This window comes from Triturus cristatus, chromosome 3_1 (assembly GCF_964204655.1).
Source record: "Triturus cristatus chromosome 3_1, aTriCri1.1, whole genome shotgun sequence".
NCBI classification, from domain to species: domain Eukaryota; kingdom Metazoa; phylum Chordata; class Amphibia; order Caudata; family Salamandridae; genus Triturus; species Triturus cristatus.
Window position 1 is genome coordinate 912,938,944 of NC_140583.1, and position 72,089 is coordinate 913,011,032.

Genomic DNA, 72,089 nt, shown 5'->3' on the forward strand with positions numbered 1-72,089 from the left:
TTATTTAAAAACAAACACAGACATGGTGGTGTGCTGTCCCCAACAGGCCACTATCCCTGTGTTGTTTTGAGTGATTCCCAATGGGTCACAAAGTGTGACCTACCTCATGAATATTAATGAGGTAGATCTATTTGCGGCCCACTGGGAATCACAACTGAAAATTAATAGAGTTTCATACACTTGAAATTGTAATTTCCTAATTGTGATTCGCAATTAGGAAATCGCACTTTCTAACGTGCGTGCATGTGGCCCGTGATGTGCCTGTGTAGAGCCCAGATCCACAGATGACTATTTCTTGGGCTATAAATGGTGTACATATTGCCCCACCAGTGGAGTATTTTCAGGTGATATTCTCTTGTCAGTTTAAAAAGGCTTTCACAGACAATTATGATGGGCTCCTCAGAAAATGTGTGGCCTCTTTAAAGAAACAGTGAAATCTGCCTCTTCCGATGATGGGGCAAGTAAGCATTGTGAATATAGTCATTCTACCTGAACACCTACTGTTGTATGTACTCAGTTCCTTCTTTCTGAGAGTCAATAGTGCAATTGGGGATAACTACAGTCACACAGCACTTTAAAGTACATGCACTTGCCATAGATGTTGGGTGGCTAAACACTTCTGGGCTTTTGTGAGCACTATCGCTAGTCAAATATTTTATGTTGTTGTTCCAGGACAGCTTGTTTGAACCATACTCTTTTCATTATTTGTAGATCCTGGTGGTTTTTATTTCTATTTCTCCAAAACCCGCTAAAGGCTTTTCAGATGTTTATAGCTTCTTAATATCACACATAACAGTAGAAATCGATTATTTGATTTTATAATACCACTGCAACAATTGTGTATTGGAAAGGAGTGAGAGTGGTTGGATGTCAATAGACAACATTCAAATGTTTACTTCAAGTCTGAGGGTGCAGTATATCTGTGCATGTCATACATTTGACTGTGTATCCCAGTCTTATAATGTGGGGGCCAGGGAAAAATTGGTGATCTGAACACTGGAAGTGGCTCATCTGATCATTGCCCCTACATGACAGGAGCAATGTCTCCTGAGTTTGTGACATAGGGCACAGTATGATGGAATACTTGTGTACAGCCAGAGTGACTGCTTGAATATTTCTATAGATCCTCTGACTACACCCATCGTCACCTGCTTATGTGCACTTAAACCAAATGCCGTAACAATATTATCATTTTAATGAAATACTGTGGACCGAGAGGGACTTGAACCATTGTCAAATGTAAGTAATATGTTTGTGCTAATATGTATATGGAGCTGTACTCTCCAATCAGAAAGGAGAGAAAAGAAAGCGCATAATATAGGAGATTGTACCCAACAGTTAAGGAATATTCACAAGAGACGAAAGTTCATTTCGTATGAAAAATACCAAAATAAGATTTCCCCAGCTGAGACCTTCTTTTTAAAGTACTCAGGTATAATTCAGGATGTTAGAATGCTTTCTGATGAGTCAATTATAAAACTTGAGTAGCAATAAATATACGGAATAATGGTCCTTGGTTTGCACTGCTTGAGAGATTCATTTGAAAGGGAAGCATTGGTTCTGTGCAGGTGGATACACTCAGCTAAACCTGCATAAATCTCAAAATTGTATCTTGTTTATATTATATGCCATAGCTGTCAACACGTGCAAGCAATAAACCAGTGGGTAACAGATATGGCGAAGATAATACACTTCTCAGTGTGAAGGCGCCCTGTGGAGAGTGTGTCTAGAAATGTGTGAAACCTTTCAGCAATTGTTTAATGAAGTGCTAATGAGTGCTAGAGCAGGATAAAGAGAGGGGGGCTTTAGTGGGTGGTCCCCTATTAATTTGGCTTCAGCCCTGGCTACTTTGATCTTCTGTGCAATACGGAAAAGGAAAATCTTCTGAAATACGGTGAATGACGCGGCTTTTTAAATATAATGATTATCAGCGTAAAATCGATTTTCCCAAGCAGAGCAGGCAGGACAGACAGGCACTACACCCTCTGGGAGGAACTTGAGTACATAAGAGATGATCTGGAAATTGCGAAAAAGACCCCTCTCAATGGGGAGCAGGAGAGTTTCAGCTACCCCTTCACCTGCATGATCCCAGATAGGCGAGGTCCTTGATGGCTGGAAAAATACACTGGTGCTCTAGAAGAGAGAATCTGTGTTTGCTTTTGGTCTTCTGCTTCTGATGACCTGCTATGGGCAGCCTAGGCACATTGAGGCAAAGGGGGGGGGGGGGGGAGAAAGCGGATTTTGGTGGATATCTGAGAGTGAGGCGAAGATAGAGGGGGCTATGGAAACAGGTGGGAGAATTCAGAGCAGCATGGACGTGCAGTGGGTCGAAAGGGCTGTTGGGTTCAACGGCTAATTCGGTGTTCAGTTGATGCTGGCTCTTCACACAGGGGTCTCCGCTCTCCCCCTTTTCTGACGATTAACCCTACATCTCTTACATTCCTGCTCCTCCAATATTCTCTGATTGCCATTTTATCATGCTTCTCTTGCTCGTTAACTACTCCTTTGTATGCATTGCATATCCTAATGTCTGTAGTTGTCTCGAATTTTTCGGAATTTAAGGAGATCTAAGTAGCTCCAACCCCATCGCTGTGTATAAATCAAAATCGAGCCTAATAAAACGAATACACTCAATAAACCTAAAACAAGCATAACAGCAATATTTGTATAAATCACACACCCTGGGCCAGTTCCTTTAAGAAGGCTTCACTGCTATTGTTTTTCTTTGCCCATCGTGCATATCCTTTGACAATTACATATCTGAACCATCCATCCTGCCACCTTGTAAACATGTAGTAAACATAAAGGGTCAACCCATATGAAGTCACTGGGACCTGGGTAGAGAACAGTATAGAGAAAAGTGGTCCCAGCATACAGTTCATTTAAAGCAAAACATTAAAGAGACACAATTAAACGAACAGCTCAAAAAAGTTCGAATGCCATTTAATCACACCGAATATGTTAAGATGTTTCAAATGGAGTCAGCAATTTTAAGCAACAATTTGTAAAAGTAGAACACGTGCCCAAAGAGAGGGATGGGGGGGTGAGTGAATTAGTGCGGAATTTGGAAGGAAGTGAACACAGTGGTAAATATACTAAATTACACTCAAATTGAGCGGCATACTTGAATCTCTGCCGTATTTAATACACAGATTAAATCATAATCACAATATCCACAATTCTGAATAATGCCATATAAAGACGATCACAGTGCATCATGTACTGTTGACGATATTGGCCAAAGATGTTAAGTCGACGTTTCGACCCCTTGATTGTTGTAGGTGTTGGATGCAACCTTACGAAGTGGGGTCTTCATCAGGACTGGGATAAACACAAAGGGAGCGTGGGCACCATGTCTGTCGGAGGACAGGCCTCTAAGACGTCCGAAGGTCGTCAGAGAGAGAGGGATTCAAACTCCTCGGCGGTAACAAACAGTCATAGAGAGTGGTGGACACCATAGACCGCAATTCTTTGGGGTAGTATCTTGAACTTAAATGAACAGCAATGCCTGGAAATAAATCCAGGTGATTTGGATGGTCGAACTGCTGAGAAAACAGCAGTTCGACCATCCAAATCACCTGGATTTATTTCCAGGCATTGCTGTTCATTTAAGTTCAAGATACTACCCCAAAGAATTGCGGTCTATGGTGTCCACCACTCTCTATGACTGTTTGTTACCGCCGAGGAGTTTGAATCCCTCTCTCTCTGACAACCTTCGGACGTCTTAGAGGCCTGTCCTCCGACAGACATGGTGCCCACGCTCCCTTTGTGTTTATCCCAGTCCTGATGAAGACCCCACTTCGTAAGGTTGCATCCAACACCTACAACAATCAAGGGGTCGAAACGTCGACTTAACATCTTTGGCCAATATCGTCAACAGTACATGATGCACTGTGATCGTCTTTATATGGCATTATTCAGAATTGTGGATATTGTGATTATGATTTAATCTGTGTATTAAATACGGCAGAGATTCAAGTATGTCGCTCAATTTGAGTGTAATTTAGTATATTTACCACTGTGTTCACTTCCTTCCAAATTCCGCACTAATTCACTCACCCCCCCATCCCTCTCTTTGGGCACGTGTTCTACTTTTACAAATTGTTGCTTAAAATTGCTGACTCCATTTGAAACATCTTAACATATTCGGTGTGATTAAATGGCATTCGAACTTTTTTGAGCTGTTCGTTTAATTGTGTCTCTTTAATGTTTTGCTGTAAATGAACTGTATGCTGGGACCACTTTTCTCTATACCTTGTAAACATGGCAGGAATAAAGCATCCTGAAGGAGTTTATTGCGAGTGCCTACACAGGTGATGCTTCAACCCCCTGCTCTGGGTTTCTCTCCACAAGCCCATATGAACCAGCAGAAGTGCTAGAAACAGTAGAGTCAGCAGAAAGTTTAGCCAGGGAAGCAAGGAGAAATAAAGTATCAAGTGCACAGAAATGAAGGCCTCTTGAAGTTCAGCCATGACTTATGCCAGGAAAATATGACTCTAGAGACACAGGTGAGAATTGACTACCTTTTAACTTTAATCACTGAGGGCCCGATTCACAGAACTAACTTAAGACAAAATCCTAAACTTACTACCATTTTGGTATTCACAGAAGGCACTTACTCATTTTGGTATTCACAGAAGGCACTTACTCATTTCGGTATTCACAGAAGTTAGGAGTCCTAACTTTAGGACTCCTAAATGCCTTCTGTGAATACCGAAAGTCTTAAAGTTTGGATTTTTCTCTGTTTAGGAGTAGTAACGTTAGGACTCCTAATGGTGGTTTGCTATTTCGCTGTGTTGAGGCCTGCAGATAGGTATTTTGTTACTTGCAGTCTCACAGATTACCATAGTAGACAGGCATTTTGGTGTTGTTTACCTCCTCTGGGGGTAGATGATGTTTTTCCTTTTAAAGGGCCACATTCATTTGTTACTTTCTCCTTTTTTATTTTGCTTTTTTGAGCACCCAGCAGATCTTCAAAGATATTATCAAGCGATGTGGTTTTTGCACATTTCATCTGCACACCCTTGTGGCCCTTTGAACTTATACTGTCCATAGTGTTTCATGGTTTTACTGTTCCATGATGTCTACTATGTTTAGAAGCAACATGCTGACTATTTTGGATCGGCATAACTTTGATATGCTGTGTACAATACAATTCCAAGATGGCTGCCAGGAGCATCATGGAGTGGTCAGGTTATAACAGTGGCGGCTAGAAGTATGAAAATATGGTGTGGCGTGACAGCACCAAACTCAACATAGATACTGCTCCCTGGGTGCGGCACTTCTCTCCCCAATCAGTGTCCTCGAGCAGGAAAGGGAGGGTCTTCTTTCCTGCACAGTGGAACACCAAAATCCAATCCTGGAGCTGCTCTCAACATGAGAACAGCTCCAGGATTCGTGGGAGCAGGCTAACCCAGCACTCATTTTGAGGCTGGGGGCTTGTGCCAGCAATCCCATGGCCAGCTGGCCAACCCGACATGCACACTGCAAGGGCAGATGTAATCCTGCAATCGCAGGATTCAACCCCACCCCCTGCAGACACACTGAGGCTTATCAGTAAAATGGCACTGACATGCCATTTTACATATTTGTGTATGCCTGCTGTACTCGCAGCAGGTGGGGCGACGCTCCTATGCTCTTGAGGAGGATCCGCCCCTGGTTTATAGCACATCATTGTTTTACCTTTCAAAGATGTCCGACACATTACTCCTAAATGGGTGTCCATGTTGGAACTTTGAAACAACAATACAGTTTGACCAATTCGATTATAAGGTGGCCATTTGCTGCTACGCTTAATTTGTTTATTATCTGTTTATTGCAAACATATCCCCAGCATAATTAGGTGGCTGGAAGTTTTCCTTTTGTGCATTTAATATTTTATTTTATGTTGCGTACGGTTGTTGAGCTTGTGTATGTGTTTTATTATGGACGGTGAAGGCTTGAATGAGTCAATGGTTGGAAAAATTGATGCATGAGTGCAAGGATGAGTGCATGCTGCAGGTAGGATGAGTTATTGAGTTTCTAAACTTGTCAGTGACTGAAGATGCACTTTTAATTATAATCTGGGCATATTCACATTTCTAATGCTTATTCTGCAATGTAAGCATCACCAACTCTCATGATAGTTAGACTGATTACTAAATGAAGAGTGTGTTCTCCAACTTGCTACTGAGATTTTCTGAGGAAACACTCTCTCTTCCTCACGTCCTGTTTACTCGATCAAAGATACTGATACTAGAATGTGATGTTATGATCGACAATTCCAAATAACAGAACAATTTGTTTGGGCTTTCATGATGTCTCCCTTTGTGGTCCATCGTTAAATAGATAATTACTTCACATCTGTGATGAAAAAATGGTGCCTTGACCTGGGGCTCTCCCAGGCAACAGAGCAGCACTTTGGCAGATTTTATCATAGCTATCAATATACATTTATAAAGACTGGAGAGGGATGGCCTCAAGCTGAGGGTTTTTATCTAAACAGGGCTTTGCCCCTCTTACCCTATACAGCATGGGCTACATACAATGTAAAAATGTACTATCGGGTTTAATTTAACCAGAGCTGCTCTGCCACAATGAAATCATACATTTTAATTGGGAAATGGCCAAATCAAACGTTGATTGTTCAGAACAATTTATTAAACAAACCTACCAATAGATCTATCAACAGTGAATTTTACATTGAATATTTCTAGGTCTCTGGGAAAAGCAACCAAATAACAAAAATAAAACAAATATCATAAACATAGACAAAACACTTTTATTTCACAGGCACCTGCCAAAATCATGATTACATCTTGTCCATATGTTCCTTGTTACTTCGTTGTCATTAGAACAATAAAAGGTGTTTATATGATCAAATGTGTCTATAATCCACCTGGAGGTAGTCCCAATGTAAAGGAGTCCTTTAAGGTACACATCCCTTATTTCTCTACTTATAGTAGAATAAATCAAAGCCCAATGTATGTTGTTGTTGAACTCCTCCAAACTAAAGTTCAACACGTTTCGGCCATAATGATTTGAGGCCTCCCCAAGAAAACACATACCGAGAAGGAAGAGTGTATTGAAAATTGAAAACACATATCTTATAAATATATATACATACACACACATCTATTTACCCTATTGGCCTTATATCCAGAGACCAGCACTGCAATAGTGGGCATGCAAGGGATCCAGGGCCTTGTGAGACATCATGCTCCATTTGATAATATAAAATATGGAACAACCAATGTGCATGTGGGGTCACTACGTGCAGAAGATGCAAGCCATACTCATATAGGGCACATGTCAAGTCAAGGGAAACAACCAAATCCAAAAGTGAATGACTCAGTAATTCATCTATACAACATGAGTAGGCACCCTGTCGGTGCAGTATGGCGCCTATTCTACATACATTCAGGGAATGCAAATACTGCCAATCTCTTATTCACATAAGAGCCCAAATCACAAAGTAGCTGGGGTACGTGCAAAATTGTATGCTCACTGAGCCAGGCATCGAGGTACACCCAAACGGGGAGAACCGTCATGATCACTGAAAAAGGCAACTGATGGGCGTTGAGCATAAAGAACATTGCAAAAAGATATAATCATGAACGGGCAGCACACGTCTCAACTCAAGTAGATCAATTATGAAAAAAAGGTGGGGGGGAGAATTAGCATGTTCAAAACTTCTCTGATCCGAAATGCCTAAAAACCCTTCAGAAAGAGAATACAATGGAAAAGGTGGTCATTGATTTTACCAGAGGGTTGGGCACAGGGCCTATCCTGTCTCATCTCAGAAAGGTGTGTACTGTATTTTAGGTTTAGACCTGTTTTATTAACTTTATGACAAAAGAAGAAAACAGTACAAAACATTTCACCTACATCCACCGGTGAGGACCAAGAGCAAGTGAGGGAGAAAGTGAGTATAGGGGAGCAGTAAACAGAGAAGGAAGGATGAGACCATAGGGAGAAGGAAAGGGGGCATTAAACTCATCAGGTCATAGAGGCATCCTCCATGAAGTGGGCCTATGATGTTTCCTGTCTTGTTGTGTAAGGTTTTAGGCAGTGTCCGGCCTATAAGTAGTCAATCAGCGATGTGGTCTGCAGGCAGGAGGAGAAGTGCATGCACACACGGGGGGCATGTCAGCTCAGTGAATTCCTTTGGAAGGAACTGTAAGCATGGACCCCATGATTTGTCAAATTGGGGCAGTTTTTGGTCGATGACGGTTGTCAATTTTTCCATGCCCAGGAGGTCCCAGATTTTATTAAGCCAATCGGTGGGGGTGGGTATGTTGGCCATGCCCCAGAGAGCTGATAAGGCCTGTTTTGCGGTGCAAAAAGTTAAAGTGATAGCACACTCCAATGCAGATTTCGGGTGATAGGTCAGGGCATTTGGGAGACCCAGTAGACTATAGATCGGGAACCTGGGGAGAGCAGTATCATACATTTGGTCAATAGCAGCTAGAACTTAAGGCCAGTATTGGTGGATCTTGGGGCAGTGCCAAATAAGATATGTCAGGGTCAACACCTGACCATAGCCTCTCCAACAAAGTGAATCCCATCCAGTTTTCATTGGGACGTTCATGCTGGGGTGTAATACCAATAATGGACCAGTTTGAGGAGATCCTCCTTGCCGGATGCACAGCTAGCCGAGGTATTAGCACGTTTCTAGATATCCGACCAGTCTTTAGGGGTGAAGGGGAATTTGCATTCAACTTCCCAGTGCAGCTGCCCTGATGATTTATTAGAAGCTTGTGGTGCATTGAGAAAAGCATATACGTCAGAGAGCAAGTGGTTATCTGTGTGCCAAATGAGAAGCCACGTTTCAGATGGTAGTAATGGTCTGATAGCATGGTGGAGTATGAATGGCTGTGTGACCCAGTGGTGAATCACAGTGTATTGCCCACATGATGTTGAGGAAATGCCATCATTATGTTGGATCTGGGGGAAATCCTTTAGCCCTGTATGATTGAAAAAGTCTCCTATTCTCTTGCAATTAGCCTGCTTCCATGATATATATTCGGAGCCCTGGTAAGCTGGGGGAAAGTCAGGGTTCTCAATAGTCAGGGTTTGGGGAGAGATGTGGGTGGACAGCTTCTTTGGAAGTTGCACCCCATCCTCTGTACACAAATCAGCCCGAAGTGCAGGAGAAATGTAAACCCTAGGTGGCCTGTGGGGATTGGGCAGCCAGGGCACCTTCCAAATATAAACACCAGCAATTGCATGGGCAATGAAACACCAGTGTTTTTCTGTGGTGGGCCTGGTCCATTCTACTTGGTAGCAGAGTTAGGTAGTCTGGTAGTAATGTATGATGTGAGGGATCCCAAGGCCACCCTCCGCGGCAAACAAATATGCCTGCCATTTGGCTATGCGCACCTTCCTTCCTACCCAAATGTATTCCTCTGTAAGGTGCTGCAGTTCGCCCAGTACTTGTTGTGGAGGTTGTAGGGGAAGTGTTTGCATAATATATAGTATTTTAGGCAGAAGGGTCACTTTGATCGCCACGAGGTGCCCCAACCAGGAGAGCGCGTGTGTCTTCCAGGACTGCAATTCCAATCATGCTTTCGAGAGAAGGATGCCATAGTTGCTTTCAGCAGTCTGTGTTGGTGTAGCATGGCTATGTAGGCCCAGATTTACCACTCCCTGCGTAGCCCATGGGAAGGGAAAGAGGCGTTTAAGGGTAGCTTGGGCAGCTCGCTGAACCGTAAGGTTGAGTATATGCGATTTCTGGAGGTTGACTTTGAACCCCACGGCTTTCCTGAAGGTCTCACAGTTTATTCATAAGTGTAGGTAAGGAGTTGAGTGGATGTGTCAAAGTCATCATAATGTCGTCCACATAAAGAGCTAGTTTGTGGTCCTTTCCGCCCATGATAATACCTGATATTGTCGGGTTTCTGAGGAAATGTTCTGCAGACGGCTCCCTATAGAGGGGTTTAATAATAACGGTGACAAAGGACTACCTTGCCAAGTGCCACAGACAGTATCGAAAGGCGTAGATGTCAGGCCATTAACTCAGACACTATATCCAATGTCTGAACAGATGGCCGAGGCCTACCTTTTGATCTACCAATTGCGAGTTGGGCTAATGGACCTGGTCAAATGCCTTTACAGCATCAACCGATAACAGAAGTGCAGGGACTGGAGAGTTCTGGGCTTTTGTCCAAGAGGTGAAAGAGGCATTTGCAATTGTCGCTATTGCTCCTCTCGGATATGAACCCCGCCTGATCTGGGTCCACTAAGTTCTGCATATAAGGAGCAAGTCGAGCCACTAATATGGTAGAGAACAACAGGGCATCGCCGTTCAATAGCAAAATTGTCCGATATGATGAGATCTGCACAGCATTTTTATTGGGTTTGGGCAGCACCATGATAGTGTCCGCTTTTATGGTGTCTGTTAAAGAGCCTATATCCCTAAATGAATTATACAGACGGGTGAGGATGGGGGTCAATGACGTTGCAAAGAGTTTGTAAAAGTCAGGAGTGTAGCCATGCTGCCCTAAAGCTTTGCCTGATTGTAGGTGTGAAATCACAACCAGCACCTCGTCCATTTGCACGTCACAGTCCAGGTGCAAAGCATCTTGCGACACTAGGTGATCTAATGGGACCTGCTCTAAATAGGAGGTGGCACCCTCCTCTGCCAACACTTTAGTTGAGTACAGATCGGCATAGAAATACTTACAGGCTTGAGCGATGTGTTCATCCTGGAAAACTCTAGTTCCATGCAGGCCATCTGTTTTGGTGACTTGTTGTTTAATGGCCTGAGCCCGGAGGCGATGGGTAAGGAGGCGACTCACTTTGTTACCCCCTGTGTAGTATTTCTATTTGGTACATAGTATGTACATAGAAGGGCATATTCTGCCCTGTCCATGTGCAAGGCTTTAAGCTATGGTGAGCTGACAGCGAACATTGTGGGAGCCTGATTCTTTGTGTGCCTCCTCCAGCCACCTCACCAGCCCCTCTAGACTGATTCACTCATCCCATCTATCCAGATGGAGGTGGGATGCTATAGCTATTAACCAGCCCTGGGTCATTGCTTTCAGGTGTCCAATAACAGTGCAACGGGCATTCCTGGTGTATCATTGTTCGCCAGAAAGACTTTAATTGCATCTTTTATCTCATTTACTGTCACCACATAGATTAGAAGCTTATGATTGCGTCACCATGTTCGATGTTGGGTAGTGAGGTCAGGCATGTGTATCGCGACGCTGATCGGGGAATGATCAGAAAGAGCAGGCACCCCGATATCGTCATCAGTAGTGGACTCCAACAGACATGGTGTCACAAGTAAGAAGTCAATTCATGCGTAGGTCTGGTGGGCTGCTGCAAACAAGGAATACGCTTTCTCTGTGGGGTGGTGCTTGTGCCACACATCAGTGAGACCATAGTTGATTAGCTGTTGATGACCCTGGAGTATAAGTGCGCCTGCTTGCCCTACCCTTTGTCCTGACTTGTCCAGGCTGGTCTGAAGGACCAGGTTATAGTTCCCTCCAATCAGTATCTGTTGTGCCCATCACTTGTCCCATCACGGATAAAGGCCTCTTGGTGCTCATTATTGGCATAAAGATTGGCGAGTGTAAATGTGTATGACCACATGGTGATGCGAATTGAGAGAAGTCTACCCGGAATATCAGCTTGCGTTTGAACCACCCTGCCAGAGAGGTATGAAGCTAACAAAAATGCCACCCCTTCTCTCATCCCCATGCCGGATGAGAAGTACTGGACATCAAACCATCGCAATTGTAAGTGCCTCCAATCTGCCTTAAGGAGATGGGTCTCTGTGGTGTAGCGGTCTAGTTGTTTGCGCACACTACGCGTGACGTGAATGGAAGTCCGGCGGCGGCCATGTTTGGCCATTAGCGTGCAGATTTCGGCAAGAGCAAAGCACCGCTCCGGCGCTCCCGATTGTAATTATAATAAAAGTTATTTGGGCACACTCACAAAGCGCAAGGAGTTATTTGAAGCACCACACTTGCTGCAGAAACGACCACCTTTATAATGGCGACGAGGTGGTGAAGAAGCGTCCTGCACCCCACCCAGAATCCCCTTGAGAGGCCACGAGCCCAGGAGTGCCCATCTACAGAGCAAGTCATCGGGAGCGCGGCAGAGCAGCGGTGAGTGCGCCACAGCACCAGCGTCACGCCCCACCTGCGCAGGCTAGGGACATCACTGTCCGGCCCTCCAGGAGCCAGCATCCTTGCCGGCGAAGGTCCCCGGCCGACTTCTACGAGCCGCCCAAGAGGAAGGAGAGCTCCCCAGCCATATAACCCCGGCAGGGGCGTCCTGTACCCTGGCGCAGCCAAATGACTGCCAAGAGGAGAGAGGGGATTCCAGCCAGGAGGACGACGTGCATCCAAGGGACGCCCAGGGGGCGGCACTCGCAGACAGCCCTACCAATACAAGGAGACGGGCCACTGATGGGGAGAATATGTGTGCGCAGACATTCTCGTTGACGAACCCGGTGCCATTCCTGGCAAAAGGGGGAGTTCCCGAAATGCCATGGGAGGACTGGAAACAGTACTTCCTGAATTACCTCTCGGCGCTAGAAAAGGAGGGAGAAGCAGAGTTCACGAAAATCCTCCTCCATCATTTGGGCCCGGCGGGACAAAGAGTATACCAAAACCTGGTGAAAAAGGAAAGAGCAGCTACGGATGTAGATGTCTTCCAGCACACATTAGAAGACCTCGACGCCTACTATCGCCCGGTGGTATGCACAGCGATAGATAGGTATAACTTCTACCACAGGAAGCAGGAAAAGGGGGAATCGGTGGATGAATATGTAGCGGCGTTACAAAAATTAGCCATAACGTGCAAATTTGGAACCTAACAGGAAGAATTGATAAGTGATCAAATCATCATGCACACGGTGAATTCCTCCATACAAGAGAAGCTGTGGATCAATGGCGATGCACCTTTGAAGGATGTAGTGGTATTAGTAAAAAAGGTGGAATTGTCCAAGAGGTGCGCGGAAGCAGCCAAGTACGAGAGCAGTCAAGGGCAAGCAGTGTGCAAGGTAGTGGACAGGAAGACAAGTGAACTACAAAAGTACAATACATGAACCCCTAGACCACAAGGACAAAGGAATTGGAGTAGGAACCCATGCTGTAGATGCGGCAGCAACACTCACGCTGCCAACGACAAGGGTTGCCCTGCATTCGGTGCCAAATGCTCATACTGCGGACTGTTAGGGCACTACGAGAAAGTGTGCAGGAGGAAGACCCCTAGAAGCGAAGTAAAGTATGTGGCACAAGAGGAGCACAAGGAGAACGAAGAAGAGGACGAGGAAGATGAAGATGGAATCCTGATAGTGGAAGAGCAGGTCCTAGGCATAGAAGGCATCACTGACAAGAAGCCAAAGTGTGAGATGACGATCGGAGGAGTACAAGTGACCATGGTAGCGGATTCAGGGTCACCCTACACGATTATCCAGAGAAAGATATGGGAGAAGGAGTTTGTGACAAGAACAAATTATCATCTAAGGCCCACAGACATAAACCCAGTGACATTCACTAGAGAACCTATCCCCATGGTTGGATTTTGCCCGTTGTCATTCGAATTCAAAGGCAGAACGTGCGAAGGAAAATTATATGTGGCCGACAAGGGACCGTCGGTTCTAGGCTGGAAAGATCAAGGAGCCCTGGGAATTAAGCTAAATCCGGGGGGGGGGCACACGCAAGTCCTCATGACAGAAGAGGGACCAGAATATGCAGCACAACAATGGAAGGAAGAGTTTCTGGAAGTCTTCAGAGAATCCATAGGACACATGGCAAAGTTCATGCATAGAATTCATCTGAGAGAAGGGGCACAACCTGTGTCCCACAAAGCACGTAACATCCCGTTCCGGACCAGGACAGCAGTACAGGAAGAGTTGCAGAGACTGGAAGATAATGGAGTGATAGAAGCAATCGACAACGCGGAATGGCTGGCGCCCTTGGTGGTAGCGCAGAAACCAAATGGGAAGGTGAGACTGTGTGTCGACCTAAGAGAACTTAACAAAAACATTGTGGTGGATAAGTTCCCTCTTCCCAGGATCAACGAAATGCTAGCCAAAACCCAGGGAGCAAAATGGTTCTCCACCATTGACCTGACATCAGCATACCACCAGATTGCCTTGCATCGATCCTGCAACCACCTTACATCATTTATCACACCATTCGGATGCTACAAATTCTTAAGGATGCCCTTCGGATTGGCCTCCGCGGCTGCGTTTTTTAAAAAACTGATGCACAGGTTGTTCCACAAGAAGGAAGGCATCCAATATTTCCAGGACGATATATAGGTGATGGGGACATCCAGAGCGGACCACAACATGAAGTTAAAAGAGGTACTCACCATATTGATGCAAAATGGGCTCACCACTCAATGGGACAAATGCAAGTTCGGAGTGGACAAAGTCACGTATTAAGTCAACATGGCATTGAACCGAAAGCATCCAACGTCACAGCGATCAGAGATGCTCCCACACCCAATAACAGGGAAGACATCAGGACTTTCCTGGGGATGACATAGTTTTATAGTAAATTCGTGCCACACTTTGCATCTAAGAACCATCACATGCGATTACTACTGAAAGACAAATCCACATTCCGATGGACGGAAAGGGAACAACAGGAGTTCGAGGACATGAAACGCAACATCAGTGAGGCAGTGCCCATACATGGGTTCAACCCTGAGGCGCTGACCACTCTAACCACAGACGCTAGCGATCAAGGATTAGGGGCAGTGCTCACGCAACAATCCACAGTAGGAGCAATCACTACGATCAGCTTGCCTCCACAGCACTGGCCCCCAATGAACAAAAATGTAGTGTCATAGAGAAGGAGATGTTAGCGGCAGTATGGGCAATGGAGAGATTCCGGCAGCTCCTGTGGGGAGGAAAGTTCCTTCTGCGTACAGACCACAAACCCTTGGTGAAAGTCCTCACATCAAGCGGGCACGAGCATGCTACTCCACGGATAGCCAAAATGACACTGAGGCTACTCGATAATGTGTATGACGTGGAGTACTTACCAGGACACAAGAACAAGGTGGCAGATTTTTTGAGTAGGGCTGCATCCAAGGAATGTGTGGAGGACCTAGACGAAGGAGGATGGGAGGAGTACGCGGTTGCCCTCACGGGGGACCAAGAAAAAGCCATAAGAGCCCAGGAATGGGAAAACGAATACGACAAGATAGTGAAACTGAGTGCAGTGAAAGCATATGTGACGAATGGATGGCCGGACAAGAGATTGTTGGAGGAAGAATTGAAACAGTATAGGGAAATCCGAGAAGAACTATCAATAGGGGACAAACCCTGGTTCTTGCTAAGGGGCACCAAAGTCATCCCGCCTTATTCCCTGAGAAATCACATCGTAGCCATCACACACGAAGGACACTTGGGGATCGTGAAAACTAAATGGAGAGCTAAAGAAGACTACTGGTGGCCGGGGATGGATGTGATGGTAGAGAGATATATAAGGGCGTGCGAACAATGCAACAATGCGGACAAGACTCAGAAATTATTACGGCCGCCCCTAGGAAGATACGACTGTCCAGAAAACCCATGGGAAGAGATTTCCATAGACATCCTGGGACCCATACAAGACACACAAGGAACACAGAAATATATCACGGTGGTCTTAGATCAATACTCCAAGTGGCCGGAGATAGACGTGTCTGAGAACACAGACACCGAGACAGTACTGGCCTACTTAACAGACATCTTTCTAAGAGAAGGGATCCCCAAAGGGATTTTGAGTGACAATGGCCCGCAATTTACGTCAACTAAATGGGAAACCTTCATGGAAAGGAATGGCATTGCGATGCGCCATACGCCAATATACCACCCGGCAGGGAATGGATTGGCGGAGAGATTTAACCGGGTGATCATGGGATCGGTCCAGGCGGTGATCAGCCAAGGCAAGAACTGGGAGAAGGAACTGAAACGACTGATGTGGGCATATCGGATAACACCTACCACCACGGGGTACAGTCCATTCAGAATCCTGAGAGGAAGAGAACCATTCACAAAGCATAATGTGGCGTGGAAACGCCTCACGGTGCAAAGCCACTGGTCTCCAGCAGTGGTGCGCAGAAACTTAGAGAGAGCTCAGACAGTGTACACAGAGCACTATGATGCCAAACACAACACCAAAGAAGTCACGCTAGAGAAGGGCGAATGGGTGAGAATCAAGCTGCCTACACAGAAGAAGAAAGGAGATAGTAAATTCACACCCCCTCTTCAAGTGATGGAACCATATTCTTGGTCAGCGCTCCTCAGCGACGGGAAAATATGGTCTCAAGATAGAATGGTGAGGTGTAATTCAGCAGGTTTGAGTAACACCATAGTAGAGACAGCTAACACCTTACCGAGGAAAGGAGGAAACCCAGAATGTCCCGAGGAGGAGGGGAGTAGTCCGCCAACGAGGACATCGCTAGGGGAGAGAGAGGAGATGAGAGAACAAGCGTTCAGCACCAAAGAGAGAATAGATCTGGCAAGTGGTATGGAAGCAGGAGGCATGGACGGTGGGGAAACACCCGAGTTGGGACACCATGAGTCCACTCCGAGTACGGGTGGTCTCAATAGCCGGACACGATGTGGCAGAAGAGTCAATCTGCCCAGGAGGTTTGGAGATTTCGTTATGGACAGCAAGTAAGACTGTACAGTTTCTTTGGGTTGTTGTTAAAAGGGGGGAGATGTGGTGTAGCGGTCTAGTCGTTCGTGCACACTACGTGTGACGTGAACGGAAGTCCGCCGGCGGCCATGTTTGGCCATTAGCGCACGGATTTCAGCAAGAGCAAAGCACCACTCCGGCGCTCCCGATTGTAATTATAATACAAGTTATTTGGGCACACTCACAAAGCGCAAGGAGTTATTTGAAGCACCACACTTGCTGCAGAAACGACCACCTTTATAGTCTCCTGAATCAAACAAATATCACATTTAGATTCTCGTAACATAGATAGTAGTGCTGCATGTTTCACTGGTACATTGAGGCCCCTAACATTGTAACTAAGTATTCTAGCCATCTGTCATATCTGGAAGGGGAGGCGTAGAGGGGGCCCATGTGAGGTATCGCTGCTACAACTCTGGGGAGGCAAAGCACAGGAATGCCCCTGTACACAGAGTAGAGAAATGGCATATAAAACAACATTGAACAGTAGAACTATGGCGGTCCCCTCTGAGGTTCGCCTGGAACATTGTGGTCAGGGTCCGTGTTTCAACCACCTGGGTCAGTCTTCCAACAATCCACTGGGTTAGAGACCTCTGCTGCATGAGTTCAGGTATCCCAAAAGGCAGGAGCAGGGTCCCGAACAGGTTATACATTGCAACAGGAAAGCTTTCCGCCTGTTATTTGAAAGGAAGGGTGCAGTGCAAGATGGCTCTCTCGTGAGGATAGCATCTGTCAATTGTTTTCCGGCTCTGAGGTTGTCTCCTGTCACTGGAGTTGATGAAGTAGAGCTGCTCTCTCCTTGCAGCTTTCTATCTTAGGGGCATATTATCAAGCACGGCGTTAAAATTATCGCGGCTTTAGCGGCAGAAAACTGCAGCTAAAGCGGCGATAATGGGCTTGATAATATGCCGCAGTGAATTCCAATAGAAGCCCATGTTGACACCAGAACATGGGCTTCTATGGGAATTATCTGGGGCATATTATCAAGCCCATTATCGCCGCTTTAGCGCCAGTTTTCTGCCGCTAAAGCGGCGATAATTTTAACGCCGTTTCTTGATAATATGCCCCTTAGTAGGTTTGGCAGACTTTTTCTGTTTTGGTTGTGTGAAGCATCATAAGCCTGCTGAGGAGGAAGAGAGGCTGCACAGAGGATTACAGGGATTTTTGGCATTTTGTTGTGCGTCAATGTCTAACAACTTTTTTGCATTCTCTAGGGTGCGCACACCCAGTGTCTCAAAGAAATATGAGGCAAAATGGATGTCCCCATCGGTAGCGAATACCTTCCTCCTGAAGTATTTCCGTCATAGGTGTCAACAGACAAAGCTGCTGCAGTGTGATGGAAAAAAGATCTTAGTAGAGTTGTTGCACTTGAAGTCGATGTACAGCCGTAATAATCACCTCCATCTGCTTATAATGGTGCAAGCAGGTAAGAATGCCTTGGGGAATGCCAGGGGATTGGTCTGCCCACCATGCACCTGCGATCCAATAGGATGTCTTGCGGGGCGATGTCCGGTGCCACATGATGAAAAATCCTGCGGACATAGATTCCCTGCAGCAGCCTGTAGGGGTACTCTTTTAAATTCTTATATTGGCTCCTCTGGATTTATATTCGATATCTTTCACTTGATAGCGTAGTTCCGCATTTCTATTTTGAAGCTCCAGCTGTTTGCAATGGTGGGCACCAAGTTCTTCATCGTGGGAGTCACCAAATTGTTTAAGTGTGTAGAATCTCCAGCCCAGCTCGTCCACTTTCCCCTTGAGGCTCTTAATATCTGTTGCCATCTCCTTCTTATAAGTCACAGTATCTGCTCGGAGAGTGCCAAAAAGGGTCTCCAGGAAGGCCTGGGTAACTGGTGCATCATCACCCCATGATCTGCATTGGTGCCATCTGCCATGGTAGGCTGACTGTCCTTGATGGTGCAGTTTTTTTTGCTGTTAATCGGGGTAGCCATGAGTGCTCTGAGGGGTTGTGGCGGCCAAGAGAGTGCCAAGGAGCTATCGGGAATCTATCCCACTGAAAGTGGGGGTATTGACACCAGGCATCAGCACTGTCACTAGGCACAGTAGCACCCCCTCGAACACCACCACAATGAGGGGAAAAGTTCAGTTTGCAAATTAAGGAAAAGCGCAATGAGCCGGGGGTCTCAGCTTCATAGAAGTATGCATCTCTTCACTGAGCCAAATAATTTGGGTGATTTGACTTGCTGCTGGTGCCCCATTGGGCTAATAGTGCTGGGTCACTGTCTCACTTGAGGGATCACCGGCGATTACAGCAGGGGTTCCGCTCCTCAAATATCCCTATGAGGTATGCCCCGGTGCCAAGCAACGATGTAGCGTGCCTCAAATGGGGGAGCAAGCATGGATGGTGTGCTGATTTGTGAGTGGTGCCGCCAGCCCCGACGAGGGTTCCAGCAGAATGACAGAATGTCTCCAAGGGGAGGCGAAATCAGGAGGATCCTCAGTTCACCTGCAGGCCTTCAGATGAGTAGAGGAATGCTGTCCTGCACCAAGGCCAGGCAAGTGATTCAGGCCTACCAGGGCGGATGGTCCAAGACCCAGCATCGCCTCCGGGCACCGCGCCACTGATCATGCACCGGCATGTCAGGGTCCAGCCCCCGCTGGAGGCCCTCCTCACAGCCCTCACCAAATGGCAGTCACCAAAAGATGGTCTACAACTGCACGCTCACCCCAGTGCTCCCCCTGGACGTGGCAGAGATTGGGCCCCTCCGCCGCTGCCCTACTTACTGTGTTTTGGCAGATCGGGTTCAGATACCGCAAACAGTCTCTGGTTACGGCTGCAGTCCCTGCCGGCAGGCACTGAAAGGCAGGGCCACGCTGTCATGCTGAGCTTGCTTTGAGCATGTCCTGGGAAGCAGCATGGCCTGCCACAGTTTGGGCCCAGCAGTCTCATCAATGTTCACTCCCGAGTGGCTGCCATCTTGGAGGACCGCGGATCCCGGAGAAAATGCACAGCCCGTAATTCTGAGAAGGAGGTGTGTTTTCGTCCACCAAGCAATCCCTGAAGTCTTGAGGGTCCCCTTCAGTAGGGTTGAAGAGAGTGCAGGGTGCCCCGCTTCAGCTGCCAGAGACAAAAGGTAGGTGGCAGAGCTCCAGGATTCCACTACCACCCGGTGGTCGCCATCTTGGACAAGCCCCCGGTAGTGTATTTTACAAAACAATCAAGGGTTGTCTACTGTACCTATCTAAAGGTGGCTTATTATTGACTAATGCATACATGTTAAGCTTTGGATTGTAAATTAAGGGTGGGCGGAGTTCACGGAGTCACACTACTTGAAGCTCCGTGAGGTGACCCAAAAACTCTACCGTGCTACGCAGAGTTCTGCGAGCAGGTGGACTAAGGTCCCAGATATAATAATTATGCCCCTTCAGCCTGTGTACCTGGATCTTCTGGCGGTGGCAACAAACTTACAAGTAAATGTGTGCACTGCACTGCACTGCAGGCTGCAGCCTCTGCCAGCCAGAGCTGCCCTCCTCCTCCATCTTCTGCTCCGAGTCCTCTGCAGGCTCCGCTCTGAATTCAGAAGTCTCATCTCTCTCACCTCAGGAGCAGGAAGTGACACACTTCTGAGTCATGTTGACGCAATATGCGGGCCGGATGGCTCTCATTCGTCCGTCATCACAACTCACGAGACGCCGACCAGCCTGAGTCTGCAGGACTCGGAGCAGAAGATGGAGGAGGGCAGCTCTGGCTGGTGGAGGCTGCAGCCGTCACTGGTAAGTGCTGCCACAAAAGATGACAATGCACTCAACTTGCTTGGTACTGCCACCTGAAAGCCAGTGTTTAATGTGTGAAAGTCGGGTGAGCACTGGCGCACAGGTAAACTCCACTCCGCCGGTCAGCAAAGTTTTTTGACGAACCTCGTGTTTCTGAGCGGAGTGGGAAGTTGCAATACTCTGTGAACTCCGCCGGCGGAACCGAGTTTCCCGCCCACTCTTATGGTAAATTATGAGTGTTTTGACTTGTTTTAGTGGGTGTTCCAATTAAGTTGAAAAACAACAAACACGTTTTTCGTTGGTGGTGAAACTTTTAAAAGTATGTAAACACTTCTTTGGGACTATTTGTTTCTTAGGCGAGTGAGTTCAAGTAAGAAGAGCGTGTTATCCACTAAGTTAGAGTGAATTAACATGTATGCAATTTCTTTTGCACAATAGCAAAACTAATGCCCATACTCTGTTAATTACTGTTTTTTAGGGATTTGTCTGATTTGTTGCCAGTTGAATTACTCATAGTCCACAAAGCATGTAGCACACTGACACAAACATTGGATGATGTAATCAAAAATGTCATTTAGGATGTCATCAATGATGTAACATGTCATGAGTGATGTAATATGCGAGGTCAAAAATAGTTTATGACGGGGGCAAGTGATTGTTAGATCACTAAACTATAACTGGCAAATTTCTGTGGTTTTTCATTTTTTTAAACAAAAGTTCTTATCTCATTTCAACACCTAACTACAACGTCACTGTAACCTTTGCGTTTTTCAGTGAATTTATTATATATAATACATTCTGTGAAAGGCGGTAAAAAAGAAAATGTTTTGACAGCTGCAGTCAAGAAAGCAGAATCTATCAAGATGAAGCTCTCTTTACAACCCAGGATGCGGCCAAAAAAGAAGATGACACCATTAGATTCATAACAACATACAGCAAAAAAGCTAAAGAAGTTAGACATATTTTACATCGACATCAGCACATCTTACATACAAAGTGATTACCAGGTATCTAGATACTTACCCTAGGATAGCATTTAGAAAAAGTAAATTTCATAAGGATACCTTAAGTAGAAATCTTATTTACTGGATAGGATGGCCTGACACATCCAAATCGAGAAAGGGTTTTATTAGGTGTACTAATACATGACTTGCATTTAGTACAAGAGTTTTTGTCATTTCGAAGCACCTATCTTGTTACTCAGAATATTGTATCCAGGATTTTAAATGTTCTTGAAACAAATTATATATTTGCTGCACTATTGATGTTGTACAAAAATGAGCTCTGGAACACATACATGTCATAATTAATCACTACCTGTTGGCAAGACACTTTGGAAAAACGAATTCCAATGATAATACCAAATTATAATTTTTTGAATTTGACAGAATTCCCCCAAATATCACAGGGGGTAATATGACCCTAGAGTTGTGGAGATTAGAGTCCAGCTACATTACTGATTTCAACACGTCAGTCCCATTGAAGAGATGGCAGTACATTTGTGGTGATTCATAGGTTGAATGATGACATGAAATTGTCTCTGTTTTCTAAAGTTTTAAATGAATTTCATTCTTGACAAGTGTCAGAGTGCGTAGCATTTTTGGGTCATCATCCACTAGGTCCAAGACCAACTGTTGCAGTAGCAGCATGCACCCTTTCTCCCCTGCATCTACCACCCCACCACCAGTACAGGAAGAATGCGATGGTGCCAGGATGAACACAAGGGAAAGGGGTTTGGGAACAAACAACAAACTAAAATAACAAGCTAAAATAAAAGGCTAAAACAATTTCCCAAAATAACAAACCTGATGATCCACTATCCTCCAGCAGTCCAACTTGGACATGCAGAATGAGTAATCATAAGGAAAATGTTAGTACAGATAGCAGGAGAGATATATCACCGAAACGCAAACTGACAGATGCTACCTAAAGGGTGCTTAGCGTTTACTAAAGGGGGAAACCTGCTAATCAAGCACACTGGAGGAGGAGCAACATACTATGACCTTACAATGATGTACATAAACAAGACTATCACAGGTGCACATACATTGCTTGTCACAGCTCAACATTATATATTCCAAAACATAAATCTTCTAGAGTATCAACGTTCACACCTAGTAAATGTGTGATCTCCAATAGTACGCTGTCAAAGTGCACACCAATGTTTAGTGTTTCTCCTCACACAATAGCACACCAGATTGCACAGTAATAAAGAGTTCCTAGGGAGGTTGAAAAAGAACACAATATATACAATAAACAACAAACCTAGCTGCGCAGCTAAATTACCCTAGCACAGCTGCTTTTAAAATGTTCAGCAGCTTGAATGCACAGAGAATTTGAAGACAGTGAGACATGACAATCTTTCCTTTATCCAGGTGTGCAGCCAGAGGCCCAAGCAAGGCAACAAAGCCCCTACCAGAGAGCGTGGTGTCCGTGGGAGAGGGAGAATCAGGGGGAAAAGATGGCGGCCGGATAGTTGCAGGTAGCGGGAGCTCCGGAAGGCATGTGGCATGCGGCATGCGGCGTGTTGCGGAAAAGTGGAGAACGATAATTTTATAGGTTTTAGAGCGTCTAAGGCATCTAAGGCAGCTTGGATATAATTTAGCCCGGTAAAGTAAACGCATACCGTGGAAGTGGCTCGGAGTGGTGGCAGGGCATCCTGTAGCCGCGTTGGTAGTTCCGCGGCTGAAGGGGAGTGGCATTCTCGGCGGAGCAGCCGTGGTGCAGAGCGGCGCTGGAGCTGCATCGAGGGCGGCGAGCAGCAGCTAGGCTTCTGCACCGGGGGAGGGGTCGAGGGAGTTGACGAGGAAGTTGCAGGGCAAGTGAGATCGGTGGCGAAAGAAGCATTAGGAGTTTGGAGGACCAGCCCAGGGACTTAGAGGTAACAGAACTATTGCAATCTTGTTTACAATTACCCCGGGAGCAGAGCACAGATAAGAGATTTACGGAGGAGGAGGAGAAGGAGGCTGAGAGGAGAAGTGTGAGGGAGCAAAGTACATCTAGTGTCCCTGAATGTGTTAGTGGAAACCCAGAGGTACATGCAGATATTCATTGAGAAGTGAGGCCAGGGGGGAAACAACAGTGTGTTCTGAGCTGTGGGATTTCCCTTCTGCGGGGGATAACAAAAGAGGGGTAAAAAAGGCTGCAAGGGTAAAGAGCGGGTTGTCAAATAAAGATATTGCAGCTCAGAGAAGTTTGTCAAAGGGGGGATCTTTAGAGCCCGAGGTGAAGGTTACCTCATCTCTTAGGGCATATTTTAAGGTACTACCAAAGACTCTGGAACTAAGAAATAGTGCCAAGATAGCAGCTGTGGAGCCCCAACAAAATAGACGAAATAAGGAACTGGAGGTTGGGCAGGTAGAAGGGACGGCGCACCTAGAGGATTGGTCGGCACTGTTGAGCCCTAATCGTTTTCAGGCTCTAGCTATAGGGATGGGGGAGGCAGGAGAGATTCCACTGGAAGAGGCCCCTTTAGTGAATCAAGAAGGCAATGTAGCTGGAATACAAGATAAGGAGGGGGGTTTGATAATCAGTCAAGAAGAGCAGAATGAGGTGCATGTGGAGGAGCAAATTCAGGCTGCTCAGGGGCTAGACATAGAGAACGGGCCCCCATCGATAGGTACGCTGTTTATGGTCCTTACCAAATTTACCCGGGAAATGCGAGATAGGTCTGAGATATCGAAGTCGAACCAGAAGGATATAAGGGAAGTGTGCGAAGTTGTGGAAAAGAAGATTGATGATCTAACTGGGAGTGTGCGAAGTTGTGGAAAAGAAGATTGATGATCTAACTGGGAGAACACTTGCACTTGAAGCAGAAGTGAGAGACTCAAGAGAAGAGGTCCAGATTAACAGGAAAGAGATCCAGGAGCTTAGGGTTAGAGAGAGGGAACAGGAAGACAGAGTTGAAAGGCTGGAGAACTACCAAAGGAGGAATAACTTAAATATCTTAAAACTCTCTGAGGGTCAGCTAAGGATGACTTGTTGTTGTGAATGACTCCCCAACTGAGGATGACTCACCAGTATTCAGACCTCCTTCCAAGGTGCAGGGCAAAATCTGAGATAGAGGTCAATTAAAGCATAAACCACCATGCAGATAGGTGGAGATATCCTTTAATGTTCTGCTCAAAAGGTGACCTAAGGTGCCAAGCTCTTACCCTATATACCTTTCATACCCAAGACCATGATAAACTGAAAGTGAGCGCAGAAGGCCACGTGGGTGCAAGTGCTTAAGGTGTGGAAGAGAGCACAGATTTTCAAAGAAGGCTCCAAGAGAACTGCAGGTTTGTAGGCAAAGACCACCAGCATGATTCCACAGTGCCAAGGATGGTGGCTACCCGTGAATCCCTGATAACATGATCCAGTTTCCTTTGCAGAGTTTTAACACTACTTTATTATTATATTTAAATAGGTGCACTAGGCATGATTTCTGACTTTGAGCAGGCATCAAACCTTAGAATTTTGTTTGTTTCTTGCTATGATCGGTGATTCTTTGTTCAGTCATACTGGGAATGCTACTTGTGAAATCAATGAGAGGTGGAAATTAAAAGTTGTAAACAAATGTATTGGAGAGATGTTATTGTTTTTATCCATGAGGGCCGAGGGGATTGTAAGAAGAAGATATTGTGGTCAAATGTGTCTTTTCTTCAAAAGACTGTCAATTGCAAGTGTACCGTAAATTGTGATGTAAGACTTGCCCACTTGGGCAGGATGATAATTCTTGTAATTACCTTACAAGTAACACGTGTACTGTTGCCTTTTTGAAGAAAAAATATATCCAATTGTTTGCATCTAATGTGATATTATGTACTAGTCACAAATGCCTTTGTTTTATACTAGTTCACTGGGGCATATGACAAACCTTCATAGCGATTTCACAGTGTTTTTATTATCACTACATTACTTCAGTTGCCTGGTAACAGTCTATGACCTGATTAGGACCTGATAAACCCTTGTGGTATAATGTTGTGCAATAGGTGCAAGCTTACATATTCTAATTGTTACTGATACAAACAATTAAATGCAAGCCATTTTAAAATGATGCTGATGATTGCTTAAGGAATACCAGATCCAATGTTGTGTCGCCCTTTGTCTATGTCACTACGATCACACATATCCATTGCTTATGGCACTGCGCCTAGACCTGTGATCAAGGCTAGTGTCGTCGAAACACATCAGGTCTTGCTTCTATCAAAAAATTAAATCACCCTGCATTAACCAAGTCAGAGTGTGTGTGTTTCTTCTGTTGGATTCTTTTGAAAATATTGGTTGATTTTTCTTTAGTGTTCATTGTTTGCCAGAGACTGTAGATGTGCTGTCTGTAGTGTCCTCACCAGCCTGGAAGAATGCAAAATGAATGTGCTACAAACTGAGGTCTGGATTGTACGTCTTTTTTCCTCAGCATGCAATCACGTTCTGTACTCTCATTACATCATAACTGTTAATAACCACACCTTAACACCTCCCAGCAAGTTACATACTTCCTCTGTTGAGTCCGCCCAGGACCGCAAGGGTCCCAGCACCCGTAAACTCATTACAATTCATCTTCCCCTTTGTTAAATAAAAAGTGCAAACCAAAATTACATTTTATGTCTCCGATGAGTCATTGAGGCACTCGCACTAGTCGGCTAGATCGAGTGGCATAAAATGGTTGAGATGCACTCTCCTCATTTGCCGATGGTACAGGTTTTGATACTCAGCCGAGGAACTCATCGCTCCCCTAGCCATCGATTCCTACCTCTACATCCTCCTTTGTGACCTCAATTTCCACATCTATGACCCCAAAAATTCCAACTCCATCGCCCTCCTGGGGAACCAGAAAAAAAAAGGCCTCAAGCAACTGATTACACACACACTCAACTCCATTTTCACCTCCAGTGACAGAAACAAATTCAGCCACATCACAGAACACACCTGGAATGACCACGCCATCGTTCACTTCACTACCTCCGATGCTCAACATACCATCCCCAAACATCACAGCTCCTCCCACCACAGCTTAGGTAAGGTAACGGAGAAATGGTGGACACAGTCCCTCAGTGCCACCCAAACCGAAGCTTCCCCAGACATTGACCAGGCCGTCCAGAACTTCTCCACATGGATCACCAAATGCGTCGACAGAGTCACCCCGATGAAACCAGCAAAAACCAACAAAACCTCAAAACAAGCCAGATGGTACACCACAGAGCTCAGACCCACCAAGCACAATCGTTACCAACTCAAGAAACAGTGGTGTGCCACAAGAAACCCCTCCGACAAAGCCGCTCACAAAGCAACCCTCAGCAACTACCACTGGTTCATCAAGGAAGCCAAGAGAACAGCCATCACAGCCCGCATCGATAGAGCGGCCAACCACACAAAAGAACTCTTCAAAATAGTCAGGTAACTCTATAACCCAGCAGCCACAGAGAACACAATTCACCCCTTGCAAGAACTCTGCGGCACCCTCTCGGACTACTTCCACAGCAAGATTTCCACCATCTACAGCAACTTTTAACCACAACTCACTACTCTCAACAACCTCGACCAACCATCACGCACCAGCCGAATGATCACCACTTGGTCTCCACTCACTACTCAGACCACCATGGTCATCATATCATCCACGCACTCCAGGGCACCCAACGACCCCTGCCCCCACCATCTTTTCAACCTCAAACTCGACCCTAACAGCACAGAACGCACCAGCATAACCAACACCTCCAGTACCACAGCAGCCCTTCTGGACAGATGGAAGCACGCAGAGGTCAGAGCCCTCCTAAAGAAACCCTCCACCGACCTCAGCGAACTCGAAAATTATTGACCGATTTCCCTGCTCTCCTGCCTGGCTAAAGTACTCAAAAAGGCCATCGACAAACAGCTTACTGAATACCTCGAACAAAACCACCTACTTGACAAATACCATTCAGGATTCTATGCTTCCCACAGTAGTGAGACTGCCCCCGATCGCTGCCATAGACGACATCAGAACCCTCCTCGACCTTGGGGAGACTGTGGCCCTGATCCTCTTCGACCCTCTGCTGCTTTCGACACAGTTTCCCACCACACCTTCATCACCAGACTCTACAACATCGACATTCATCAAAACGCCCTCAAGTGGATGTTCTCTTTCCTCACAGGATGCCCACAGAGCATCCGGCTGCCTCCCTTCAACTTCAAACCCAAGGACATCTTATGTGGCTGACCCCAAGGATCATCCCTCAACCCCACCTTTTTTATTTTATTTTTATTTTGTATGGAGTTTAATATAGCACGAACTTGACAGGGTATCGGTATCAGAGCGCTTTACATTGCACCAGCTGCGTTACTTGAGGACACATTCATTTTTGTTAGGTACAGGAAAATTAAGTGATTTGCCTAGAATCACAGGATGTTCAGCGTCATTGCAGAGACTCGAACCCGGTTGTTCAACACCTACACAACCCCCTCGCAGACATCGTCAGATCCCACTGCCTCAACATAATTTCCTACACAAATGACACTCAACTCATCCTCTTGCTCACCAATACGCCTCCACCACCAGAATCAACTGCTATGATGCCATGACCTACGTAGCCAACTGGATGAGAGACAACTGACTTAAACTCAGCTGCAACATGACAGAAGTGCTGATCTTCTGGAAGAACACAACCATATGGGACCACAGTTGTTGGCCAGCAAAACACAGACAAACACTCACACCCACTGACCATGGATGCAATCTAGGCATCACCCTCAACAGCGAACTGACCATGAAACAACAAGTCAATGCAGTTGTCTCCTCCTGCTTCCACACCCTTTGTAGGCTCTGCAGAAACTTCAGATTAATCCAAGTCAACACCAGAAAGACCGTTACTCAGGCCCTTGTCACCAGCCACTTTGACTATGGCAACGCTCTCTACACCGTCATGTCCACCCAGCTCCTCAAAAGACTCCAGACTATACAGAATGCTGCAGCCAGCCTCATCCTGGACTTCCCAAATAAACCCACATCACCCTCACCTCAGAAACCTCCACTGGCTCCACATACAGAAGAGATGCCAGTTCAAGATCCTCACACATGCCTACAAAGTTCTGCATGATCAAGGACTGGCGTAAATCAACCAATGACAGAACTTCCACCTACCTGCAAGACACCTGCACTCCTCCTCACTAGCCCTTCCCCACCCCTGCATCCATTGCAGCTGTAATGGAGGCCGCTCTTTCTCCTCCATCACCGCCAAGACCTGGAACGACCTACCCCTTCATCTTCAAACAGCACCCTTCCTGGTGGACTTCAGGAAGAAACTCAAGATCTGGCTCTTAGAGGGAGACGTCACCCCTACATCACCCAGATACCTCTAGGGGTGACAGTGCTGCACTATACAAATGCTGATTGATTGATTGATACTTGATCTGGGCTGTCAGGCAGGATGGACTCATTTTTAAGTGCAGGAGCTGTCAATCTCAAACGTAGTTGCTTAAAATGTGACGATTCCTGTGTAATGGACTTTACAGGATAATGCACAGTCATCATGTGTCCTTTGCACATCACAACCCTCAGAGGATCTACAGCCACCTTCATTGAAGACAGTTTACTGGCTCCGATGCTGATCAGCGTACGTCTTCATTATGGACATGAACCTTGTCAGCACTCAAGGATTGCTCTACCATCCATTGTGGCAGCTTGATTCTGATGGACCTCCCAAATAGCAAGGTGGCGGGACTTTCACCCATTCTGGATTAAGGAGTTGAATGATAAGTGCAGAGGACTTGACACAGGGCTTGCTTTAATTCAGTCCCCTCCATTGATGCTTGCTGAATTACCGTTTTTGAGTGTACCCATAAATTATTCCACAACACCATTTGCTTGAGACCACAGAGGTGTACACATTTGATGCTTGATATTCATTCTGACTAGGAACTCTCAAAACCATTTTTATTGAACGGCGGACCTCATAATCTTTTTGGTGACTATGGCTGCTGGCATACTAGACTTAACAATGAAGTTGACATACTCCGAAGCTGTTTTGGATGTCGAACTGTGATGATGTAGCGGTACTCATGAAAAATAATCAGCAGGGTTCTGGTCTTTACCCCGGCTTGGGTGCAATTGCATTTGCACTCTCAAACCCCACTTCTCAATTCGAAAGGGCAACTTGGATTTCTGAAAATGGTGAGCAGCACTTGGTGGTCTGTTATGACAGTGAATGTTTTCCATACAGAAACAAATGAAAATGTTTGCAGGCCCACACAACAGCCCTACTCTCCTTCTCTGGCTGGGAATAGATATGATCTGTGTAATACAGGAACTGACTGGCATTAGCCACAATCTGTCTCTGAGCATTCAGATGACTATGATGAGAAGAGAATTGATCCCAACCCCACCGGGCTTACATCCGCTGGGATCTCACTTTGTAGCTTGGGGTCAAAGTAGGTGATCTCTGTTGCATTCTAAATTGCATGTTTTATTCTTTTGAAGCTTTGATCACATACGGAAAACCACTGAAACAGGATATTTTGTTTCTTCAACTCTCTCAATGGGGCACTTACAGTGGCAAAACCACAAGTGTACCGTTAGCAATAAGTGGCCATGCCTAAGACGGATCGCAGCAGGTGACATCGGCAAAACAAATTAGAGCTTGGTCTTGTGAAACTCACACTTCGCTAGGTTCAGAGTGAGACCTGAATCAGTAAGTAACTGGCATACTTTTGCTTTCCTCCAAATACCAGGATGTCATCACTGTAATTAAAAGCATTTGTGGCAGGTTGAATTATTTGACATATACCATCCTAAAATATTACCGCAGCTGATGACACTCCAAACATGAGATAAAAAAAGTAGTGAAGTACCTGCAGTTCTTTTCGAACTCCAGTTGATGATAGCCCTTGTTCAGGTCAAAACAAAAGAATACCTTGATACTGTTCAGGATGTCTTTCTCTCTAAATGGGTTGGTTGGTTGGTGGAGCACTCAATGATGTCATGATTCAACAGCATTTCTAGTTATTTCTCAACGGCTTCCTGCAAGTGGAAAGCGACTCTGTGGTGTGGTTTGGCAACTGGGCAAATGTCCTCATTGATGCGAAGGCGCACTTTCATTGTCTTGAGCCTGCCCAGGCTATGTTAACTAAAATGCAATACAGTATGCTCCTGCAACATGCATAATAACACCGCTAGTAAGTTTTCAAGGACTTTGTAAATAAGAGAACTTGCTGCAAAGGAGGATTGTTGAAGGATTTTGTTTATGTCTTTGTAAGGAGTATAAATAGCACCACAAAATGATTTTCAGATTGATAAAGGCTGTGGATCAGTCAAAATGTCCGTTTTGGAGCAGATATATATATCCTCCAAACAGTTGCAGTTTTGTCGGCATGCTCCAAAATGGACATTTTGACTGATCCACAGCCTTTATCAATCTGAAAAGCACCATTTTGTGGTGCAATTTATACTCCTTAAAAAACCCTAAACAAAATACTTCAACAATCCTCCTTTGCAGCAAGTTCAGTGAAAACCATATATGTATATACATATATATATATATATATATATTGACATCCTTAATACAAATGAAGTGGGATTAAAATTCACCTACAACATCAGTTCGAAATCAATTCAATATCTTGATGTGCAGGTATATATTGAAAATGGGCTAATACAAACTAAAATACATCGTAAACCAACAGCTACCAATAGCATTCTCCATGGAAAAAGTTTCCATCCTACTAATCTAATAAGGAGTATTCCATATGGAGAATTCATAAGGATGAAAAGAAACTGCTCAACAGATGACATGGCGCTAAAAAGTCTTGAAGAAAGTAAAAAACGATTCTTGGAAAGAGGATACAAATATAGGGATGTTCAACAAGGTTTAATACGGGCGAAATCAGTCTCTCGAAAAGAAACTCTGATCAACAAGAACAAGAAAGAATCAGAAGACACGACTAGACTGATTATAACATACAGTAAAGAGAGTTTCAAGATCCGTAAAATCCTCCAAAAATACTGGAATGTCCTTGAGAAAGACCCAGATATTGGACCCACATTAGGAGAAAAACCGAATATAAATTATCGCCAAGCTCCTTCCCTAAAAGACAAACTGGTTAAAAGCCACTTTATGACCAAAGAAATTACAACATGGTTATCAGCGAAACAAAAAGGATTTAAACATTGTGGGAAATGCAAAGCTTGTAAAATTGGGAAATCAGTAACAAGCATCAAAGATTCTAGAGGAAAAATCTTTAACATCATTGGAAAAATAACTTGCGAAACAACCTATGTTGTGTATATGATTGAATGTGCATGTGGAATGCGCTACATCGGAAGTACCATCTGTCCATTGAAAAAACGAATACTAGAACATTTAAGAGCCATCCACAATAAAGACATGACATATGCCATTTCCAAACATATCCATACACAACATAGGACCAACTGGGAGGACATCCGTTATTTTGGAATCGCAACTGTGCCCATGCATGAAAGAGGAGGCAATCGCACGATGAAACTGAGAAAATTGGAATCACGCCTCATTATTCGCTTTAAAACAAAAACCCCATTTGGCTTAAATGGGGACGAAGAATTGTATGTACATCTGTAGACTGTAGAATATGTAGATAAAGGGATACTATATCCTATGTAAACATCTCCCCGAATACAATTGATTGGATATCTGACGATTCAGATATAAGAAGGGGCGTACTTGTTTAAGCCTTAACCATGATACAAATCATAACCGGCATACCGGTTACATCGTATGCCGATGATACGCAGCTCATCGTTCCTCTAGAGGATAGCTCAACCAAAGCAGAGTCCAACCTCAAAGACTGTTTGACAGCGGTTTTCCACTGGATGGACACTAACCATCTCAGATGCAACTCGAGTAAAACTGAGATACTCCCTATCGGAAAAAACACCTCCTTTTGCCCAGGCCTTTGGTGGCCGGAGGACTCAGTTGCCCCTCCCCAAACCGTAACAACAGCTAGGAACCTTGGTGTCCTATTCGACTCTGATCTATCATTTGACCAGCACGCCAAGAATGTGGCAGGCCGATGCTTTGGAATAATAAAGTCACTAAGAAAGTTCTTTGACTTTCTTCCTCTCGACGCCAGGAAAACAGTAACAGTAGCCCTCATTATCTCACGCCTAGATTACTGTAATGGCCTTTTGGTAGGGTCAAAAAAGTCCACACTGACCAAACTTCACAGTGTTCTTCACACGGCTGCACGACTGGTCCTAAAACTACCCCGTAAATCATCTATCTCCGCAGCTCTTAGATCCCTGCATTGGCTCCCCCTCCAAAAAAGACTACTTTTCAAAATACTGATTATTGCCTTTCGGGCATTCAACAACACAGGTCCTAAATATCTCACCAGACGCTTCCCCCACTACAATCCTAGCCGATCTCTCCGATCTGCCCTGGACAACCTCATGCTACCCGCAAGGTACAACCTGAAGACGAAAGGTTGTAAAACTTTAAGTTTCCTGGCCATCAAAGCCTGGAACAACATGCCCAAAAATCTAAGGCAACAAACTCTTGAAAAACCTTTTAGAAAACTTCTTAAGACCTGGATTTTTAACCTCCCCGACGACTTCACTAAAGCTGCCATCTAATTTCCTACCGATACCACGACTTGGCCTTTCAGGAATTCTAGCGCCATGATGCTCCCTCCGGAGCGAACGCTGCTCTTTAGAAATACCCCCTCAAATATCAAATATCAAAGAAATCATGTTGTTATTAACTAATCTACATCATTTACTTTGTCTACTACATGTACGAACAAAGAGACTCTTGTATATAACTATGATTCAAACATACACTACGAATACCATAATGCTTTGCAGTGGCAAGAATGTAACACACACTATTTAAAGAAGAAACTAAAAAGGGACTCACTACACCGTGAGAAAGAACATTTCTTGTTCGAAACGTTGGTGGGTGGTGGATGGTGGCGAAATTTGTGCTTAAAATAAATTAAGCATCACATTCACTCTCTGGAGTGCGGTGCATCCTTTTGTATTAAGAATATATATATATATATATATATATATATATATATATATATATTACCTACTGGCGGTCGCCAGTAGGTAGTTATAGTTAGGACCCCTTTTCCATAGGAAAACCTCAACATTCTATTTTGAATAACTTTGGCGCCGGTCGATGAATCCTCGCGAATTTCTCAAAATAGGTGGGGCGCTATGCTCCGCTCCTACCCTGAAAGTCTCGGGGGGATTCGTCAAGCGGGGGCTGAGATAAAAGGGGGGTCCCAAAACGCGTTTTTCCCATGCATTTTTCCATAGGACCTTTAGAACGAGCTACAGCCCGAACGGCGGAACAGAATTACTTGAAATTTGGCAGAGAGGTAGTCCCTAGGTCAAGGAAGTGCCTTTTGTAGGTTTGGTGTAAATCTGTTCAGTAGATTCTGAGAAAATAGCCTTTAAATCAATATATATATCTGAGCCCGCTTACGGTACGCTTACCGTAAGCGTACGGTGGCGTGCACGAGCGCGATTCTGATTGGCTCTTAGATCTTAGTAAACATTCGAATCGGCCAAAACCAGGAAGCGGCGGCCGCCATTTTGTCTCTCGCACTGAGTGTTGTTTATCAAACAAGATGGCCAAAAACATGTTACGGGGCTGTTTTGACAACTCCCTCCCACATAGTCATGTTGAGGGAGTCCCCAAACATCCCCCAAGAGCAAAAACGGTTTTATTTTTTTTTCGGCAATTTCGCCGAGTACGCTTACCGTACGCTTACTGTAAGCGTACGGTAAAAAAAAAAAAACACTATCCACACTTTCCCCACCCCCTGTGCTTTTGGTGGCCGTAGGCCACCAAAAGTACAGGGCTTATTAATAGGTAAAAAAAACTAAATTTTGGCAACATGAAATTATAAAATCGAAATAAAAAAAACACTATCCACATTGACCCCACCCCCTGTGCTTTTGGTGGCCGAAGGCCACCAAATGTACAGGGCTTATTAAAGTTGATAAAAACCGTGCACGGAACGAACTGCGTTAAGTGGGCGCGCACGCCTCGAATGGCGTAAAGTAACTTAGCATTTAAAAAACCGTACAAATTCACTGAAAAAACCATAGGTTTCACACACGTTATAGTTAGGAATTAGCATTTAAAAAACCTTGCAAATTCACTGAAAAAAACATAGGTTTCACACATGTTATAGTTAGAGGAAATTTTACTGATAAAAAACCAGTGAAATTGCCCCGTTATAGTTAGTGCTGGCAACTATAACTCACGCGACCGCAATCTTCTGCTGATGACATATGTGTCTTTATGAAAAAAAAATATTTGTAATATTTGTATAGCTAAAAATGTATGGAAGAAGACATGGGCAAATAAGTGTCTAAATACAGTATTAGCATCAGCAGAGGATTGCGGTCGCGTGAGTTATAGTTGCCAGCACTAACTATTACGGGGCAATTTCACTGGTTTTTTATCAGTAAAATTTCCTCTAACTATAACATGTGTGAAACCTATGGTTTTTTCAGTGAATATATATATATTCACTGAAAAAACCATAGGTTTCAGGGGTGTTATAGTTAGCTGGACTTTTCACTTGTACAAAACCATTGAAATTCCCCCGTTATAGTTAGTTCAGCTAACTATAACTCGCGCGCCCGCAATGCTCTGCTGATGACGTCACATATTACATCACTCATGACATGGTCAGTGACATCACTCATGACATCACTGATGACATCTCAAATGACATCACTGATGACATCACTGATGACATCATCCAGTGAATGTGTGTGTTTCTGAAAATTAAATATGTTTTATATATGTATATCTCAAGGTCGATGGAAGAATAAATGGGTATATAAGTGTCTAAATGGATGATTTGTTTTTGAAAAATTGATTGTGTAACTGACTGATTAAGTGTTTCATAGTGAATACATGGCTTAGTGAGTAATGTTTAAATATGTAAATATCTGTATCAGTCTCTCACTTTGTGTATAAGTGGCTGCATGGGTTGGTGAGTAGCTACATGGGTGTTTATATAGGTTATTAGTTGGTTTTATGAGTATCAGTCTGAGTGTCTGCATGGTTCGGTGGGGGTATTATGTAGTGCATAGGTGCATGAATGAATGACTCACTCTTTGTATGTGTTGAAGACAGCATGTGTGCAGGACTCTATGGGTGGATGAGTGAGTGTATGGGTGTGTTAGTGAGTGAATGACTGTCTCAATAGTGTCTTTATGAGTAACTACATATGTTTTAAACTAGTATATGTGACTATTGGTGTATATAAGCGAGTATATGTGACAGTGAGAGATTGAAAGAGTTCCTATATGAATAAGTATGTGTTTCTATAATTGATTGTTTAAAAGACTAAGTATGTGTAAGTTTCCGTAGAAGTAAGTGTGGTGGTGTGTGTATAACTGTATATGCAAGTAAATGTATGTTTGATTCTTTATTAGCATGAGTGACTATGTGTGTGAGTACCTCTATGGATGAGTGGCATTGTGTAACAGGATGTATAGGTGTATGAGTACATATGATGAGTGAGTACATGTATGAGTGACTGTATAGGACTGTTGGTGAATGAGTGGATGTGTATGTGGATCTTAGAATTACTGTATAGGTTGTTGTAACTGGTATTGGTATGTCCATTGTTTTTAAAATTTTAATTTCTATTTTTGAATGTGTGTATCAAAGGTTATATTAGGGGAAGAGGAGGTCTGCCACTCTATCACAAGGATGATGTCATCAGTGATGTCATCAGTGATGTCATTTGAGATGTCATCAGTGATGTCATGAGTGATGTCACTGACCATGTCATGAGTGATGTAATATGTGACGTCATCAGCAGTGCATTGCGGGCGCGCGAGTTATAGTTAGCTGAACTAACTATAACGGGGGAATTTCAATGGTTTTGTACAAGTGAAAAGTCCAGCTAACTATAACACCCCTGAAACCTATGGTTTTTTCAGTGAATTTCTGAGGTTTTTTAAATGCTAATTCCTAACTATAACGTGCCTGAAACCTATGGTTTTTTCTGTGAATTTCAAAGGTTTTTTAAATGCTAATTTCTAACTATGCCTACAGAGATAGGACATGTGAAGAAAGAAGAAAAAATGCACAGAAAGAAACAAAAGAAGTGCAGAAAGAAGCAACAGAAGTCCTCAAATACGAAGATAAGTGCAGGAAGAAGGATAACGTGCAGAAAGAACAAAAAGAAGAGCAGAAAGAAGCCTTGTTGCAAAATCATCCTGTACCCTCAACTTTTTCAGACGGATACTGGTGGTAACTGAGTCTGACTAACCAGTCCTAGAGCCAGTGCTATGTTAAAAGACACTTAGAATACAGTGAAAACACCTACATACACTAGGGAACATTATGCGTTGGGGTCCCCCTGTGATTAGCATGACCTCCTCTGTAAGCCCCTAGTGTATAATAGGGCATGGGGATTAAAACTACCTCTTAAAACAGGCCACAGGGCGTTTTTGCACACGTTAACTCAGGCCTCGTCCCCTCCCTTCACCACTGTGTAAACACGCCCTGTGTCCATTTTTAGTTGGGAGATTAAGTTCATTTGAATCCTGAGGGTCCCTAGGGTCCAACTAGCCCACTAGGTACCTCCAGTAAGTGCCACAGAGCTGCGTTGCAGAGAGGTGTAAAAAGTGGCACGGCCTGGACCACCTCTCTGCAATGCAGCTCAGTGGCGCTTTCTGGAAGCACTTGGTGGGCTAGTTAGCCCCCAGGGGCCCTCAGTATTGAAGGGAAATTATATCCCCAATTTAAAACGTGCCATAGTGCGTGTTTGCACACGTCACCTCAGGCCCCGTCCCCTCCCTTCACCACTGTGTAAACGCGCCCTGTGGCTGTTCTAAGTTGAGAGATTAAGTCCCCCTGAATCCTAAGGGTCCCTAGGGTCAAACTAGACCACTAGGTACCTCCAGTAAGCGCCACAGAGCTGCGTTGCAGAGAGGTGTAAAAAGGGGCTTGGCCTCAGAACACCTGGCTGCAGCGCAGCTCCCTGGCGCATACTGGAGATGCCTGTTGGGGGCGCGTTTGCAGAGTGCTGCACGGAGGGGGCATGGCCTCCGGCACGATGCCAGTCTTTTATTTATTTTAGTTTTTTAAGAAGGGGGGCTGTTTGGTTCCCCTTCTTATTCTAATTTATTGGCCCTGATGACCCCATCCCCCAGGGCCAGTCTCCTAATTATATTTTTTTGACCCCAATCCCCAGGGCCGGCCACTGTTTTTTATTATTTAAAAAAAATATATATTTATAGACACACCTAGGACATGCTGGACAAACCGTACGTACCTATCACCATGACGATTTGCGTGATATTCATTAAAAGGCGACTATGCATGCAATGAATCCACGTGGAATGTATTTACACCACTAGTGAAGCTCTGACATGTCTGATGCCCTACCGTGCCTAATCCTGGTAGACACCCTTGTCGTTTATTTATACAAACATGGGTAGCTATTGACGGGCACATTTAATACACATGCACACCAAGCCATTCAAAGGGGATTCGACAAAAATTCGACCAAAACTATGCAAGAAACCCCCCTCACGGTTAATAAAACACACATCCACTGCCGGATGTGTAATACTTTTTATTTTACTCTCTGGAAAGGGGACAAACATCACTTGAGAGTCACAGCGTGCTCCTGACAGAGCCCAATGCTGTGTTACACCCACCATTGCCTGCCGAGTGCCACACACCTCTGTGTTGTATTCCACTAGCTAGTGCATATGCTATGACACTCTCTAGCCCATGTGCACTGTAACACCACCCCGTGAATATGTCATGCCACACTTGTCTTCGCACGGGTTATATTGCCCCATCTAACGTGCCTTTCTCGATGCCTATGTTATAACGCACAGTGCTATGCCATACATATTACAATCTGGGATCCATATCTTTGTCACAGTGCATATGCAACGTTACACTCCCCAGCACATATTTTATATTACTAGTTAGGTTACACAACACTGCCCTGTGCATATTACACTCCAAGGCGCATATCGCATAGCACGCGCTAGTGCCTGTGCTATCTCGCGCTCTCCCATGAATCTGTCATTGCGCACAATGTATTGCATATTATATTTCACGCCCGGTTCATCTTATATCACACTTTTTGGTGCATAGTTTATACCATACACTATATCTAGTTTTCATTTTCAATCGTGCTCTCAGGACTATGTTCTATATAACACTGTGTTCACCTACCCTTTTCACGGGCATTACATTTTGCGATAGGGGGTGGAGGGTCAGGGGGTGTTTCTGCCAAGTGAGCCCGGAGTCACAGTCACAAACGTCCTCTTCTTCCTGAATAAAAGTAAGATTATGCTGCATACTTGTTCATATTTTAAGTAGTTCGCACAGACACAATGTTTTAAAAACAATAAAGTTCCTAATACCCGCCTTCTCTGAACAGTTAGCTTGCTGCCCCATCCCCTTCCTCCCTATCCTCTGTTGTGTGAATCCATGGACTAGCCTCCTCCCTCCTGCCATGCATGGTCTGATGTGCTGCCACTGCCCTCAATTTAGTATGATGTACCAGTCCACTCCTCCTGCCCTCCATTGCCCAATTCTATGCCCCATCATTGACCTCCTGCTTAAACTCTGTGCTTAGCTTGCTGCCCCTATTCTCCTTCCCCCTGCCCTCCGATGTCTTTGTGCATGCCCCTGCTCCATCCTTTTTGCCCACCATGTCCCATGGACCTGCCACTCCTATCTACTCTGAGTGTTCTGTTGAGCTGCCACTCCCCTCCCACCTGCCTAGCATTGTCAGATGACTGTAACCTGTCCCTGCCACCTCCACCCTGCCTGTCCACATGCCATGCCCCTATCCTCTTCCTCTTGTCCTACATGGTCCATTGTACTGCCACACCCTTCTGCCCTCCCTGGTCTGTTGTGCTGCAACTGCTCCTCCTGCCTGCCCCGTGTGGTCTGTTGTGAGGTCCCTTCCCCTGAACTTTCTTGTCTGTGCACAGGTCCTGACCCTTCCTTCTATCCTCCATCGTCCTTTGTGCATGCCCCTCCACCCTCCTTCTTGCCCATCATAGCCATTGTGCTGCCACTAACCCTCCCACTTGCCATGCATGGTCTTCTGTGCTGCCATGGCCCCTCCCACCTTCCCTGTGTGGTCAGTTAGCTGCCCCTGACCCCCTCCCACCTTCCCTCCATGGTCTGTGTGTATGCCATCACAGTCTCACTGTTGCTCTTCATGGTGTGTCTTGCTTCTAGTGCCCATCCTGCCTGACCTCCATGGCTATCTTGCTGCTCCTGCCCTGCCCCCTTGCCCCCAGCCCTACTCCCTCTCTCCTGGCTTGTCTGTTCCATTGTAATGCCCCTGATCCGTCCCTCCTGCCCTTTATGGTCTGTTATACTGCAGCTTTCTCTCCTGTCTGTCCATTATGGTCAGCTAGCTACCATTGCCTCTTGCCCCTCTGTTCTCTGTTGTCCATGTGCATGGTCCTGTCCCCTCCCTCTTGCTTTCTATGGATTGTTGTGCTGCACTCCCGTCCTGCATGCCCTGTGTGGTGTATTGTGCTGCTGCAAACCCTGATGCCTGCCATGCAGGGTCAGTTTGGTGCACCTCTCCATGTCCCTCCTGTCCTCTGTTATCCAAGTCCATGTCCCTATCCCATTTCCTTCCATGATCCAATGTACCATACTTGCGAACATTTTGAACTTGGTAAGAGGGAGATTTTGAAAAAAAACTGGGGTATTGATTTTCCCCTTTGAGTTACATTGAAAAAGAGGATATTGTAGACAGGAGACAGATCAAATAAAGCCCATTTGAGCTTAAAAACATTGGACGTTTCCTGGCTGAATCGGGTCTGTTGGCATGTATGGTTGTACTACCATTGCCTCTTCCTTCTGCCCACAATGGTCTATTACATTGCCACAGCCTTGAAGGAGGGTAGATTTTGTATCACAGGGGGCCCCTGGCCCGTTCTGTCCACACCTGAAGTATGAGACCCTTGTCCTTGCCCTGCCAGCTGCATTTGTAGGCCGTATTAAATTGACCAGCGGGTCCTGTGTTGCTATATAATTATCCTGAGACATCCTTACCACTCAGCCAGCATAAAACCCCTGTGTGCCCTTCTGTTCAATATGTAGGCCTCTTTGTTAAATTGACCATAGCTCTGCAATTTTAGTGTATAGCAGTCTGAAGGCAGGTCTGCGAGGCCTTCTGATCCAAACTAGTAGCCCCCACCCTACCCGAGTGCTCCGTGCTCGTTATCAAAGTTCAACATCCCCCTGAAGCTGTCGACATACAGTAGGCTGCATCCTGGACTGGTACTTGCTTCCTGGGCAGGTTTCCCGCTTTTAAGGAAGTGGCAACCGCAGAGCGTCAAGTTAGGAGAACTGAGGAGATTTTATACATGAATATATTGAATTCCCGTACAATACCCATTATTTTCTGCTTGCTCTATGGAACTTACGATAAGCGATTGGCCTGAGAGACTGACCTTTTCACCCAGTCCATTGTCAGCATTAAGTGGGTAAATGACGAAATGTCTGGTAAAATCTGCAGACGAAGCTTTTGGGTAGCATACGTAGGTAGATGTAGCGTGCAAAGGAGCCCACAAAATGATATAAAAAGGGAGCACCCACAGATATCGACGGACTACCTCGCCGTCTGTATGTAGGTTAACAGGCAGTGCAGGTTTTCCCCAAGAGCTGGGAGCTCTTGTCTTCCTTTGCTTAAAATGTCTTGCTCTGCTTTGCTTGAAGTATCTTATTCTATTTTACCTATATGAAATGTCATGTTATGTTTAACCATTGTTCTCTTTACTTTTGCATTTAAAAGATTTTGTATTGTAATTGCAGGAATGCTTGCTCTAAGAGTAAACGTGAGTGTTCCTAGGTAACATTTTCCTTGGTGTAACTTGTTTCTCATGATGCATTTATAGATGTGTTTTCTCTCTCTCTCTGTCAGTACATTAAATGAGATACAGAGAATATTATGACAGCTGTATGATTATCTGGACTCTGTATTTTGTACTTTATGTCTCTATTCTGCGGTTTCTTTGAAGTTGCATCTTCTCATTAAACTGCCATTGTATTCTGCCTCCAATTCCATGTCTCATATGTCTGTTTTCTTCATTTTTGGAGCAAGCGTTCCTAGGCACCCCGGCTCAAATTAAGGTGCCCCTTTTGTCCCTGACTCACTCTCCTGCTCAGTTCTGTGGTGGCTCCCGGGGATCTGGGGACCGCCCCTAGCTTCCTTGACCCGTAATAGATCTTCCCTCCAACAGCCTCTCTTGCAAGTCCTGTATTGTTGGTTTGTTGCCCCTGCCCCCCTTTCCACTGCCCTCCATAGTCTGTTGTGCTTCCACGGCCCTTCCTGCCTGCTCAGTGTGGTTAAATTGTTGCCTTTGCACCCTCCTACCTGCCTTCAATTTTCAGAGTCCGTGCCCCTGGCCTCTGCCTCTCAACAGTATCCTAATGAACAACTAGATTGCTAACATTCTATATTTATTACAAAAGTGTGGAACGCCTGACATCATCTTGATGTAATCAAAACTGTAATACCTAGAGCATTTCCTTTAGAAATTACATATATGAGAGGGTCTTATTGGCATCAAAATTATGGTTAGTGCTCTAAAAGACTAAAATAAGGACATATTTTCTGAGTTTTCAAATAGCGACAAAGCACTTTTAAATTATTTGTTATCTTTATGTTTTTTTATCCAGTTGACCACTTGATTAAATGTTGCACTTAGGGGAGAGGATGTGGTGTTACTTCCAGAACTGCAGACTTTGCAACTGGGGAACCAGGTTGAAGTTTCTGCTTCAGCTCGACATTCTGTGATTCTGGTCAAATCACTTAGTCTCCCCATGTCTACAACCAAAATGAATTTGTTCTTGTGTGATGTAACCAATGCTCATGTAAAGCACTCCAATACCTGACAAGTCTGCACTATATAACACTGCAAAAACACAAAATAATAAGTGTTTTGCACACTTCTGTCATTGGGCTATATTTGGGCTACATCTGGGTGATTTTGGGCTACATTTGGGCTCTTTTGTCTCCGGTGGCCATCTTGGGAGATTTATTTGTTATGAAGTTTCCTAATTTCCTCATGTACTGCAGTCTCCTCAGTAGGAAATGCTTTCAGTTTTTTACTTTGATTCCATCATGAAGGTATTCAGATATGTCACCCATTTGCCATAAATTCTGAATGTTAGCACTCTAGTTGCTCATTAGATCACTGTAGTAAAACTACTGCACCATGGAAGTCTGCTCCTGGTATTAAAAGTGCATGTTTCAGTCTGCATGTCAGAATTTTTTAATGAAATAGAAGAGGATTTGAGAAGTCACTCAAAATGTGCCCTCATTTTCTTTCTTCAGCATTAATCATAATTTCTATGGCAAAATGAACCTCCTCATTGTGTTCCTTTTTAAATTAAATGTTTTAAGTGTTACCAGTTTATTCCAATCAAGATGGCTTCAGGTGTGCCTTACTTTTGTCATAATGAAGACAGTAAGCGCTCTAGTTGTTTTTAAGAACATTCTGGGACATTCTGTCATTGGGCTATACTTGGGCTACATCTGGGTGATATTTGGGCTACATTTGGGCTCTTTTGTCTCTGGTGGCCATCTTGGGAGACTTATTTGTTATGAAGTTTCCTAATTTCCTCATTTACTGCAGTCTCCTCAGTAGGAAATACTTTCAGTTTTTTACTTTGATTCCATCAAGAAGGCATTCAGATGTGTCACACATTTGCCATAAATTCAGAATGTTAGCACTCTTTTTGCTCATTAGATCACTGTAGTAAAGCTACTGCTCACCAGGGAAAACTGCTGCTGGTATTGAAAGTGCATGTTTCAGTCTGCATGTCAGAATTTTTTAATGAAATAGAAGAGGATTTGAGAAGTCACTCAAAATGTGCCCTAATTTTTCTTTCTGCAGCACTAATCATACTTTTTATGGAAAAATGAACCCCCTCATTTTGTTCCTTTTTAAATTAAATGTTTTAAGAGTTACCACTTTAATCCAAGCAAGATGGCTTAAGGTGTGCCATACGTTTATCATAAGTAGGACTGTTAGCGCTCTAGTAGTTCTTTGGAACACTCTGGGAAGCTGCAGTAGAACACAAAGGAATCAACTGACAGTTTCTGCCCTTGTTGGATGTACATGTTTTACTGAGAATGTCAGACTCCATTCTCACATGACTGAGAAAGATAATGTGAATTTACAGAAAATAAGCTCTCAGTTTAGCCTATAGATCACCTTCCAAACCTCTGTGGTAAAAGCATGAGAAAATATTTTTCTCTCAATCATGATATCCCAGCAGAAGGCTTTTTCACATGGTGAAATCACCTTAGAACATACCACAATTCCTAAAATGAGTATGGTACCATCAACAAATGATTTATAATGTAACTAAAGTCTTAAAACCTTCTATTAACTGCAATGCTTTTTAATGAGGTGCTATCATGTATATTGGTCCCAAGATGGCTGCCAACACTTCTTGGATGAAGTGCTGACAGCCAATCAGATCTCAGGATGAGATGTGTGGTTAGGCTCCGCCCACATATATATATGCTTTTAAATGCTATTTTCTCAGGAAATACTGAACAGATTTACACCAGACCTGCAAAAGGCACTTCCTTGACCTTATGGCTACCTCTCTGCCAAATTTCTAGTAATTCTGTTCAGCCGTTCGGGCTGTAGCCCTGTCTAAAGGTCCTATGGAAAAATGCATGGGAAAAACGCGTTTTGGGACCCCCCTTTTTTCTCGGCCCCTGCTTGACGAATCCCCCCGAGACTTTCAGGGTAGGAGCGGAGCGTAGCGCCCCACCTATTTTGAAAATTTCGCGAGGATTCGTCGACCGGCGCCAAAGTTATTCCAAATAGAATGTTGCGGATTTCCTATGGAAAAGGGGTCCTAACTATAACTACCTACTGGCGACCGCCAGTAGGTAATATATATATATATATATATATATATATATATATATATATATATATATATATATATATATATATATATATATATATATATATATGTATATATATTCACTTAAAAAACCATAGGTTTCACACATGTTATAGTTAGCTGGGCATTTCCCTCGTAAAAAACCAATGAAATTCCCCGTTATAGTTAGTGCAGGCAACTATAACTCACGCGACCGCAATCCGCTGCTGATGACGTCAGATATTACATCACTGTATTTAGACACGTATTTACCCATGTCTTCTTCCATTCATCTTTAGCTATACATATATTTCATTTTTTTTTTCAGAAAGACACATATGTCATCAGTGATGTAATATCTGACAAGGGAAATGCCTAGCTAACTATAACATGTGTGAAACCTATGGTTTTTTAAGTGAATTTGCAAGGTTTTTTAAATGCTAATTCCTAACTATAACGTGTGTGAAACCTATGGTTTTTTCAGTGAATTTGTACGGTTTTTTAAATGCTAAGTTATGTATTTATTGATATATTTTTTTGAACAAAACTTTTTCTCGGCACGCGCTCGGTGCGCTTCGCGCACCGTGCGCGCGCGGTGGGCACACGGTGCGCTTCGCGCACCGTGCACCCACTTTACGCAGTTCGTGCTGTGCGCACACGGTGCGCAACACGCGCACCGTGCACACACAGTGGGCTCACAGTGCGCTTCGCACACCTCGCGCCCACTTTTCGCAGTTAGTGCCGTGCACGCACGGTGGGCACGGAGCGCTTCGCCCCCAAGGGCCAAATACATTTTTTTTTTGTTGAAAAAACAAGGAGTGCGCGCACGCTGCGCGAACTTCTCAAAATTTTTTTCGTTTGGGTGGTGCGCGCAAGGTGCGCGCACTCGGCGATTTTTCAAAAAAAAATTAAATTTTTGGGCCGTTGGGGGTCCTTCTGGGACCCCCTGAACACGGCTAGGGGGTCATGTACTGTCCACCATGCCCCCTTTTCACGTTCTCTACATTTGTTTTTCGCCCCCTCAGAGTGCGAGAGACAAAATGGCGGCCGACACTTCCTGGTTTCGACCGATTCGAATGTTTACTAAGATCTAACAACCAATCAGAATTGCGCTCGCGCACGGCAAGGTGCGCGCACCCAGCGCGCACGCTGCGCGCGTACAGATATATATATTGATTTAAATGCTATTTTCTCTGGAAATACTGAGCAGATTTACACCAAACCTGCAAAAGGCACTTCATGGACCTTATGGCTACCTCTCTGCCAAATTTCACGTAATTCTGTTCAGCCGTTCGGGCTGTAGCTGCGACTAAAGTCCCTATGGAAAAATCCATGGGGAAAGCGCGTTTTGGGACCCCCCCTTTTTCTCGGCCCACGCTTGACGAATCACCCCGAGACTTTCAGGGTAGGAGCGGAGCGGAGCGCCCCATTAGTTTTGAAAATTTCGCGAGGATTCGTCAATCGGCGCCAAAGTTATTCAAAATAGAATTTTGAGATTTCCTATGGAAACTCGGTCTTAACTATAACTATCTACTGGCGACCGCCAGTAGATAATATATTACATATATATATATATATATATATATATATATATAGCAATACTGGGGATGATGGTCACCCCCAGTCAACTGATCTGGGTTTAATCCATCATCATTCTTTAGCTCACTCCGCCACCCCAGATCAGACATGCCCATATGCAAATCAGTCTGACCCTGTGCCTCATGGGAACAGTCCAACCCGAACTGCCAAGCCATGTTTTCCCTGGACCGGAAACAAGCATCCTGGGACCGGTTTCAGGTTCATAACCCTCATCAGCCAGGCTCTCTTGAATTCAGTGGCAAAGTGAGCAAGGGACCCACGTCTGGGCATACCCTGCCAACTTAGGGCGAACATATATATATATATATATATATATATATATATATATATATATATATATATATATATATATATATATATATATTTATAAGAGAAGAATTTGCCTTTTGCGGGAAGCACTCGGAGCAGTGATTCTTGCACAAGGGAGTGCCTGCAACCATTCACCATCCAATACGAGCTGCGACGCGTTTCGGGCCTTGCGCCCTTCTTCTTGGCAGCATTACAAACCCACAAGCCATGGTACCAGATACTTCCCTTTATTTAATTAGCAGAGTCACGCCCATGTGGGCCGGCGGCACACCCACCGCCCCGCAAAGCATCATGGGTCTGGTAGTCCCTCTTTGTGGAAAATGATTTAAAATTAGTTGAGATGACACAGGTGGCAGGAAACTTCCTCATGGTGCAAAGCTGCTCCTCACGTATTCGGCTGCCCCAATAAACAGCCACGGACCCGCTGTAATGATATCGCGGTGGTGCTGTCCCTCGACCTGGCGGGCCGGATAATGTAAGAGAAGAGCTTGCCTTTTGCGGGAAGCACTCGGAGCAGTGATTCTTGCACAAGGGAGTGCCTGCAACCATTCACCATCCAATACGAGCTGCGACGCGTTTCGGGCCTTGCGCCCTTCTTCGTGGCAGCATTACAAACCCACAAGCCATGGTACCAGATACTTCCCTTTATTTAATTAGCAGAGTCACGCTCATGTGGGCCGGCGGCACACCCACCGCCCCGCAAAGCATCATGGGTCTGGTAGTCCCTCTTTGTGGAAAATGATTTAAAATTAGTTGAGATGACACAGGTGGCAGGAAACTTCCTCATGGTGCAAAGCTGCTCCTCACGTATTCGGCTGCCCCAATAAACAGCCACGGACCCGCTGTAACGATATCGTGGTGGTGCTGTCCCTCGACCTGGCGGGCCGGATAATGTAAGAGAAGAGTTTGCCTTTTGCGGGAAGCACTCGGAGCAGTGATTCTTGCACAAGGGAGTGCCTGCAACCATTCACCATCCAATACGAGCTGCGACGCGTTTCGGGCCTTGCGCCCTTCTTCTTGGCAGCATTACAAACCCACAAGCCATGGTACCAGGGGCAGCCGAATACGTGAGGAGCAGCTTTGCACCATGAGGAAGTTTCCTGCCACCTGTGTCATCTCAACTAATTTTAAATCATTTTCCACAAAGAGGGACTACCAGACCCATGATGCTTTGCGGGGCGGTGGGTGTGCCGCCGGCCCACATGGGCGTGACTCTGCTAATTAAATAAAGGGAAGTATTGTCAGATGACTGTAACCTGTCCCTGCCACCTCCACCCTGCCTGTCCACATGCCATTCCCCTATCCCCTTCCTCCTGTCCTCCATGGTCCATTTTACTGCCACACCCTTCTGCCCTCCCTGGTCTGTTGTGCTGCAACTGCTCCTCCTGCCTGCCCCGCGCGGTCTGTTGTGAGGCCCCTTCCCCTGAACTCTCTTGTCTGTGCCCAGATCATGACCCTCCCTTCTATCCTCCATGGTCCTTTGTGCATGCCCCTGCGCCCTCCTTCTTGCCCATCATAGCCATTGTGCTGCCACTAACCCTCCCGCTTGCCATGCATGGTCTTTTGTGCTGCCATGGCCCCTCCCACCTTCCCTGTGTGGTCAGCTAGCTGCTCCTGACCTCCTCCCAGCTTCCCTCCATGGTCTGTGTGTATGCCATCATAGTCTCACTGTTGCTCTCCATGGTGTGTCTTGTTTCTAGTGCCCATCCTGCCTGACCTCCATGGTCATCTTGCTGCTCCTGCCCTGCTAGCTACCATTGCCTCTTTCCCCTCTGTTGTCTGTTGTCCATGTGCATGGTCCTGTCCCCTCCCTATTGCTTTCTATGGATTGTTGTGGTGCACTCCCGTCCCGCATGCCCTGTGTGGTGTATTGTGCTGCTGCAAACCCTGATGCCTGACCTGTAGGGTCAGTTTGGTGCACCTCTCAATGTCCCTCCTGTCCTCTGTTATCTGAGTCCATGTCCCTACCCCAATTCCTCCTGCCTACCATGGTCCAATGTAGCATACTTGCGAACATTTTGAACTTGGTAAGAGGGAGATTTTGAAATAAAACTGGGGTATTGATTTTCCCCTTTGAGTTACATTGAAAAAGAGAAGATTGTAGACAGGAAACAGATCAAGTAAAGCCCATTTGAGCTTAAAAACATTGGACGTTTCCAGGCTGAAACGGGTCTGTTGGCATGTATGGTTGTATGACCACTGCCTCTTCCTTCTGCCCACAATGGTCTATTATATTGCCACAGCCTCTCTTGCCAGTCCTGTATTGTTGGTTTGTTGCCCCTGCCCCCCTTTCCACTGCCCTCCATAGTCTGTTGTGCTGCCACTGCCCTTCCTGCCTGCCTAGTGTGGTCAAATTGTTGCCTCTGCACTCTCCTACCTGCCTTCAATTTTCAGAGTCCGTGCCCCTGGCCTCTGCCTCTCAACAGTATCCCAATGAACAACTAGATTGCTAACATTCTATATTTATTACAAAAGTGTGGAATGCCTGACGTCATCTTGATGTAATCAAAACTGTAATGCCTAGAGCATTTCCTTTAGAAATTACATATATGAGAGGGTCTTATTTGCATCAAAATTATGGTTAGTGCTCTAAAAAACTAAAATGAGGACATATTTTCTGAGTTTTCAAATAGCGACAAAGAACTTTTAAATTATTTGTAATCTTAGTTTTTTTATCCAGTTGACCACTTGATTAAATGTTGCATCCAAGGGGAGAGGGTGTGGTGTTGCTTCCAGAGCTGCAGACTTTGCAACTGGGGAACCAGGTTGGAGTTTCTGCTTCAGCTCAACATTCTGTGATTCTGGTCAAATCACTTAATCTCCCCATGTCTACAACCAAAATGAATTTGATCTTGTGTGATGTAACCAATGTTCATGTAAAGCACTCCAATAGCTGACAAGTCTGCACTATATAAAACTGCAAATACACAAAAAATAAGTGTTTTGCACACTTCTGTCATTGTGCTACATTTGGGCTACATCTGGGTGATATTTGGGCTCTTTTGTCTCTGGTGGCCATCTTGGGAGATTTATTTGTTATGAAGTTTCCTAATTTCCTCATTTACTGCAGTCTCCTCAGTAGGAAATACTTTCAGTTTTTTACTTTGATTCCATCAAGAAGGCATTCAGATGTGTCACACATTTTTCATAAATTCTGAATGTTAGCACTCTAGTTGCTCATTAGATCACTGTAGTAAAGCTACTGCTCACCAGGCAAGTCTGCTGCTGGTATTCAAAGTGCATGTTTCAGTCTGCATGTCAGAATGTTTTTATGAAATAAAAGAGGATTTCAGAAGTCAAAATGCGCCCTAGTTTTTCTTTCTGAAGCACTAATCATAATTTATATGGCAAAATGAACCCCCTCATTTTGTTCCTTTGTAAATTAAAAGTTTTAAGTGTTACCACTTTATTCCAATCAAGATGGCTTCAGGGTTGCCATACTTGTGTCATAAGTAAGACTGTTAGCGCTCTAGTTGTTCTTTAGAGCACTCTGGGAAGCTGCAGTAGAACACAAAGGAATCAACTGACAGTCTCTGCCCTTGTTGGATGTACATGTTTTACTGAGAATGTCAGACTTCATTCTTACATGACTGAGAAAGATAATGTGAATATACAGAAAATATGCTCTCAGTTTAGCTTATAGATCACCTTCCAAACCTCTGCAGGGGTGTGGAATTTTCCAAATAATCTAGTTGTCCAAGGGACAAAATGCCACTGAGATCTACATGTCCTGTAAAATCCACTTGTCCCACCTACCCCCGTTCCACATCAAACCTAAGGGCTCCGGCTGACAGAGAAACATTAATATATTTTTACTTTATTAAAATCAGTAAACCATTGAATGCTGTGAAATAATAATGCTAAAGGAAAACTTGTCAAGCGATATTATCGCGTCCCTGCCCCCCTGCACCCCCTCCCTTTAACCCTGATGGCAATTCTTTTATTTCTATTCCCCTTTTTTTCAATTTTTTTTGGGCTGTGTATTTATTCCCACAAAATATGTACATTTCAAACCATACGTAATGTACTAATTTACCGTCACCCTTGGCTGTGTATTTATTCCCACAAAATACGTACATTTCAAACCATACGTAATGTACTAATTTACCGTCAGCCTTGTAAAAACGTATGGGTGGGATATAAAGGGTGTCAGCCAGCGTGCCTCCTGCCATTTATCCCCCACTTTTGCAGCTGGCCAGACGTGAGCCCTACGTGCCTTGCGAATCGGTAAGTTGTATCGAAAAAGAAACAGCAAAGTTGGGAGCTTCCTATAATAATAAGAATCGTTTTTTCGCCAAATGTACCCTCTTTGCAACATTAATCAATTGTGTAATGTATATTTGTCGGTGTGTTTACGCAGTTATGGGCTGAAAGTTAATAGCTCACTATTCTATATTAGGACTTTAAGTTATAAATGGCAAGTCACCAACGGATGTCTCTTTTGAAAGCATTAATCTGCAGATCTGTTCCCATCCTATGCACTCTGTAATCGACTTCGTACATGTTCTTTGCAGCAGGCATATTAACCCTCTGCACTAACTTCACCGAGGTCACAACCTCAACTATACAAAACACGGATCTTTTCGCCAAATGTACCCTCTTTGCAACATTAATCAATTTTGTAATGTATATTTGTCGGTGTGTTTATGCAGTTCTGGGCTGAAAGTTAATAGCTCACTATTCTATATTAGGACTTTAAGTTATAAATTGCAAGTCACCAACGGATGTCTCTTTTGAAAGCATTAATCTGCAGATCTGTTTCCATCCTATGCACTCTGTAATCGACTTCGTACATGTTCTTTGCAGCAGGCATATTAACCCTCTGCACTAACTTCACCGAGGTCACAACCTCAACTATACAAAACACGGATCTCTTTCCAGGATGGTAATTCGGTGAGCAGTCTATATATCGACTTTGTAATATCGAGGGACATAAATATCGAGTAAAAAATATCGAATGTCCAAAATATCGAAATAGCTAATATCGATGTGAAAAATATCGTTTTTTTTTTTACTTATATGTCGATGTAAGTAATATCGTTCGTAATAATATCGACATGTGAAAATATCGTTATTGTGTAATATGAGAAATATTTATATTGTTTTAGGGGCGGGATGTTGGGTTATAGGGGATAAGGGTGGGGAGTGTTTTAAAAAAGTTAATTTATTTTTGTAATATATTGTAAAATTTAATTATTAAATTTAATTTAAAATGTGAAATGTATATTTAATTTTAGGAGCGGGATGTTGGTTTATAGGGGATAAGGGTGGGAAGTGTTTTGAAATTTTTTATATATTTGTAAATTTTTAAAAATAATTTTCTAGAAATTCTAAATTAAATTTAGAATTTTATAAAAAAATTTAGGAGCTGGTTTATAGGGGATAAGGGTGGGAAGTGTATTAAAAATGTTTATATATTGTTAGAATTTTTTTGAAATTTATTTAGAAATTGTAAATTTAATTTAGAATTTTAGAAATCATTTTAGGAGCGGGATGTTGGTTTATAGGGGATAAGGGTGGGAAGTGTTTTAAAAATGTTTATATATTATTTAATTAAAAAAAAAAAAAAATTGAAATTGTAATTTAAAATTTGCATTTTAAATAAAATTTTAGGAGCGGGATGTTGGTTTATAGGGGATAAGGGTGGGAAGTTTTTTAAAAATTTGTATATATTATTTAATTTAAAAAAAAAAAAAAAATTTAGAAATTGTAAATTAAAATTTGCATTTTAAATAAAATTTTAGGAGCGGGATGTTGGTTTATAGGGGATAAGGGTGGGAAGTTTATAAATATTTGTTAATTTTTTATTAAAAATATTTATAAATAGGAAATAAATTTTCAATTTTTACAAATATATTTCGGAGTGGGATGTTGGTTGATAGGGGATAAGGGTGGGAAGTGTTGTAAAAATGTTTATATATCTGTTAAGTTTTTTAACAAATTAATTTAGAATTTTTTTTTTTTTTTTAGAATGTTACAAATAATTTTAGGAGCGGAATGTTGGGTTATAGGGGATAAGGGTGGGAAGTTAATTTAACATGTTTATATATTGTTACTTTAAAAAATATTAATATTTAGAAAATTTAAATTTATTTTTAAATTTAACTAATCCCATAATTAAATATAGATTTCAGTCAGAGTATTAAATTAATTAAGTTCACTGTCCAGCACTTATTTTAATTTAATATAGACTGGAGTGGGAATAGTAAATTAATTTAGTTCAGTGTCCAGCACCTACCCTAATTTAATATAGGTTGGAGTGAGAATAGTAAATTAATTAAGTTCAGTGTCCAGCACTTATCTTAATTAAATATAGAGTGGAGTGGGAATAGTAAATTAATTTAGTTCATTGTCCAGCACCTACTGTAATTTAATATAGTTTGGAGTGAGAATAGTAAATTAATTAAGTTCAGTGTCCAGCACTTATCTTAATTAAATATAGATTGGAGTGGGAATAGTAAATTAATTAAGTTCAGTGTCCAGCACTTATTTTAATTTAATATAGACTGGAGTGGGAATAGTAAATTAATTTAGTTCAGTGTCCAGCACCTACCCTAATTTAATATAGGTTGGAGTGAGAATAGTAAATTAATTAAGTTCAGTGTCCAGCACTTATCTTAATTAAATATAGAGTGGAGTGGGAATAGTAAATTAATTTAGTTCATTGTCCAGCACCTACTGTAATTTAATATAGTTTGGAGTGAGAATAGTAAATTAATTAAGTTCAGTGTCCAGCACTTATCTTAATTAAATATAGATTGGAGTGGGAATAGTAAATGAATTCAGTTCAGTGTCCAGCACATACTCTAATTAAATATAGGTTGGAGTGAGAATAGTAAATTAATTAAGTTCAGTGTCCAGCACTTATTTTAATTTAATATAGACTGGAGTGGGAATAGTAAATTAATTTAGTTCAGTGTCCAGCGCCTACCCTAATTTAATATAGGTTGGAGTGAGAATAGTAAATTAATTAAGTTCAGTGTCCAGCACTTATCTTAATTAAATATAGAGTGGAGTGGGAATAGTAAATTAATTAAGTTCATTGTCCAGCACCTACTGTAATTTAATATAGTTTGGAGTGAGAATAGTAAATTAATTAAGTTCAGTGTCCAGCACTTATCTTAATTAAATATAGATTGGAGTGGGAATAGTAAATGAATTCAGTTCAGTGTCCAGCACATACTCTAATTAAATATAGGTTGGAGTGAGAATAGTAAATTAATTAAGTTCAGTGTCCAGCACTTATTTTAATTTAATATAGACTGGAGTGGGAATAGTAAATTAATTTAGTTCAGTGTCCAGCACCTACCCTAATTTAATATAGGTTGGAGTGAGAATAGTAAATTAATTAAGTTCAGTGTCCAGCACTTATCTTAATTAAATATAGAGTGGAGTGGGAATAGTAAATTAATTTAGTTCAGTGTCCAGCACCTACCCTAATTAAATATAGGTTGGAGTGAGAATAGTAAATTAATTAAGTTCAGTGTCCAGCACTTATTTTAATTTAATATAGACTGGAGTGGGAATAGTAAATTAATTTAGTTCAGTGTCCAGCACCTACCCTAATTTAATATAGGTTGGAGTGAGAATAGTACATTAATTAAGTTTAGTGTCCAGCACTTATCTTAATTAAATATAGAGTGGAGTGGGAATAGTAAATTAATTAAGTTCATTGTCCAGCACCTACTGTAATTTAATATAGTTTGGAGTGAGAATAGTAAATTAATTAAGTTCAGTGTCCAGCACTTATCTTAATTAAATATAGATTGGAGTGGGAATAGTAAATGAATTCAGTTCAGTGTCCAGCACATACTCTAATTAAATATAGGTTGGAGTGAGAATAGTAAATTAATTAAGTTCAGTGTCCAGCACTTATTTTAATTTAATATAGACTGGAGTGGGAATAGTAAATTAATTTAGTTCAGTGTCCAGCACCTACCCTAATTTAATATAGGTTGGAGTGAGAATAGTAAATTAATTAAGTTCAGTGTCCAGCACTTATCTTAATTAAATATAGAGTGGAGTGGGAATAGTAAATTAATTTAGTTCAGTGTCCAGCACCTACCCTAATTAAATATAGGTTGGAGTGAGAATAGTAAATTAATTAAGTTCAGTGTCCAGCACTTATTTTAATTTAATATAGACTGGAGTGGGAATAGTAAATTAATTTAGTTCAGTGTCCAGCACCTACCCTAATTTAATATAGGTTGGAGTGAGAATAGTAAATTAATTAAGTTTAGTGTCCAGCACTTATCTTAATTAAATATAGAGTGGAGTGGGAATAGTAAATTAATTAAGTTCATTGTCCAGCACCTACTGTAATTTAATATAGTTTGGAGTGAGAATAGTAAATTAATTAAGTTCAGTGTCCAGCACTTATCTTAATTAAATATAGATTGGAGTGGGAATAGTAAATGAATTCAGTTCAGTGTCCAGCACATACTCTAATTAAATATAGGTTGGAGTGAGAATAGTAAATTAATTAAGTTCAGTGTCCAGCACTTATTTTAATTTAATATAGACTGGAGTGGGAATAGTAAATTAATTTAGTTCAGTGTCCAGCATCTACCCTAATTTAATATAGGTTGGAGTGAGAATAGTAAATTAATTAAGTTCAGTGTCCAGCACTTATCTTAATTAAATATAGAGTGGAGTGGGAATAGTAAATTAATTTAGTTCAGTGTCCAGCACCTACCCTAATTAAATATAGGTTGGAGTGAGAATAGTAAATTAATTAAGTTCAGTATGTAGTGGGAGTAGTATGTTAATTAAGTTTGGTAAATAGCAAATATTAGAATTAATTATAGAGTTGAATAAGAATAGTTAAATTTATAGGATTTAAGTGACAAAAAATCTGTAGATTTTAGTTTGGGTTGGATAAAACATAGAAGTTATATCAGAATGCAAATTCCACATTATTTTTAAATTAAATAGTAGATAGGAAAATAATATTTATTTTATAGTTGTTGGAATGTATATTCATTCGAGAGAAAATTTTGTTTATTATTACGCATATTTTAATATTTACATCATTGCAATAAACATGTCTGATATATACCATACGAACTGTCTAAAGCTATCGACCTATTACCTAGATTGAACTCTGGGTCCTGCCGATTTCGTCATACTACCCCCCGTTTTGACGTGTAAATATTTCTTATTGTTGAAACTCGCCTTGAAAATCCCATGTTTGTGCGAAATGCATTGGCTGCGGATCTGTTCTCACTAAATCTTGGAATAAAGGAATTCAAGCAAATACTCAACTACTGTGTGGATTCGAAACACAAAAGTTTATTTTGACATTAATTTACATTTCTTCCAATATGTTGCCTCTCATACTTGTGGATAATTGTTGTCTTGGTGGTCATTTGAGCAGCTGACCATTTGAGGTGGGCAATATTATCGTTACTGATAAAGTGAAAAGTCCAGGCTGAGCATTCACCTAAAACCGTGCTGCTTTAATTTTCAAACTTCCTATGTTTGTTTGGTTCTTTTATTTTGTAACCGCTCGCTGTTGTTTTGGGTTATTTTGGTCGAATCCAGGTCGCGGTTCGGAGCTGTTTCGCGTTTGAGAAGGTAAGAGTTATTTGCTTTATTATTAAATAGTTTTAAGTGTTTTGTGGAAGTAGTTATGTTGTAATAAGTGTGTATTGATTGATGTTTTAGAAGTTAGGGTGTTAGTAATAGTTTGTATACGGTTTTATAATTAACGTTGTGTTCCGTGTTTGTGGCTTTGTTAGTGTTTTGGTATTTCGGTGTGTTAAAGTTTTATAGTGTTTGAATAACGTTTGTAGTGAGGTTTGTACGTGCGTTTTGTGTGTTTGTGGGTGGGTGGGAATGTTTGTTTCTGTTTTGTAGGTTTTACGGAGAAGATATTTTCGTCGGTTTCAAACACCTTATTTTTTTAAAGGAAGTGTGTATTAGTTGTGTTTAATAATGTTTATTTAACACTTCCTTTATTGTTCGGGTTTCCAGGAGCGGTTATTTACTTTTTTTATATTTTTCGGGATTTTTATGGTTAATGGATAGTCATTTTTTGGATAACTATGGATTTTGAACTCCCTGGATTTATTTGGAAGGAATGTTATTATCCCATTGGAGATACTACACAGGTAAGTTCATTTAAATATTTTTATTGTTGGTGGCGAAACCTTATATATTTAATATTGTTGTTGTGTACTTGGTTTGTTTAATTATGTTGTCTAAATATATGTCCATATAATTCATGTATATATTTTAGACCACATAATTAAATATGTGATATAATAAAGTGGATTATTTATGTTGTGATAGTTGTTTTAGTAGAATTGTGGGTTAATATTTAGAAAAGGGTTTAGAAGAGAGTTTGAGCTATTATATTTAAGTACTCAAGTCCTCTTGTGGATGGGTATAGCTGTACCTGTTGTTGTAGGTAATTATACATTTGAGTAGTTTGTCTAGACTGTTTTGGTTTTAATTGTAGGACAGATTGTTGCATTCTTAATTCTTGGAAACTTTGTTCCTTTTGTATGGCAATTAGTAGTTTTTGTAGTGTTGGAGTTGTTCTCCCAGTAGAAGTTAGGAATGCATTATGCCAGCCCTCGACGGCGTTGTTAGTTTTGGCTTGTTGGTTGAGTGTACTTACATATACATTCCACCAAGGTATTTGGAACTTGGGCTGACGTCTATGGCCTGATCTGTGCAGTCTCCCCACCCAGGAATCCTCAAAATAATCTAACAGGGGAGATAACTTTACTTCATTTTGTTTGTAGAATGGACTTTCTAATAAAAGATTGTAATGTTCTGCAACATCTGTGGTTGGTACATAAGCTAGGGCTGTTAGAAGTTTTATTTGATGTGCAAAACTTATGTTAGTGGCGTATTCTACACTTAGTGAAGATTTTTGTAAATGTCTCCATATACATTGGTTAAGATGGAAGTAACATCCTTGGATAGCTGTATGGGGGTACAGTTTTAGAATGGAATTTATCATGGCTTGCTCAAAGTCTATGATAATTGTTTGAGGGTAAAAATCATTAGATTCTTGTTTTACTTTTCCTAGCATTTCATTATATGTTGTGTTTTGTTTGTTAGGTAATAGTGCATAAATTAAAGGTATGGAAGTGTTGTGATATTGACCGTGTATTGTGTAAAGCTGATAGAATGGTTTTGGGCATATTGTAAAGGTGCCATCCATCATCCATGTTTGGCATTGTTGCAGTTTAGTTATATTGTTTGCAGTAGCAAACATTATGATTCTTTTTTCTGGGCTTTTGTTATAAAAAAAAATAAAAGGTTCATTATTGTGGGTGATACTTAATTCTGGTGGAATGATGATCTCTTGAAAAGTTTTAGGGGATGGTATAGTTGTCGTGGTTGCTTTTTTGGTCCTAGCAATAGTTCTTTTTATAGAAGCAATTGATGGTAATTGGCCTCTTGCTTCTTTGGGCACTCTAGGTAATAGTTCTTTTAGGATTACACTTGTAGCAGTTTGTAAACCTGTGCTTAATTCTTTGATATTTTCAAGAGTTGATCTGACTTCTATTTCAGAGAGATTGGGTGGATGGTTATGCTCTCTTGTATATAGTACAGTTGTTTCTCTTGTTGTTGCTCGGCCGTAGCATTTGTTAGAATAATATTTAGTACACTTCCAGTTCACTTTTCGGTCCGTCTGCTTTTCTTGGGTGTATGTGTAACCCATGTAACACAATAGGAATTTTCCTTTCTGCGATATTATAAATTGGGCTTCTTCTGTCATCGTGATGTGTTACAATTCTGGAAAAAATGTATATGAAAATATATGCTATAGTACTTTATATCTTCATATGAAATTAGCAAAAAAGCATTTTTTTTATATATACTTACCAAGTCTTTTTTGTTGTATTTGAATGAAGATGTTGTTTGTCGCAAAAATGTTGTTTAGTTGATTTAGTCTCTGAAAGTTAAAGAACATTTATTGTTGTGGTTGGTTTAGTTTTTTAAGTGGGGTGGTATTGCTGTTTGGTATAGACTATATTTTTATTGAAGAAACTTATTTTATTGTTTTACAAATTAACAATTCAAAAAACATTCCCCCACCTTCATCTGTCCCGGAAGTACCACACATTTATCATCAAGACCAATTATTCAGGAGAATGAACAACCTTTCCACCCAGTTCTCTACCCACCCCTCCCCCACCACATGTCAATGTACCCCCGTCTCCTACCCCTCTTACTATGTGCCCCTCCTGCCTAATAAATAAGATGCAGTAGCCTAACCTCTCACTAAGCAAACAGAGCCTACCCTCATGCCCAGTGGTATAGACTATAGGTGTTAATTTATACAGGTTTTTTACAATTTAAAAAAGAGAACATGGATTTGTTTATGGGTTTAGGATGTTTTGGGGTTTGAGTAGGATTTAATTAATATTTTATAAAGTATTTTGATAGTATACTTACTTTTTAGTGAGTCTTTTCTGGCAATCTTCAATATTTTCTTTAGCTGTTTGGAGTAATATCTGTAGTGGAAACATAAAGAGATGGAATATATAAGTTAGCTATTTATTTGAGTAAAGATAAATGAGTGTTTTAGTTTAATTTGGCAGTTTAGTTAGAAAAGAATATTTACTTACGTTTTTAGAATAGTAATAGGATGTAGGTTTCTTCTGTTTAGTAGAGCTTCTTCTTCGTTCAATGCTTTGGTTTAAGGCACCGTGGAACACTTGTTTTAATTGATTTATATAGTGGTTTCAAATTGTTTCTTGAATGTTATTGGTTGTTTTCTGTATGTGGCCTTTCTATTGGATGGTTTGAATTTTTTTTAGTTAATTGGTTTCCTTTTATGGAAAATGCTAAGTAAGAGTATATTTAGTTTTAAAGGAGGAGAGTTTTAAATTATTATATATAAAAAGATTGTTTATAATGTGTACTAATTTTATTTAAATGTGTTCGAAATGCCAATGTGATAATTATTTTAGTTTTTTTTTATTATGTTGTTAAATATAGAGATCGCTATAAATGTTATGTTTATGTTTAAGTAGAATCTCATTTGAAAAAGTATGTTTTGGTAAAATATTGTCTTTATGTTGTTGAAAGTATTGGTTTTATTAGTATTAGAATTATCGATATATTTAAAAAAACGATATTATTGATGTCTATATTTTGGTTATCGATATTTGTGACATGTGTCATATTTATTAACTTATGTCGATATTTAGTATTTCGATATTAATGTGTGCGATATTTGTGTGATCGATATAATTGTATTACGATATTGTAGTGTCGATATTAGTGTAGTTTTTTAAATAAGTATACAATGTCGATATTTTTGATGTCGATATATTTGTTGCGATATTTGTGTAGTACGATAATGTGTCTGTCGATAATATGTCAGAGATCCGGCAATTCATCACACAAGTTTCCTACACATTTCTGTGAGGCCTGGTAATTGCCGGCAGAAAGAAACGCTGCAGCAGGTGCTTCGAAAGCTTTTAGTGCTGGCTGCGCCGTGTGCGACAATGTTTTTTTGCCCATAAGCCAAAGGAGTGAAAGTGTAGGAGTCACATGTCACCCATACTGGTAGGCAGTAGTTTAAGAGTGCTTGGTGTGGAGAAGCACAAACGCAGAGTCTAAAAAGAAACAGCAAAGTTGGGAGCTTCCTTTAATAATAAGAATCGTTTTTTCGCCAAATGTGCCCTCTTTGCAACATTAATCAATTTTGTAATGTATATTTGTCGGTGTGTTTACGCAGTTCTGGGCTGAAAGTTAATAGCTTACTATTCTATATTAGGACTTTAAGTTATAAATTGCAAGTCACCAACGGATGTCTCTTTTGAAAGCATTAATCTGCAGATCTGTTTCCATCCCATGCACTCTGTAATCGACTTCGTACATGTTCTTTGCAGCAGGCATATTAACCCTCTGCACTAACTTCACAGAGGTCACAACCTCAACTATACAAAACACAGATCTCTTTCCAGGATGGTAATTCATCACATGAGTTTTCTACACATTTCTGTGAGGCCTGGTAATTGCCGGCGGAAAGAAACGCTGCAGAAGGTGCTTCGAAAGCTTTTAGTGCTGGCTGCGCTGTGTGCGACAATGTTTTTTTGCCCATAAGCCAAAGGAGTGAAAGTGTAGGAGTCACATGTCACCCATACTGGTAGGCAGTAGTTTAAGAGTGCTTGGTGTGGAGAAGCACAAACGCAGAGTCGAAAAAGAAACAGCAAAGTTGGGAGCTTCCTTTAATAATAAGAATCGTTTTTTTCGCCAAATGTACCCTCTTTGCAACATTAATCAATTTTGTAATGTATATTTGTCGGTGTGTTTATGCAGTTCTGGGCTGAAAGTTAATAGTTCACTATTCTATATTAGGACTTTAAGTTATAAATTGCAAGTCACCAACGGATGTCTCTTTTGAAAGCATTAATCTGCAGATCTGTTTCCATCTGCGGTATGAAGGCTCCGGACCCGCGATGTTAAACCCGTGTTGTGATGGCAGCGCGTGAATCTGAATTCGTTGTAATGGGTGTTTCCTCCATGAAGCGGTGGTAGCGCAGCGCGCCTGCTTGCGATACGCTTTTTTGACGTCCTCATCTGAGGCGCCGAGGCGGGACAGGCCTAGGCTTTTGTACTAATTAATCTACCCACGCACGGTTGCTAAAAATATAAATAAAAGAAAATCGCAGCACCTCCGTCACAATATCACACAATTCAAGCGGGCAAAACTGCTTATTTTACATGAATGCTTATTGCAAGCCTCGTGGTGGCCACGGACTACTGCTTGCAGAGGCTGAGTGACATTTCACTCCCCCAGCCAATCACTGGCTAGAACCCAGTCATGGGCTGCTAGCCAATCAGATGCCGCCAAAGGCTCTCTGCAAGCTTCGGATTGGCTGTGAGCCCCAGAGTGCCCACAGCCTGTTGTTTTAACGTGATTAAAACGTGATTAATGTCTACATGTCCTTCGGACATAAATAGACAATAAATCTTCTTGCCCGTCAATATAAACAACATGGTTCAGGCGTCGGGCGATATGATTCCTCCACCCCTGCCTCTGTGGGAAAAGAATGAGAAAATAGTTTTCTCTCAAACATGGTTCGTGATATCACAGCAGAAGGCTTTTTCACATGGTAAAATCACCTTAGAACACACCACAATTCCTAAAATGAGTATGGTACCATCAACAAATGATTTATAATGTAACTAAAGTCTTAAATCCTTCTATTCCTATCATGTATATTGGTTCCAAGATGGCTGCCAACACTTCTTGGATGAAGTACTGACAGCCAATCAGATCTCACGATGGGATGTGTGGTTAGGCTCCGCCCAGATATGTATGTGATTTTACTTTTGATTTTCTCAGGAACTACTGAACAGATTGACACCATATATGCAAAAGGCACATGCCTGACCTGAGGACTACCTCTTTACCAAATTTCAAGTAATTCTGTTCAGCCGTTCGGGCTGTACCTTGGACTAAAGGTCCCTATGGAAAATTGCATGGGGAAAACGCGTTTTGGGACCCCCCTTTTTTCTCAGCCCCTGCTTGACGAATCCCCCCGAGACTTTCAGGGTAGGAGAGGAGCGGAGCGCCCCACCTATTTTAAAAATTTCGCGAGGACTCCTCAACCGGCGCCAAAGTTATTCCAAATAGAATGTTGCGGATTTCCTATGGAAACACGGTTCTAACTATAACTATCTACTGGCGACTGCCAGTAGATAGTATATATATATATATATATATATATATATATATATATATATATATATATATATATATATATTACCTACTGGCGGTCGCCAGTAGGTAGTTATAGTTAGGACCCCTTTTCCATAGGAAATCCGCAACATTCTATTTTGAATAACTTTGGCGCCGGTCGACGAATCCTCGCGAATTTTTCAAAATAGGTGGGGCGCTACGCTCCGCTCCTACCCTGAAAGTCTCGGGGGGATTCGTCAAGCGGGGGCTGAGATAAAAGGGGGGTCCCAAAACGCGGTTTCCCATGCATTTTTCCATAGGACCTTTAGACAGGGCTACAGCCCGAACGGCTGAACAGAATTACTAGAAATCTGGCAGAGAGGTAGTCCCTAGGTCAAGGAAGTGCCTTTTGTAGGTTTGGTGTAAATCTGTTCAGTAGATTCTGAGAAAATAGCCTTTAAATCAATATATATATCTGAGCCAGCTTACGGTACGCGTACCGTAAGCTTACCGTACGCGTACGGTGGCGTGCGCGAGCGCGATTCTGATTGGCTGCTAGATCTTAGTAAACATTCGAATCGGCCGAAACCAGGAAGCGGCGGCCGCCATTTTGTGTGTTTCACTCAGAAAAAAAAAGAGTGAAAACAAGAAAAGGGGGCAAAGAGGAGAGTTACAGACCCCCTTACATTTGTGAGGGGGTCAAAGATGGACTGTAAAGTACAAAGAAAACATTTATTGATTTTTAAAAAAAATCACGGGGTACGCGTACGGTAAGCTTACGGTAAGCGTACGGAAGAAAAAATAAATTAAAAAAGAAATGAAATGCAGATTTAAGAGTTTAGATATTAGGGAGCTCTAAAAAGAGCCGTTGTGTTTATGAAGTCATTTTTTAAGTGGTACCTACAAGTAAGTACCGATGCAGAGTCTAAGGTTCAAGAGGAAGACTCTGTTCCCTTCATCATTGAAGTGCACACCATCTCCTCTATAAATGTCTTGCATGTCATAACGCAAGTTGTTGTGGTAAATGGCACCCATACCATAGTCACGGAGGAAAGCAGAAACAGATTTGTTGACGTGCTTTCTTGCTTTGTCAATTTGCGGACAGAAATGATTGGACCAGTTCCATTTTTGCCTTTGGCATATGTTGGAAAACACAAAGGCAGTTTTAGGGAAAAGTGAAAACAGTTGTGCAAAGGTGTCCTTCATAAGCATTTCCAGACCTACCCCAGTCAAAGTGCCTAGGTCATTGCCACCACAGTGCACTATTATGAGGTCAGGGTGTTGGATTTGCATGAAGGATTTCACCAATGGCATCAATTGGTGCCACTTTAACCCTCTCTGACCAATCCATTTAATGTCTACATTTGGCAAAGCAAGGTCTCTCACCATACCTGTTTTCTCTGCAAACTTTTCACTCCAGAAGACATAGCTGTGCCCTACAATCCACACTGTGAACATCTTCAAAGGAGAACTGGATACACTCAGGAGGTGTCTTTCAGTAGAATGGCAATATGAAAAGAAAGACAGTTTGGAAATGGAGGCATACATATTTTTTTCAAAACAAAAAGAACTGATTGGCTGTTTCATACCATTCTAGAATAAAAACTAGGCTGTATGTGTAAATCAATAGAAGCATGTTTTGTATTGGTACAAAAAAATGTGTTACCAAAGAACAGTACTATGGATTTGCTGTTAGGTTTGAAAAGTCAAGCACTCTTGCTCTGTGGAATTGAAACATTGTGTGGCGAACTTCTGACCTAACTCCACACAGCAGTGTTCCATGAGCTGTTGCTATGGTAGCAGGCAGAAGTCAAGTTGGGGGAAGGGTACGAGGCAGAAGTCAAGTTGGGGGCAGGGTACTTTTGGAAAAGGGTTGGTTTTCAACCAATAGAAATGTGTGATTACATTTGAAAAAAAGGGGGAAGCACTGAGATTTGAAACTTACATGTATATGTGTGGAAAAATAGAGGGAAAGTTTGCCATTATCTGGTTCTGCTGAGAGGAGAGAGGTGTAGAGAACAGAGATCCTGGCTCTGATAATCTGCTGTTTGAGTGCCACATTTCTTTCACAACTAACTAATTTTAAAGGTGAGTTTAGAGTTAGAGAGGGGATGTATATGGTAAATTAAGAAATGAATAATAGAATTGGAATTCCTTTTGTAGAAGTTGTGTTTATTATTTTCTGTTTTGGGAGAAATTTAAATGTGAGGAACAAGAAAAAATAATATAGACTATTTTTTCATGATAAATTAAGGTGTACTGGTAAAAATAAGGAATACTTTAAGGGTTTGAGGTTTCAGTCTGTAATGCAAATACATTCAGCATCACTAAGGCTGGTTGCCCTTGCTGGAGTGTAGGCAGTCACCGAGGATACAAAAATCAAAAAAGTGGATTCATAATGTGTCAGTCTGTAAAAGTGATTTTCACTTGCCAAAAAAAAAGAGCAGTAAGTGTGCATTTAAATTGGAAAAGAAATTTCGTTTTGGGACTAATGTGAAAACATGACTCTGTGTGCAAATAGGAATTACAGGCAGAGATTTATTGCATTTTGCTCTGGTGATTTCACAGTAGCATTAGTAGGAAAAAGGGGGAGCGATTTTTTGGGGGAAGAAGCAGACTCTTAGCACACACCCAGCTACTTGCCATGTATAATCATGCACAGTATTTACAAGCGAGTGGGGTTTTCAGGTTGCAGTCAGTAATGCAAATACATTCAGCATCACTAAGGCTGGTTGCCCTTGCTGGAGTGTAGGCAGTCACCGAGGATACAAAAATCTAAAAAGTGGATTCATAATGTGTCAGTCTGTAAAAGTGATTTTAACTTGCCAAAAAAAAAGAGCAGTAAGTGTGCATTCAAATTGGCAAAGAAATTTCGTTTTGGGACTAATGTGAAAACATGACTCTGTGTGGAAATAGGAATTACAGGCAGAGATTTATTGCGTTTTGCTCTGGTGATTTCACAGTTGCATTAGTAGGAAAAAGGGGGAGCGATTTTTTGGGGGAAGGAGCAGACTCTTAGCACACACCCAGCTGCTTGCCATGTATAATCATGCACAGTATTTACAAGCGAGTGGGGTTTTCAGGTTGCAGTCAGTAATGCAAATACATTCAGCATCACTAAGGCTGGTTGCCCTTGCTGGAGTGTAGGCAGTCACCCAGGATACACATGGTGGTGGTCTGAAAAAGCAGTCTGGACATGTGCAATTAAAAAAATCTAAAAAGTGGATTCATAATGTGTCAGTCTGTAAAAGTGATTTTCACTTGCCAAAAAAAAAGAGCAGTAGGGTGCCGATTACGATCCGTTAAAAACCGCGTACGAACCGTCGGTCGGAGCGAATTCCCCGTCCGACTCGTACCCGGTTGTAAAACTTTACAAACATGGAATTACGATTCGCACGGAAACACCATTTCCGTACGAATCGTAAAAAACACCGACCGACGAAAATATACATACGAATGTGATCCGGGAATGCTGCGACGTGACGTCGGGACGCTTTCAGGCAGCGTTTCACGAACCAGGAATTACGATTCGAACCGACAGCAGTCCGGACGGCAATATTTCCACGGCACCCAAAAAGTGCCGCAAAAGCGAAGTACGGCGCGAATCGACCAGAGTAGGTGGCCCGGTACGCGCCGACCCCCCCCCAGCCCCCGTAGGTACGCGCCGACCCCCCCCCAGCCCCCGTAGGTACGCGCCGACCCCCCCAGCCCCCGTAGGTACGCGCCGACCCCCCCTGTGTGTACACCCGTGTACGGTGCGTACCCACCCGTGTACGCTCGAGTCGAACCCCCCCGTGTACGCTCGAGTCGAACCCCCCCGTGTACGCTCGAGTCGTACCCCCACCCGTGTATGTACGGTGCGTACCCCCCGTGTACGCTCGAGTCGTACCCCCACCCATGTATGTACGGTGCGTACCCCCCGTGTACGCTCGAGTCGAACCCCCCCGTGTACGCTCGAGTCGAACCCCCCCGTGTACGCTCGAGTCGAACCCCCCCGTGTACGCTCGAGTCGAACCCCCCCGTGTACGCTCGAGTCGAACCCCCCCGTGTACGCTCGAGTCGAACCCCCCCGTGTACGCTCGAGTCGAACCCCCCCGTGTACGCTCGAGTCGAACCCCCCCGTGTATGTACGGTGCGTACCCCCAGCGCTACGCGCTGGGGGTACGCACCGTACATACACGGGTGGGGGTACGACTCGAGCGTACACGGGGGGGTTCGACTCGAGCGTACACGGGGGGGTTCTACTCGAGCGTTCACGGGGGGGTTCGACTCGAGCGTACACGGGGGGGTTCGACTCGAGCGTACACGGGGGGGTTCGACTCGAGCGTACACGGGGGGGTTCGACTCGAGCGTACACGGGTGGGTACGCACCGTACACGGGTGTACACACAGGGGGGGTCGGCGCGTACCTACGGGGGCTGGGGGGGTCGGCGCGTACCTACGGGGGCTGGGGGGGGGTCGGCGCGTACCTACGGGGGCTGGGGGGGGGGTCGGCGCGTACCTACGGGGGCTGCGGGGGGTACGGCACGTACCGGGCACCTGTTTGGACGTCTCCATGGTTGTTATGGGAGTTCGGTGCGGACGGTCTTTTCACCATACGGTTGTACATTCGGACGCCCGGGATGGATCGTGATTCCCCGGTCGGAGTTCACCTTTCACGTTTGTACGGTGAATCGTACGAGGACGTGTCGGACACATTTTCCGACCCGAGGACGTGTGGGGAAATATTCCCAGTGCGGTTCGTATGGACTTTTTACCATGCGAATCGTGATTGCCAGTTCGTACGGCACTTGTACGATTCGTATGGTAAAAAGACCCGATACGAGTCGTACGGGGACATTTTTTACCGGATCGTGATCGGCACCTAAGTGTGCATTTAAATTGGCAAAGAAATTTCGTTTTGGGACTAATGTGAAAACATGACTCTGTGTGCAAATAGGAATTACAGGCAGAGATGTATTGCGTTTTGCTCTGGTGATTTCACAGTAGCATTAGTAGGAAAAAGGGGGAGCGATTATTTGGGGGAAGAAGCAGACTCTTAGCACACACCCAGCTACTTGCCATGTATAATCATGCACAGTATTTACAAGCGAGTGGGGTTTTCAGGTTGCAGTCAGTAATGCAAATACATTCAGCATCACTAAGGCTGGTTGCCCTTGCTGGAGTGTAGGCAGTCACCGAGGATACAAAAATCTAAAAAGTGGATTCATAATGTGTCAGTCTGTAAAAGTGATTTTAACTTGCCAAAAAAAAAGAGCAGTAAGTGTGCATTCAAATTGGCAAAGAAATTTCGTTTTGGGACTAATGTGAAAACATGACTCTGTGTGGAAATAGGAATTACAGGCAGAGATTTATTGCGTTTTGCTCTGGTGATTTCACAGTTGCATTAGTAGGAAAAAGGGGGAGCGATTTTTGGGGGGAAGAAGCAGACTCTTAGCACACACCCAGCTCCTTTCCATGTATAATCATGCACAGTATTTAGAAGCGAGTGGGGTTTTCAGGTTTCAGTCTGTAATGCAAATACATTCAGCATCACTAAGGCTGGTTGCCCTTGCTGGAGTGTAGGCAGTCACCGAGGATACACATGGTGGTGGTCTGAAAAAGCAGTCTGGACATGTGCAATTAAAAAAATCTTAAAAGTGGATTCATAATGTGTCAGTCTGTAAAAGTGATTTTTACTTGCCAAAACAAAAGAGCAGTAAGTGTGCATTTAAATTGGCAAAGAAATTTCGTTTTGGGACTAATGTGAAAACATGACTCTGTGTGCAAATAGGAATTACAGGCAGAGATTTATTGCGTTTTGCTCTGGTGATTTCACAGTTGCATTAGTAGGAAAAAGGGGGAGCGATTTTTTGGTGCAGAAGCAGACTCTTAGCACACACCCAGCTGCTTGCCATATATAATCATGCACAGTATTTAGAAGCGAGTGGGGTTTTCAGGTTTCAGTCTGTAATGCAAATACATTCAGCATCACTAAGGCTGGTTGCCCTTGCTGGAGTGTAGGCAGTCACCCAGGATACACATGGTGGTGGTCTGAAAAAGCAGTCTGGACATGTGCAATTAAAAAAATCTAAAAAGTGGATTCATAATGTGTCAGTCTGTAAAAGTGATTTTCACTTGCCAAAAAAAAAGAGCAGTAAGTGTGCATTTAAATTGGCAAAGAAATTTCGTTTTGGGACTAATGTGAAAACATGACTCTGTGTGCAAATAGGAATTACAGGCAGAGATTTATTGCGTTTTGCTCTGGTGATTTCACAGTTGCATTAGTAGGAAAAAGGGGGAGCGATTTTTTGGTGCAGAAGCAGACTCTTAGCACACACCCAGCTGCTTGCCATGTATAATCATGCACAGTATTTACAAGCGAGTGGGGTTTTCAGGTTTCAGTCTGTAATGCAAATACATTCAGCATCACTAAGGCTGGTTGCCCTTGCTGGAGTGTAGGCAGTCACTGAGGATACACATGGTGGTGGTCTGAAAAAGCAGTCTGGTCATGGGCTTTTTAAAAAAACTGAAAAGTGGTTTCATAATGTGTTAGTCTGTAAAAGTGATTTTAACTTGCGAAAAAAAAAGAGCAGTAAGTGTGCATTCAAATTGGCAAAGAAATTTCGTTTTGGGACTAATGTGAAAACATGACTCTGTGTGGAAATAGGAATTACAGGCAGAGATTTATTGCGTTTTGCTCTGGTGATTTCACAGTTGCATTAGTAGGAAAAAGGGGGAGCGATTTTTTGGGGGAAGAAGCAGACTCTTAGCACACACTTAGCTCCTTTCCATGTATAATCATGCACAGTATTTAGAAGCGAGTGGGGTTTTCAGGTTTCAGTCTGTAATGCAAATACATTCAGCATCACTAAGGCTGGTTGCCCTTGCTGGAGTGTAGGCAGTCACCGAGGATACACATGGTGGTGGTCTGAAAAAGCAGTCTGGACATGGGCTTTTTAAAAAAACTGAAAAGTGGTTTCATAATGTGTCAGTCTGTAAAAGTGATTTACACTTGCCAAAAAAAAAGAGCAGTAAGTGTGCAATCAAATTGGCAAAGAAATTTCGTTTTGGGACTAATGTGAAAACATGACTCTGTGTGCAAATAGGAATTACAGGCAGAGATTTATTGCGTTTTGCTCTGGTGATTTCACAGTTGCATTAGTAGGAAAAAGGGGGAGCGATTTTTTGGTGCAGAAGCAGACTCTTAGCACACACCCAGCTGCTTGCCATGTATAATCATGCACAGTATTTACAAGCGAGTGGGGTTTTCAGGTTTCAGTCTGTAATGCGAATACATTCAGCATCACTAAGGCTGGTTGCCCTTGCTGGAGTGTAGGCAGTCACCCAGGATACACATGGTGGTGGTCTGAAAAAGCAGTCTGGTCATGGGCTTTTTAAAAAAACTGAAAAGTGGTTTCATAATGTGTCAGTCTGTAAAAGTGATTTTAACTTGCCAAAAAAAAAGAGCAGTAAGTGTGCATTCAAATTGGCAAAGAAATTTAGTTTTGGGACTAATGTGAAAACATGACCAGGGTGCCGATCACGATCCGGCAAAAACCGGGTACGAACCGTCGGACGGAGCATATTCTCCGTCCGACGCGTACCCGGTCGTCAAAATATACAAACATGGAATTACGATTCGCACGGGTACACCATTACCGTACGAATCGTAAAAAAGACCGACCGAACAAAAAACACCTACCAATGCGATCCGGGAAAGCGCCGACCTGACGTCGGGACGCACGCAGCCAGCCATTCACGACCCAGGAATCACGATTCGCACCGACGTCACCCCGCACGGTGAATATTTTGCGGCAGCCAAAAACTGCCGGGAAATCAGGACGACGCGAACAAGGACCACCAGTACGCGACGGACAGACGGCGACGCGAACAAGGAGGACCAGTACGTGACGGACACACAGGACGACGCCACCAAGGAGGACCCGTACGCGACAGGACGACGCGATCAAGGAGGACCCGTACGCGACAGGACGACACGAGCAAGGAGTACCAGTACGCGACGGACAGACATGGACCCGAACCTACGAGTCATCCCTGCCCTCATAGCAGTACACCTCCTCTACAGGTTACGACGCAGACGCCGCAGAAGGTCAGAATAACTAAGGGAGGGGGGAAAGTGGGGTGGGGTGGGGGTGGCACGACCAGGGCAGGCCACAAAACAACCACATGAGTGACACACTACACATGGCCTGGACATACCTGACTCCCATGCCCTGGTCACCACGAGGGGGTGGGGGCGTGTCCTGATAATCCAGCGACCGCCACAACGGAAGTCCGTCACCACGCGAACCGGCAACACAACCAGACAGGTACGTCCCGTACCCACGCCTGAAGAGCGTGGGTACGAGTCGGACCACGCCCACACACGTCACCCCAACAATGGCGGGACGGATCGCACCCACGTGGCAAAGGCCTGGGTACGGGCCGCACAAACATCACATAGCGTGGGGACGGATATGTACGGACCCTACCCCCACCCCGTATGCAAGGAGCGTACCCCCCAGCCCAACAGTGCAAGTACGACCCGTACCCCCACCCGCGGACGTACGGAGCGTACCCCCAGCCCAACAGTGTAAGTACGACCCGTACCCCCACCCGCGTATGCATGGAGCGTACCCCCCATGCCAACAGTGTAAGTACGACTCGAACCCCCACCCACGAATGCAAGGAGCGTACCCCCCTGCCCAACAGTGTAAGTACGACCCGTACCCACACCCGCGGATGTACGGAGCGTACCCCCAGCCCAACAGTGTAAGTACGACCCGTACCCCCACCCGCAGACGCACGGAGCGTACCCCCAGCCCAACAGTGTAAGTACGACCCGTACCCCCACCCGCGGACGTACGGAGCGTACCCCCAGCCCAACAGTGTAAGTACGACCCGTACCCCCACCCGCGGACGCACGGAGCGTACCCCCAGCCCAACAGTGTAAGTACGACCCGTACCCCCACCCGCGGACGTACGGAGCGTACCCCCAGCCCAACAGTGTAAGTACGACCCGTACCCCCACCCGCGGACGCACGGAGCGTACCCCCAGCCCAACAGTGTAAGTACGACCCGTACCCCCACCCGCGGACGCACGGAGCGTACCCCCAGCCCAACAGTGTAAGTACGACCCGTACCCCCACCCGCGGACGTACGGAGCGTACCCCCAGCCCAACAGTGTAAGTACGACCCGTACCCCCACCCGCGGACGCACGGAGCGTACCCCCAGCCCAACAGTGTAAGTACGACCCGTACCCCCACCCGCGGACGTACGGAGCGTACCCCCAGCCCAACAGTGTAAGTACGACCCGTACCCCCACCCGCGGACGTACGGAGCGTACCCCCAGCCCAACAGTGTAAGTACGACCCGTACCCCCACCCGCGGACGCACGGAGCGTACCCCCAGCCCAACAGTGTAAGTACGACCCGTACCCCCACCCGCGGACGCACGGAGCGTACCCCCAGCCCAACAGTGTAAGTACGACCCGTACCCCCACACGCGGACGTACGGAGCGTACCCCCAGCCCAACAGTGTAAGTACGACCCGTACCCCCACCCGCGGACGCACGGAGCGTACCCCCAGCCCAACAGTGTAAGTACGACCCGTACCCCCACCCGCGGACGCACGGAGCGTACCCCCAGCCCAACAGTGTAAGTACGACCCGTACCCCCACCCGCGGATGTACGGAGCGTACCCCCAGCCCAACAGTGTAAGTACGACCCGTACCCCCACCCGCGGACGCACGGAGCGTACCCCCAGCCCAACAGTGTAAGTACGACCCGTACCCCCACCCGCGGACGTACGGAGCGTACCCCCACCACACCAGTGTCAGTAGACTCGTACCCTCACCTCTAATGCAGTGTGCGTAACCCCACCGTGTATGTGCCAAGCGCACATATCCAGAAATCGGAGGTGTGTGTGCAGAGTCCACCCAGCAGTGCCCTGAGACAGGAGGGGTGGGTGCCCATCACTCCCAGCAGTGCCCAGAGACAGGAGGGGTGTGTGCAGAGTCCTCCCAGCAGTGCCCTGAGACAGGAGGGGTGGGTGCAGAGTCCTCCCAGCAGTGCCCTGAGACAGGAGGGGTGGGTGTGGAGTCCTCCCAGCAGTGCCCTGAGACAGGAGGGGTGGGTGCAGAGTCCTCCCAGCAGTGCCCTGACACAGGAGGGGTGGGTGCAGAGTCCTCCCAGCAGTGCCCAGACACAGGAGGGGTGGGTGTGGAGTCCTCCCAGCAGTGCCCTGAGACAGGAGGGGTGGGTGCAGAGTCCTCCCAGCAGTGCCCTGACACA